The sequence below is a fragment of the Pecten maximus genome, chromosome 15, assembly GCF_902652985.1.
Source record: "Pecten maximus chromosome 15, xPecMax1.1, whole genome shotgun sequence".
In the NCBI taxonomy this organism is placed as follows: domain Eukaryota; kingdom Metazoa; phylum Mollusca; class Bivalvia; order Pectinida; family Pectinidae; genus Pecten; species Pecten maximus.
The window spans coordinates 13,323,322-13,384,269 of record NC_047029.1 but is presented as its reverse complement, the minus strand read 5'-3'; the positions used below and the strand labels follow the sequence as shown (position 1 = coordinate 13,384,269).

The following is a 60,948-nucleotide window of genomic DNA, read 5'->3' as shown; positions in this document are numbered from 1 at the left end:
TGCTGATAATTTGATACAAGTTAGAATGAATTCCAATACAAATCCAACAAATAATAGTCAAAAATGTGATTTTCCTATATAAACTATAGTAAAGTTTACCCCCTACCCAGGGGCAAACGTGAGACCCCAGGGTCATGAAATTCACACTTTTGGTAAAGCACCTGAAGAGCCTTCCATCTATGAAGAGTATTTGATTCTACAAATATCTGAGAGTAGAGAAGAAGATTTTTGAAATTTTAGTCAATTTGACCCTTTTTGGCCCCGCCCACCAGCCCCTGGGGGTCAACTAGGGCCAACATGTACATAACATCAAACTGTAATCCCATGCTGATAATTTGAACCAAGTTAGAATGAATTCCAATACAAATCCAACAAATAATAGTCAAAAATGTGATTTCCCTATATAAACTATAGTAAAGTTTACCCCCTCCCCAGGGGCAAACGTGAGACCCCAGGGTCATGAAATTCACAATTTTGGTAAAGCACCTTAAGACCCTTCCATCTATGAAGAGTATTTGATTCTACAATATCTGAGAGTAGAGAAGAAGATTTTTGAAATTTTCAGTCAATTTGACCCTTTTTGGCCCCACCCACCAGCCCCTGGGGGTCAATTAGGGCCAACATGTACATACCATCAAACTGTCATCCCATGCTGATAATTTGATACAAGTTAGAATGAATTCCAATACAAATCCAACAAATAATAGTCAAAAATGTGATTTCCCTATATAAACTATAGTAAAGTTTACCCCCTCCCCAGGGGCAAACGTGAGACCCCAGGGTCATGCAATTCACAATTTTGGTAAAGCACCTTAAGACCCTTCCATCTATGAAGAGTATTTGATTCCACCATATCTGAGAGTAGAGAAGATTTTTGAAGTTTTAGTCAATTTGACCCTTTTTGGCCCCACCCCTCAGGCCCCTCGGGGGTGGGGACCATATAATTCACAATTTTGGTTGACCTTCAGCCATAGAAACTTTCTGCCAAATTTCATTGAATTTTGTTTAGTGGTTTTGGAGAAGTCGAAAATGTAAAAAGTTTACGGATGCACGACGGACGACGGACGACGACGGACAAAAGGCGATTAGAATAGGTCACTTGAGACTTCGTCTCAGGTGACCTAAAAATTTGTTGAGGGTTCATGAAATTTGTACACAAGCTTTTTTATTTCATTTCAAGTGGTAAAGTATGACCTGACCTTTGACCTTGACAATGGATACAGAGATCTAATCAGGTATGTTGACAGTGTGATGTTATTGTATGAATAAGAACTACACCTATTCAGGGGGTCAAGAGATATTTTGTACACCGGCCAGCCTATCACATAAGTACAAAGTAGTACATGTATTCGTAACCCCTTTTACCAAGTGGGAGTATAATGAAGTAACATATTGCAACAGTGTGGGCATTTTATAATTTGTTTATATTGATATCGACAATTCTTGATAATCATTATCATTACAAACTCATAAGAGTGTATCTTGTATATCCAGAGTCACAAATATACACTGTTTATAAACAAAGAGGAGGAGGAAAATTGCTTGATATTATTTATTCACAGTTGGCACATCATACAAGAGCTCATCAGACACACGGCTGTTCAGTACTACAGCCATCAATCAAGCCAACCATAGTAAAATCACTTATCATCATCATAGAAACAATAAAATGTCCTTACATACACATACTTCTCTACCTGAGCAAAACTACTATCAATGACCATTTTGATACTTTCTTTTAATTACTCGACAGTTAGCTCCTTTATTTGAACAAAACATTAAAAATTTCATGTTAATAAAAAGTTATTTTTTTCTGTTAAAGATATTAAGAAAAATTGGTGTATAAAAAGCTGCAAGTTCAAAATCTTTGGAAGAATTTCATGCAAATTCCATCCTTAATAGTTGAAAATGTGTAACAAAAAAGACTGCATACTTGCGGACCATGTGGTATATAAATGGAAACATTGCAGCATTCTAGTTCTCCGAGGTTAACATTGATGTATTATATGATATGTTGACCTGGACACAAGTCCACGACAATGACCACATGCTAATAAGGCACAGGACAAAAAAATGATCACCATGGACAAAGTCCACGACACGCACATAAAGGCACAAGGGAAAAGGTTTATCTTCATCTTACAAATAATCATATCTGAAGCAAAGAAACAAATATGAGACATCTAATGATCACATACATCAACACAAAGGATGTATACAGTTACTGCTGCATCCCATCGAAACAAAAACAAAAAGATTATGATACTCTAGCCATATACAGATACATCCCCGTCACAAGGACATATTCTACATCACAACATCACATCTACATTATTGTGGTACAAATGATCACATCCACAGTAAATAACACAGACAATTTAATAAACAGTAAACTTTCAACACTGACTTAAGTGACAGGACTGCAGATATGATGATTTCAGATTTACCAATTTATCAAAATATGATTTTACAAAATATCTATCCCCAGCCTAAAAGTAGAACTTTTACTGAAGAGTTCCTTTTTAATTTTTCATTATTTTAACATTTTCATTATTCATTATATACTTGAAACTGCTACCGTCCCTTCCATCATCTCAAAATAAAATGTACATACCCCTGTGTCATACCTTTCAGATTTAAGCTATGTATAACAACAGCCCTTATCATAGGAACACTATGTTGTTACTTCAATACAAAAAATAAAACAGAAAACCACAGGCAGCATAACTCATAAGAATATCAACAAAATAGAATCCTGTGGAAGTATGTCCCAAAATAAATGTTCAAAAACATAGTTTTCTACTATGAGCAAATCACTTTTAAATCGTAAAATATTTTTCTTTTCTTCAAAACTTTGGGAGATCAAAAATGATTACAGGAGTCCCATAGCATCAATTTCCAGCTAATTACCACAAAAATTTCCTATTTATAAATATCATTTCTCATATAATCTATATTTATGTCATAGTAAAAGTAATTACACTTAATGATAAGTTTCACCTTAGATTTTAATTAGAAATTAATAATAACAATAGGTTGAGAGTATGCAGTATTTTTCCTAAACACTTTCCCCCGCACTGATAATGGAGGCCCCCATTCCAGCAACCCCTCTTCAACTTCTGTACCAGTCCACTAAATAAGGACGAAATGACAAATATTTTAGCAATTTTTAAATTTGGTCTGATTTTTGTTGCCTTTGGTGTTAAAAGCAATGCACATATTTCACTAAAGATACATTTAATAGTATCTATTACAGATACTTTGAGTGGTTATTCATCAGTATATCTGTAAACACATTCACTTAAATTTCAGCGTGCTGAACTATGTTACACATTACCAAACATGGAAATTACTTTCCCTACTACAAACTACACTACAGACATTTCAATGTAAAACATATATTTCATACAAAATCAAATAATCGTTCAACACTTACAAAATATGAAAAAAATTATAAATAAATGATGCATAAAAAATATGAGAGGAATTATGGAAGTAATGACTGTAACCAAAAGTGGACAACAGACAGGGTCACTCGCTGGTTCGACAAGAAAACCATCAGATTCAAATTCTGATTCCATGTCTACGATATAGTCAATATTGATACACGTATATTAGTCATAAGTAGTTCTTAAAATTTTCACATCTAATACAATTCTGGAAGAAAGTTAATAAAATGTTCACATCTAATACAATTCTGGAAGAAAGTTAATAAGTATACATTAACATGACAATTAGAAGAAAATTCTAGTACATTTAGTCTTAATTTGATTAAGTACCTTGCTACATAAAACTAAGTCATGATCACACACTAGCGTTACTCCAATTACCAGCAAGTGCCCTGAACTGCCAGCTAGGAACAAAAGGTTGAAATGAATCACAGAAATAAATAATAATAAATAAATCTATATATGCTAACGATGATTATTTATCAAAGCAAAAACAAAACAATATAAATAGAGATACAGAAAATGAAACATTTTTTGAAAAATTCTTCAAAGGGATATGTTATTTTTTTTCTCAGATCAGCAAACATACAAATCTCTCACAAATAGAAAATAGTCCACAACCTTGATTTCTCTACAGGTAGTATCATCAAAACTAAATACAAAAACAAAGTACAATATATATATATACACAACAAAAACATAACTTCTCATATATCATCAATATCATTCCACATCATAACTTGCCCATAATTAAATAGCAATAGTAGATTCATTAAGAACTTGTACATGTATATGCTTAAAATGTCAAAATGACAGACCTTATGGAAACATTAAGGACTTTATAAATATGCCATCATGGCCACAAAGAGCAATCAAGTGTAGCACATGAAGATGGTGACATAGCATACAGTTTCATCAACATAGTATTTTACAATCTAGAACTGTACCATACTGTCTGTAAGGTATAGCCCGGCACTGTACCGTACTGTCTGTAAGGTATAGCCCGGCACTGTACCGTACTGTCTGTAAGGTATAGCCCGGCACTGTACCATACTGTCTGTAAGGTATAGCCCGGCACTGTACCGTACTGTCTGTAAGGTATAGCCCGGCACTGTACCGTACTGTCTGTAAGGTATAGCCTGGCACTGTACCATGACATCTGTTGTTATACAATCCTGGATATTGTAGTGTGGTGCCCATCAACATAAATACTTCATACCTCTATAGCATCCCTTCATAGTGTACACAACATAAGTATACAGTTTAACAGTGACACAAACCAATGAAATTAAACATGTCAAATACTACTGAAGTCCAATGGCGTTGCATGCCAGTGAAATCCTATATCACAAACTATTTATATATAACATTTCACTCGAGTTCAATGGTGTCACATTTCACTCTAGTTCAATGGTGTCACATTCCACTGAGTTCAATGGTGTCACATTTCACTGAGTTCAATGGTGTCACCTGTCACTTAAGTTTAATGGTGTCACATATCACTTAAGTTCAATGGTGTCACATGTACATGTCACTTAAGTTTAATGGTGTCACATACCAGTGAAATTTACTTGTGTGTATATACACTAGTATGACAAAGCATTTAAAATATAACACTATTCCATATCACTGCAGTCCAAAGCCATACTCCACTTAGTCCAATGATGCTACCACATTCCAATGGTGTCATATGCCATCACATTCCAATGGTGTCATATGCCATCACATTCCAATGGTGTCATATGCCATCACATTCCAATGGTGTCACATGCCACCACATTCCAATGGTGTCATATGCCATCACATTCCAATGGTGTCATATGCCACCACATTCCAATGTTGTCACATGCCACCACATTCCAATGTCAATGTTGTCACATGCCACCACATTCAATGGTGCAGCATGCCACCACATTCCAATGGTGTCACATAGCACTGAAATCCAATGTCATATGCCACTGAATATCAATGGTGTCAAATGCCACCACATTCCAATGGTGTCACATAGCACTGAAATCCAATGTCATATGCCACTGAATATCAATGGTGTCACATGCCACCAGTCAAATGGTGTCACTTGCCACTGAAATCCAATGTCACTTGACTGAAGTATAATAGGGGTATCACAAAACAATGAAACATGGTGATGAGGCAGCATGAACAGGGTGTAACAAATGTCAACAACATGCATAAATAAGAAACAAAATTAAAGAGGATGCCAAGATCAATGGCCAGTTGGCAAGTCAGTTTGTCATGTTGACCAACTATAGTTTCACAATAACAAGTGAATGTGGAAACAAATGGGTGAAAAATTAGTTAGAAGATTTTATCTTGAAATGTTATTCATACAAAACACAACCATCAACATTTAAAACACATCCAGTAATAGAGTAGAATTTAACTTGTCAGATTTGGTGAAACATAAGCTGTCTATACAGATGACATTGCTCATTGGACACCCAAACATGTACTCAGTCTGGTGGACAACTGATCATGACATACACCAGTCTTGTACTGACAGGACAAGCCATCATGGTGACTTGTCACATGATAAATGGTTATAACCATAGTCTTGTATCATGCAGACTAGTCACATGACCACTTACCATAGTCTTGTATCATGCAGACTAGTCACATGACCACTAACCATAGTCTTGTATCATGCAGACTAGTCACATGACCACTGACATATCAACGCGTCTTGTATCGTGTTGAAGGACTATACAAACAAAACACACTTTCTGTGCAGTATAACAGATGACAAACAAGAAGCAAGGAGCTACACATCCAACTAAAACAAACTGAGTGGTTTGATGGAACGGGGAGTTGGGTGATAAATTCAACAGCCAGTTCAGAAAAGGATATATATAATATTATGTCTGTTGTGAAAGTTTCAATTCAGGCTGCCTGCCACTTAGACATTAGTGATGAGTAACTATGGCCAATTTTCAATTAACAAAATTCTGTTGAAAGCTTTCAAGAGGATTATCTGTCAGAAACAGTTTATTTGTCGGGGGTTGGAGGAGGAGTTAACAATGGATGTCGGAGAAGACCTTCAGCAAGCTCAATGCCAGTAGATTCTGGAGATCGGAGAAGTGTCATGTGAGCCGCCATAGACTTGGTGGGGATCATCAATCGTTGAACCTTGTTGCCATGCTTGACGAGGTAGGTTGGGCTGCTGTATGGGCGTCTGGGTATGGTTGACAGCGACTTCTTGGTATAAGGTGCCACAGACGCAGCGGTTGTGGATTTGCTAAGAGGGGGAGCAACAGTGGGGACCGGGGGGTGTACTGGTATCGTCGTCATGGCAACAGTTGGCGGCAGTGGCTGTTCGCTGTGGTCAGAGACATATGGGTTGTTGACCAGGGACGTATCCTGCACCATCCCACTGCCCTGAAACATGGTGCTCAAGCTTAAACACAAACAGGCTGCCACACACATGCAGTTGGCTTACTTGATTATTAATAAAGTGTACATCTATATTCCTTACACGTATCACGGCAACCAATTAAAAAATACAGAGAAATACTTAACATCAGAATTATTTCATTGGATCTAGTATGCATTACAGTTCATTATTTTTGGTTCAAAGCATGAAAAGATTTACAAACATTTGACTACATTGTCTGTCTTTGAAAGCTATCAAAGTATCAAGTTCTCTGTCCAAAGACATCTGCCCAAATATTCAATGATGCACATGTTTGCCGCACACGCACAGCTACAAAGATAACTTCTATGGATGCAATGTGCACACTGCCACACCTGTTTACAGGTATAATGTACAGGTACACACTTGTATACAGCCGTCCCTTGCCACGTCCATGACCAGTCTTTGAGTATTAAAGGTATTATTCTGCAATTGGGATATTAAACGGTGGTCTTTAATTGGATGATGTCATTTACAATTTCTGTGTGCTCCTTGCTTCTTTAACAGGACATTGTGTGATGAAAAGAGAAATGAGGTGATGAGATAATGTCATTCCCATGCAAATAATGAAACGGTTGGTTATGCGTGAAAGCATCAACAGAGAAATGTATGCATGCCCAGAACAGAGTTAGTACAAAATAATGCTATAGCAGTGTCCTGGCAACCATGCATGGGATTTACTGGTGAAATATCAACTATCAATATTCAAAATTGATATTTTCGACAAAAACATGAATACATCTATGCAATAAATAAATGTATACAAATAGCAATATGCCAATATATATCTAATAAAAGCACTCATAACAATCTTACACTACTAACTACTTAATGGAGACAATTAATCTATAAACTGCTCCAAACATGATCATTAAAATACAGCTATCTAAGAAAAGATTATAAAATATGACGAGTCTATGCGATCATGGAATGCATATTAAGGTTGATTGTGTGCACACGATGCTGGAAATGACGTCCATGCCTGTGTCCTGTAGCGATGCCAGCTAACAATGTAAGTCCATTGGTCACTTGAGCAGGGTGTAGGTCATGGAGGTGGCAGGGTAGGTATACATGAAGTTGTGATTGGGGTCCTCCACCTACAGACAAACATACACAAGACACAACAGTCAGTAACTCCTACTATACCAAACCATACCTAGCCACTCACCTCACTACACAAACCAACAACTTAAGTTACCTCCCCTTATCCACTTTCTGACAGTATAAGTCTGTATGTTATCAAAATAAGATGCCCCGAACTTTGACTCAATCTCCATTTTACACAAGCTTTTCAACTTTCTGGAAGTCAAATTCCTGACAGAGAATGAAAATTCACAAATTCTACAAGAAAGACATGCAGCCCCACAACAGTTTCCCGATCTCGGCAAACAGCAAAAGTAGTTATAATGGATTCCTCTTCAGTAACACCCACAAACTTTCCTTATTTAACAGTCACCAAGTTTCATTATGCTCCCCTTCCTGAAATATGCTCCATTTTCTCCCTCTTTCTAACAATCACAACCCTGTCTGGAATACACTCCATCTTCCTATCACACAATTAGTCATTTAAAACAATTTCCTGGCTCACACATTCATAAACCAATTTACATCAAGTGACCTTCAACAGTTCTCTTTTTATACCAGGCAGTACAAGCACAAGCAAAATTACCCATTTTAACAAGTACCAGCGTAAATCTGTCCAAGCAAACATACATCATACCCTCAAAATTCCATTGAAACATGTCGTACAGATGCTAGAATTACAAAGAATATTGGTAGCAGCGATACCTTTGGGGCAATATTTGATCACTTTGTTTAATCCACTATCAGGATTACATCAGGAACAGCTTCAGTGACTTTCTAGGACTTCTGATAATACAAGGATTATGTATTTAAATATCAAAATTAGGCCTTACAGATGTTTTATTTTAATTATCATCAGAGCAATAGTATTGGAAACCGACATACAGACAGAGTAATGAAATTCCAAAACAGCTTACTATTACAGTTTTGTAATGTTTTGTATGATATTTGGGTAAATGAAAATTTTGGGAAAATGTAAACTTAACATGCCTTGTCACAAAGCTGAACAAAATCACCATAACAAACAGTATCTTTATTTTAACATCAAAGACATATAATTTCAAGGATTTTCAAGGTATTTATGGCACATTTTCCAAGATTTTAAAGGCAATGAATTTCACAAATTTTCTAAGCAAGGGCTGAAATTCTAGGATTTTTTTTTTTATATAGGAATCTGAGCTTGATCAGTATAAGATTATTTCACAATAATCATTTATATATATACTGTACTGAACATTACTTTGAGTGATGGCACCAGTTTACCCCAGAGTTATAGACTGCTCTACCTGTCAGTACAGCGGGGGAGTAACATTCCCCCATTACCCCCATACAGCAAATTGACCACATTGTAAAGCATTCAGTTGTGATCTGCTGAAGCCATCAGGAAGATGCTGGGGCTCACAGCTAGATAGTGTTACATCCTCACAGCTACCTACAGCCTACACACTGAATCCTATTACACCACAAGTAATTGTCTTATCACTGGTGGTGGAGCTGCCCAGACTGGGGGTAGTGGCTACCTCCTGTACAGCACCTAGTAACCCCCTGGGGTAGTACCAAACTGGCTCCCCTGGGGTAGTACCAAACTGGCTCCCCTGGGGTAGTACCAAACTGGCTTCCCCTGGGGTAGTACCAAACTGGCTCCCCTGGGGTAGTACCAAACTGGCTCCCCTGGGGTAGTACCAAACTGGCTTCCCTGGGGTAGTACCAAACTGGCTTCATCGTAGCTTACCTTATATCTTTTCTATAATCTTTAGATGATAACTTTCACAACATATTTATTACATTAAATTAGTGCCTGAAATCCACCTATCCTTCATATTTTTGTTCAAAATGTCTTCGACCAAAATCTATCAATATTGATATTTCACACCAGAACAATTAATGTTTACAGACCCTATAATGCGAGACATGCCATACATCATGCTTTTTTCCTCTACACTGTAAACAGTTTAAACATTCCTCTTCAAGTTTGTTGTTTTCAAGTACATTTTTTTCATTCTTGCTACATGCAATGAACGAAGCTTCAATGATTTTTTTTTTAAACTACCGGTAGATCTTATCGTCATAGATCATATCATCAGTCCCACGCATTCTATAGATATGTATACCCATTAAATGGACTACAGGACACAAAATATCTACCATCAACCAACTGTGCCATCAAATACTAATACATAGTCTTCTACCATGATTTTCTCTGAGCTTACTCACTAACTTACTGTCTGGTACTTCCATGCATAGTCACGTTGCAAATGATTTATAGAGCCGTCATCAGCACAATACAGAATAGACAATAGGTCAAAAACCATCATCTACAAAAATTTGCCCTGTTTGCCAAACAGACGTTAACAAGCAACACAATTCTGGGAAACTACCAGATATATGAACGGCAAAACTCGGGGATTCTGACAGTCTGGTTGTCATTTTTGTGTGGAAAAAAAACAACATAATTATTTCAGAAAAGCAAGAGGATTTGCATCTACGCAGAACCAAGTCACCAGTACAGCAGTGTAATTAGCTAACCATGATGGACACAGGAGGATATACACCTCTATCCCTACCTACACAAGAGGCCCAATGAGCCTGTTACACTACCCTGTTCTGCAGCTTGTCAAATGAAATCACCAAATTAATACATTTCTCAACAGTAGCCGTACATGTCAAATATAAAAACAAAATTTGTATAAATAGTTTGTGTCCTTGATACCCTGAAATACAAACTCACTCCAGTTATTTCAACCCCAAATGTGGAGTGATGTTACCAAATTAGTAGGTAAACTCCTAGATCAAAATCTAACATACATGCCGGGTATCGCTACCAGCTAAAAATAGTAACAGTGACCTTGACTCTAAAACCATGAAATTTGAACTTCGTATTGAAGTTGCATACCAACTTTTACCAACATACCTTGAAGCATGGCTGAGAAAAGTGCTGAAAACTGAGTGGATGGACTGACGGACGAATTGGGAGGAAACCTAAAAGCCCCTCCCCCCGGTGTTTCACTGGTAGGAGACTTTTAAATGACGTCACTAGAAGGATGGCATGGGGTCAGGATGTGATGCTACCTAAAGGATTTGACTGGACACAACAGTTGTATAGCCAATAAAACAAGAGATCCCAGAGGGATCTTGGCGCCCACCATTGAATGATCTTTATAGGTTCTATGTTAGATTGATCTTCTCTCTATTTTTCCCTTCCTCTTACTAATCTGTGTAAATTGAGAAACATCCCTCCAGTACTTCTCATACAAGGGGAACCTATATATGAAATTTGAGACTTAGCAATAGTGGCTGTCTGTTGGCCATGTTACTTTCAGATTGGTCCCAAAATGCAATATGAGGGGCCAAGGGGAACCTACATATGAAATTTGAGAAAGATCCCTTCAGTACCTGCTGAGAAATAGCGATAACAAACTTCAATTGTCAAAATCCAACATGGCTGCCTTCCAGCCATGTTGTTTTCCATTAGTCTCAAAATGCAATATGCATAACTAGGCACCAAGGGGAACCTACATATGAAATCTGAGAAAGATCCCTTCAGTACTTTCTGAGAAATAGCAATAACAAACTTCAATTGTCAAAATCCAATATGGCTGCCTGTCGGCCATGTTGTTTTCTGATTCGTCTCAAAATGCAAAATGCATAACTACTGACCAAGGGCAACCTACACATGAAATTATAGAAAGATCCCTTCAGTACCTTCTAAGAAATAGCGATAACAAACTTCAATTGTCAAAATCCAAGATGGCTGCCTGTCGGCCATGCTGTTTTCCGATTGGTCTCAAAATGCAATATGCATAACTAGGCACCAAGGGGAACCTACACATGAAATTTGTGAAAGATCCCTTCAATACTTTCTGAGAAATAGCGATAACAAACTTCAATTGTCAAAATCCAAGATGGCTGCCTGTCGGTCATGTTGTTTTCCGATTCGTCTCAAAATGCAATATGCATTTACTAGGCAACAAGGGAAACCTACATGTGCAATTTGTGAAAAATTCCTTCAGAACTTTTTGAGAAATAGCGATAACAAACTTCAATTGTCAAAATCCAAGATGGCTGCCTGTCGGCCGTGTTGTTTTCCGATTGGTCTCAAAATGCAATATGCATAACTAGGCACCAAGGGAAACCTACACTTGAAATTATAGAAAGATCCCTTCAGTACTTGCTGTGAAATAGCGATAACAAGAATTGTTTACGGACGGACGGAGGGACGGACAGAGGGACCACGGACGCAGGGCGATTTGAATAGCCCACCATCTGATGATGGTGGGCTAAAAAAAGAAGAAATAATCAAACTGATGGACAATCACTAGTGTTGGGAATCGGATGTGATTTCCTAATCGATTAATCGGCATAATCGGAGAGCCCCTTTCGATCGATTATCGATTATAATCGGATAGTATGTAAATCAGAGTTATTTATTAAATGTATTATGAATATTTGAAAAAATGTATTGTGAATTCATGATTAAAAGTTTAAAACAATATTAACAAGTTTCCAATGAACATACCAGATTAATAGAAATAGAAGAAGTCATACGAGATGTTGTTGTTATTATTTCCCATCCACAATCTGTATAATACTCATATTAATTGGTACAGAAATCCAGTATTTGAAACATGTCAACGTAATCCAAAACTAAAGCCATTGTTCACAGTTGTAACGTAACAGACCAGTCAGTATGTAACTTTTGGTTTCGTTTACTTTAGCATGAATATCACTGGCAAACGTTGAAATTCAAATTGAAACTGAAACAAGTCACTTGATACGCCATCATACGGGAGAAAAAAAATACGTCAACTTATCTTTATTAACATATCAGCGAAGGCGACAAACTGCCGCCTTCATATCGAGGCCCTTTTTTACTTTTCCAAATCCAAAATATTTCCATACTAAAGGTACTCGCGCCTGGGTGGTGGAATAATTCCGCCTCATGTGTCACCGTCTCAAGTGCCTCCATTTTGTTCAAGCGTATGAGTTAAACAGACGCTTTATAACTGTATATGAGTGCGTGAAGCGTTTTCGTGACCGGAACAGTGACTAACAAAGAAACCAACACAGGGCACTTATTCCGGAAACGCCGCATTTTTTACCGGAGATATTTTCAATGGAAATTTCACTAATCGATTATTGAATTTAACAATCGATTATCGCTGTATTTTGGTAATTTCGATTAATTTTCGATTATAATCGATAATCGGCCCACCACTAACAATCACATCCGCTGTACAATCCTTAGTCTAGTTCCAGCAGAACAATCTTATAATGCACCATGCAGGACTGCACCCAGAGCGTTGTGAATGAGAACATAACAGATTCTAATAAAATTTCATCCAAATAGAATTGGCCCTTTCAATTTCTCAGCTATTTTTAAATGAAAATTGCCATCAATTTCTAATTGTTTTGAAAAACATTTTGGTTATCATCTCGGAAATGACGAACAAATCGGAAGTATTCTTCTTTCACTTTAAGTATCGAATATAAAAACAATTGGAGATTTCACTTATCAATTTCCATACGATTTAAGCTTTTTTTGATTGTCTAGTATGTTGTTAGGTGTTTTTTGGGAAGAATTATTTCTGGTCCCATCCTGAACTCATCGGGATTTATCATTGAAATAAGCAACATTTGATTCGCCCGAGAGTTCCGAATGAATTTGTTATAGTGAAATTTGGCGATGACGGCTGAAGGTTGCTGTTTCACATCACCTAATAACAAATACCTTATAAATGATTATTAGGTGGATTAATTTTGATGAATCAAACTCCATTTACTTTGAATATGAAAGTTTTTTTTTGTTTGATGTAGTATTAAGTACAGGATCAATTGATCATTAATTCTGGAGACATAATAGTTGTTCAGTACTACTGTAGAGGAACCACAAAATGTGTTAACAGACACGTATGCCGTGCTAGAATTCACCCGACACCAAGTTATGTGTACTCTGTCATTATTTGCAGTATATGTACACCACAGCAGGGAAAATGTGGACAGTCTGCTGTCAACTGCACATGCACAGGTCGAGAAACTGGCGACAAGGAACCCATGTTGAATACTCTGAAGTGTAATGTCAAGGTAATAGGCACCACTTCTGGCTTACCTAATAATCAAAAGAGGCCCAGAAGGCCTGTATAGCTCATATAGATATGGCAGTGAATATGGGATAGATAAGTCTACATTTCTTCAGAAGGATTTTGAAGAATTATCAAATTTTACCAATATTAAATAAATTTTGAAAAAAAAATCTAAATAGCTGAGAAAGACCCAATTACTAGACATTGTGATATACTAGTTGAAAGTTTTCACACAATAAAAACCATGCATAAAAAGTCATCATTAAAGTAACTTTCACCAACAAGAATTTCGATCAAACCTTGTGTAAACGGAGACAAATAATTCAGCATCAAACTAACATGTCTCTCATGACATTGCTTTAAAAGCTCATTTTTCCAGACATGCACCACAAAGAATACTATTTTCACATCTTTACCACATGCATGATAGTTTTCATAATGGAGCAAAAAATCCTGCAGCCATGCAATCCAAAATGCAAGAAAGTCAAATGATCTCCCGACGTATGCATGCATAACCCAACACAATTGTGAATCATTTCAATAAACATTGCCCGTGTTTGAAGATCTACAGATCCAAACCTTGACATAACCTAATCAGGAGTTATCCAGGACTACGACATCCATGACACCAAGGACAAGATCTTTGACACATTAATTTCAATGCATACGAATGTTGTGTACAACTTGTCATTATACCATTTAAATATTCCATTCACATTAAGATACTGTAGATTGATATACACAATCACGACATGATGCCAGGAAGATTTATACCAGGGTATAAATAATGTAAATAAACAAATCTTTACAAAAGTACTTCATATATACACACAGAAATGGAGTCAAATAAATTAAAAACAAAACAAATACATAACAATTTAAAATATATAATTTTCCCCACAAAAACGAGTTAACAAAACAGATGACATATGGCTACACAAAGCTAAGGCCAAATCAAAATATATCTCATGATCAATGATTCACATCACCAAACCCATCTTACATGAGCGTTCCCACATCACCAAACCCATCTTACATGAGCGTTCCCACATCACCAAAACCCATCCTACATTAGCATTCCCATATCATCAAACCCAACCTACATTAGCAATCCCATATCATTAAACCCACCCTCCATGAGCATTCCTTCATTCCCACATCATCAAACCCACCTTATGTGAGTATTCCCACATTCCCACACACATCACAAAACCCACCCTAAATGAGCATTCCCACATCACCAAACCTACATGAACATTCCCACATCACCAAACCTACATGAACATTCCCACATCACCAAACCTACATTAGCATTCCCAAATTACCAAACCCACCCTAAATGAGCATTCCCACATCACCAAACCTACATGAGCATTCCCACATTCCCAAACCTACACGAGCATTCCCACATCACCAAACCCTTCCTACACGAGCATTCCCACATCACCAAACCCTTCCTACACGAGCATTCCCACATCACCAAACCCTTCCTACACGAGCATTCCCACATCACCAAACCCTTCCTACATTAGCATTCCCACATCACCAAACCCTTCCTTCACGAGCATTCCCACATTCCCAAACCTACATGAGCATTCTCACACAACCAAACCCTTCCTTCACGAGCATTCCCACATCACCAAACCTACATGAGCATTCCCACATCACCAAACCCTTCCTACATTAGCATTCCCACATCACCAAACCCTTCCTACATTAGCATTCCCACATCACCAAACCCTTCCTTCACGAGCATTCCAACCCTTCCTTCACGAGCATTCCGACATTCCCACATCACCAAACCTACATGAGCATTCCCACATTCCCACATCACCAAACCTACATTAGCATTCCCACATCACCAAACCCTTCCTACATTAGCAATCCCACATCACCAAACCCTTCCTACATTAGCAATCCCACATCACCAAACCCTTCCTACACGAGCATTCCCACATCACCAAACCCTTCCTTCACGAGCATTCCCACATCACCAAACCCTTCCTACATTAGCATTCCCACATCACCAAACCCTTCCTACATTAGCAATCCCACATCACCAAACCCTTCCTACATTAGCAATCCCACATCACCAAACCCTTCCTACACGAGCATTCCCACATCACCAAACCCTTCCTTCACAAGCATTCCCACATCACCAAACCCTTCCTACATTAGCAATCCCACATCACCAAACCCTTCCTACATTAGCATTCCCACATCACCAAACCCTTCCTACATTAGCATTCCCACATCACCACACCCTTCCTTCACGAGCATTCCCACATCACCAAACCCTTCCTTCACGAGCATTCCCACATTACCACATCACCAAACCCTTCCTTCACGAGCATTCCCACATTCCCACATCACCAAACCCTTCCTACATTAGCATTCCCACATCACCAAACCTACATTAGCATTCCCACATCACCAAACCCTTCCTTCACGAGCATTCCCACATTCCCATATCACCAAACCTACATGAGCATTCTCACACAACCAAACCCTTCCTTCACGAGCATTCCCACATCACCAAACCTACATGAGCATTCCCACATCACCAAACCCTTCCTACATTAGCATTCCCACATCACCAAACCCTTCCTACATTAGCATTCCCACATCACCAAACCCTTCCTTCACGAGCATTCCGACATTCCCACATCACCAAACCTACATGAGCATTCCCACATTCCCACATCACCAAACCTACATTAGCATTCCCACATCACCAAACCCTTCCTACATTAGCAATCCCACATCACCAAACCCTTCCTACATTAGCAATCCCACATCACCAAACCCTTCCTACACGAGCATTCCCACATCACCAAACCCTTCCTTCACGAGCATTCCCACATTACCACATCACCAAACCCTTCCTTCACGAGCATTCCCACATTCCCACATCACCAAACCCTTCCTACATTAGCATTCCCACATCACCAAACCCTTCCTTCACGAGCATTCCCACATTCCCATATCACCAAACCTACATGAGCATTCTCACACAACCAAACCCTTCCTTCACGAGCATTCCCACATCACCAAACCTACATGAGCATTCCCACATCACCAAACCCTTCCTACATTAGCATTCCCACATCACCAAACCCTTCCTACATTAGCATTCCCACATCACCAAACCCTTCCTTCACGAGCATTCCGACATTCCCACATCACCAAACCTACATGAGCATTCCCACATTCCCACATCACCAAACCTACATTAGCATTCCCACATCACCAAACCCTTCCTACATTAGCATTCCCACATCACCAAACCCTTCCTACATTAGCAATCCCACATCACCAAACCCTTCCTACACGAGCATTCCCACATCACCAAACCCTTCCTTCACGAGCATTCCCACATCACCAAACCCTTCCTACATTAGCATTCCCACATCACCAAACCCTTCCTACATTAGCAATCCCACATCACCAAACCCTTCCTACATTAGCAATCCCACATCACCAAACCCTTCCTACACGAGCATTCCCACATCACCAAACCCTTCCTTCACGAGCATTCCCACATCACCAAACCCTTCCTACATTAGCAATCCCACATCACCAAACCCTTCCTACATTAGCATTCCCACATCACCAAACCCTTCCTACATTAGCATTCCCACATCACCACACCCTTCCTTCACGAGCATTCCCACATCACCACACCCTTCCTTCACGAGCATTCCCACATTACCACATCACCAAACCCTTCCTTCACGAGCATTCCCACATTCCCACATCACCAAACCCTTCCTACATTGGCATTCCCACATCACCAAACCCTTCCTTCACAAGCATTCCCACATTCCCATATCACCAAACCTACATGAGCATTCCCACATCACCAAACCCACCATACACATGCATTGCCCTACCCACCCTAAATGAGCATTTCCAGAACACTTCGCAGAAACAATTGAAAATACCACTTCAATTTAGGGTCTGTCTAGTCACAGAAACAATAAAATGTTCCACTGTCTAGCAGAACTGGCATAAAATATTCAATAAATTGAATGTTTAACTTCACAGACAATTGTTTATCAGGACTTCCTGAATCAAGTCTTATTACTGAATCAAACATCGCTAAAATCTGAAGCTGACAAATCACATTTAAGAGGAATGCAAGGTGATCTATACAGGTTAACAGATGATCAAAATTATGATTTTAATTTCTGGCCAATAAGATTCAGACATATTTCTCTGATTGTTCATTCAAGATAGAAATGCTGACAGCTAGTCTGCAAACCAAGTACTTAATTATGTTTTGGTCTGACAATGTATTCCATTTTCATATAAAGCATATATTGTACTAGTGTCTTGTGCATGGCACACTACTCAATTGCTCTGGATAGCAAGCGACAGGCCAACAGACCTGATGTTATCCAGTAAGATGCATGCCAACCAGCTACAACAATCACTCATTTCAAAATTACCCGGACTGTTCTCAAGGTTATTAACCCAACAAACGAACAATTTAACACTTTGAAGTCACAAGATATGTCATTCAGATGTAGATTAAGGGATGGTATTTTGGTACAGAATTGTGTCAAGTTATACGTTTCCAAAAAATTCAGTACTATTTAATGGCAGAATATTTTTTAATCCTGTTTCATACTTATAGAAAATATCAGCACTCTGCGACAATCATGAAATATATTTGGAATAAATTTCTACCTATCTTCCTGTGACCAGACAGACTTCGGATCTACAGAGAGTATTATATTACAGTTTATACACTATACAGTAGAGACACACCAGAAACTGAAATGTACCTTAACACCAGTCAATGACAACTTGGGTGCAAGTTTTGAGGGTACAGCAATGTCATTTAGAATGTAGAATGTAGTGTTGCATCGTTTTTCACATGATCTCTGGTGAATCGTTTGCAAAATGACAATGTAGTAATTCTCAAAACATGCACATGATGAAATAACAATTTACTTGAAATTCTCACAAAAGAACACTTAGTTCCTAAAGAAAATGAGAAGAACAAATAATGGTAACCACAAGTGGTGAAATAAGCCACATCAATATAGTAAAATGTGTACATCTGTAGACATGGACAAGATGCTAAGCTCACACCCTGTATAGGATACATGTCTTGTCATAAACACAATACTTGTGTTATGACCATATTACACAAGAAGATTATGTTCGAGATAAGCATGCTTTCCCTTCACATAATATTAACGACAACCTCAGCAAATATCCAGCCGATATTCAGAGCAGGTATTACCATGCTCTATATTTACGCCAGTGAACCCAGGATGTCGTGTAATGTTGCTTCCTGTTCTCCCCCACTGATCAGGTACCGACACTGTAACAAAGCTATAACACACTGGTAATAGAACCAGCATACCCAAGCCTTGACTGGAGTTTGTAGTGCAACAGTACTCCTGATGCGGAAGAACAGGGGAGGGTACTCTTCTTTACATTTGTTGGTAACAATGGAATGTCTATAGGAAGGGGTTTATTACCTCCAGGGGGGGACCCTCAAGCATAGTATCTGTCATGTCTCCTGGTTGATAAGCCTGTGGTGGCGGCTGGGCATACATCAGTTCTGGCGAGGCGTGCATTGCTGCGTATATGTAACTGGGACTTCCCCCTATTGTTTGACCTGGACTTTGCTGCAACAACATATCAAAGATACATCAATTTACATTTATATACAAATAACCAAGCTGTAAGCATAAATGTAAACTTTATTTCCTTTACAACAATTGCAAAACAAGATATATCAACTTTTATTAATCACGCTTGTTGGCCCGGATGGAAGACCGCGAGAAGTCTTACTGAGGGACCAAGCTGTATCCTCATAAATATTGACAAAACACTATTTTATAAAAATTTAACCTATCTGCGGCCAAAGCTGATGCCAGGGGTATAGCAATAGCTCCAATGGACTTTGTCTCAGTGAATTAGAAATGGTCCTGACCAAAACACAATATGTTACCCTGGACCCTATGTTATACTCATGTAGCTACGCCTGGAATGATTGTGGATAACACTGAACTAGTAAGTATACTACTGAGGAATTGCTCCTTGGTGGCTTGATTGGTTGTGCTTTGAACTATACAGTAAATAAGTGGTCCTGGGTTCAGTTGCAACTTTGCAAATGTTCATGCAAATATCAGCCAAAACTGGTATGTTACGCACTTTGTAGGTTTGTAAGCTCATGTAAGATGGGTTTGGTGATGTAGGAATGCTCATGTAAGATGGGTTTGGTGATGTCAATCATCGAGATATATTTTGATTTGGCCTTAGCTTTGTGTAGCCATATGTCATCTGTTTTATTAACTTGTTTTTCTGGGGAAAATTATATATTTTAAATTGTTATGTATTTTAGTACTCAGATGAAAAGTTGGGAGAATAGGGAGAGAAGTTGTCCAGACAAGGACTAATCTTTTCAACAAATAAGTATAATCAGTTAACTTTTTTTGAGGGTGAAGAGGGAACAAAACATCAATTCAGCTTCTTCAGATCTATCTGATAAGGAATAATGTGAAGCTTGCTGCAACTGTACCTGTGGGGCCCATCTCCAAGGATTAGCAGCTGTGGTCCATTGAGGGGTCGTCTGCAAAACAAATTATTTACATATAATTAGAAAGTGGCCATCTGCTAAAGCAATCAGAGATGATAGGGGCCTTGAGTAGAACATGTAAAAATGTAGAAAAATGGGAAAGGTCATCTATAAAAATTATAATTTTTATGAGATACGGTATATATACAAATATCATCATTACTACTAGAAAGACATCGCTTCTTTGATAGAGGTTTTTTACTGAAAATGTGATATCAATTATTGGAATGAGGCCAAGTGGTCTTAACAGCATACAGAATGATCAGTCTACAACAGAACACAAATAACCACAAGGCCTTCCTGGCAATGTTACTCGCATATTATACTGTTATTTTCAACAAAAGTTAGATCAAAACAAAACAGCTCATGCAGAGTAAACATTCATTTTGAAAATATCTACAGAAAATATTTGTGAAATGTGCATGTTTTGATTTAAGTCCTATCAATTTTGTAATAATTCTTGTTAATGCAATATTGTTAATTATCAATGGTTAAATAATTTAATAAATCTTTCAAATTCAATGTTCAAAAAAATATCTTGAAACTGAAATAAGTCATTTTATCAAGACATACTATATTATGCATCAAAAGTATGCACTTTATACATTCAAAGTAAGTTATTTTGTTCTTGAGTCGATTAAGTTTAGTACCTTTTCCAAGAAATTGTATGATGTAGTTTAGACAACACATGAATTTAAGTGTATACCCGGTCAAAAACTGGGATCGATTGTCAATTGTTCAGATTTTGAACAACTCAATGTCAAGACTGCCTGGATTTGTTCAGGAGTTATGGTTTTCAACAATAACTTAAGGTCATGATTAGTTTAAAGTTGACCAGATACAATTGAAGTAGAAGTGAGGTTTGAAAATAGAGTTGGAGTAAGAGAAGAGATTTATGTATACTACTGACCGGTTGGTAGGCGGAGTACTGAGGTGCCACATACATGGTGGGCGTCTGTGGAACCATCACAGTCGAGTAAGCAGGCTGCTGTAAAAGAAGTTCTTAACATTAATTACAAGGTGTTTGGATGTTATGACGGTTTTCATTGGTTCCTGCGTAACAATCCTGCGAGCCCACTGTTGTGTAGATATTTTATTTGGATCTTGGTACTAAAGCCCTAACATTCATCAGATTCTTCCTCCCAACCTTCACCATGGTCCATGCTGTCAATGCCAGCCCTACTATTTGTACTGTTTTTAATCCTCACCACCAGGGGATGCTTCCAGTCAAATCAAGTCATTTTACAGTCAGAAGTTATTAAGTTGTTTTAAGAAATTGTTGACCTATGGATGACAGATGACGGACAACAAATGGACAAATAGACAGCATGATATGGTGCAGTCCATCTGTTGTCCCATCATTTTCATCCACAAAAACAGTAACATTTGATGATCTTGATCTTTCAAGTCTGAAACTCAAACTTGTCTAAAATAATATAGTCCCTTTGTAATTGTGTGAAATTTGACCAAAATCACTCAAGGAATGCAGCCGCTAGAGTGCTTGAAAACTTTGGATGTTCATCCATTGCGTATACTATGTACATGTTTGGACAAGCAAGAAGGACAATAATAGCTCTGGATCTGTTGCTAGCTTTATGTAACTTGTGACTTGGATTATCATTAATGCATCAAATGTTCTCACAAAATGTGGCCAATTGAATTAAATGTCCCGTCTCAATGCAATTTCATAACCCTGACAAGATAACATAACACCCAACTCATTGCCTAAAGTAGACAGCACAAAAAAATTCTTCAAATTGCATCTCGGAACACAAAGTGAAATAAAGCCAGTTTATTGAAATTTCTCCGCTGCAAGGTTGACATATATGCTGCATATGTGGACCGACTTGGGGCTGGGGTATTGGGTAATAAACCCTGGTTTATGTACCTGTGGACTGACTTGGGGCTGGGGTATTGGGTAATAAACCCTGGTTTATGTACCTGTGGACTGACTTGGGCTGGGGTATTGGGTAATAAACCCTGGTTTATGTACCTGTGGACTGACTTGGGGCTGGGGTATTGGGTAATAAACCCTGGTTTATGTACCTGTGGACTGACTTGGGGCTGGGGTATTGGGTAATAAACCCTGGTTAATGTACCTGTGGACTGACTTGGGGCTGGGGTATTGGGTAATAAACCCTGGTTTATGTACCTGTGGACTGACTTGGGGCTGGGGTATTGGGTAATAAACCCTGGTTTATGTACCTGTGGACTGACTTGGGGCTGGGGTATTGGGTAATAAACCCTGGTTAATGTACCTGTGGACTGACTTGGGGCTGGGGTATTGGGTAATAAACCCTGGTTTATGTACCTGTGGACTGACTTGGGGCTGGGGTATTGGGTAATAAACCCTGGTTTATGTACCTGTGGACTGACTTGGGGCTGGGGTATTGGGTAATAAACCCTGGTTTATGTACCTGTGGACTGACTTGGGGCTGGGGTATTGGGTAATAAACCCTGGTTTATGTACCTGTGGACTGACTTGGGGCTGGGGTATTGGGTATCCTCCTTCTGGGGCATGGAAGATGGCCATTCCATTCTGATATGTATACGGTACTCCATTAGAGAACATCACAGTCCCGGTAGGTATGCTCTGATCTGTTAACAGTAAAACAGGATCAATATAATTAGCTTCATCATCAACACTTATGCAAATAATCAAAATGACTTAATGTTAAAGAAAATATTCCTCTCAGTTTAAACAAGACATCCCTTAATCATGGACCACACTTCAAGTATATCATTTTTGCTATTAAACAAATCATAAACTTAGTATGATACAAAAAATTTCACACTTCAAACAATAGACAAATTGTCTCACCACAGTACATGTAAACAAAAATATACCAATTCAAATGAACATCCACACTTTACACTGAACACATTCATACACTAACACCAGACTTTACACTCAACACATTTATACACTAACACCAGACTTTACACTCAACACATTCATACACTAACACCAGACTTTAAACTCAACACATTCATACACTAACACCATACCAGACTTTACACTCGACACATTCATACACTAACACCAGACTTTATACTCAACACATTCATACACTAACACCAGACTTTAAACTCAACACATTCATACACTAACACCATACCAGACTTTACACTCAACACATTCATACACTAACACCTGACTTTATACTCAACACATTCATACACTAACACCAGACTTTACACTCAACACATTTATACACTAACACCAGACTTTACACTCAACACATTCATACACTAACACCAGACTTTAAACTGAACACATTTATACACTAACACAAGACTTTACACTGAACACATTTATACACTAACACCAGACTTTATACTCAACACATTCATACACTAACACCAGACTTTAAACTCAACACATTCATACACTAACACCAGACTTTAAACTCAACACATTCATACACTAACACCAGACATTAAACTCAACACATTCATACACTAACACCAGACTTTACACTCAACACATTCATACACTAACACCAGACTTTAAACTCAACACATTCATACACTAACACCAGACTTTACACTGAACACATTTATACACTAACACCAGACTTAACACTCAACACATTCATACACTAACACCAGACTTTACACTGAACACATTTATACACTAACACAAGACTTTACACTGAACACATTTATACACTAACACCAGACTTTACACTCAACACATTCATACACTAACACCAGACTTTACACTCGACACATTCAAACACTAACACCAGACTTTACACTCGACACATTCATACACTAACACCATACCAGACTTTAAACTCAACACATTCATACACTAACACCAGACTTTACACTCAACACATTCATACACTAACACCAGATTTTAAACTTAACACATTCAAACACTAACACCAGACTTTACACTCAACACATTCATACACTAACACCAGACTTTAAACTCAACACATTCAAACACTAACACCAGACTTTACACTCGACACATTCATACACTAACACCAGACTTTATACTCAACACATTCATACACTAACACCAGACTTTTAACTCAACACATTCAAACACTAACACCATACCAGACTTTACACTCAACACATTCATACACTAACACCAGACTTTTAACTCAACACATTCAAACACTAACACCATACCAGACTTTACACTCAACACATTCATACACTAACACCATACCAGACTTTAAACTCAACACATTCATACACTAACACCAGACTTTACACTCAACACATTCATACACTAACACCAGACTTTACACTCAACACATTCATACACTAACACCAGACTTTATACTCAACACATTCATACACTAACACCAGACTTTTAACTCAACACATTCAAACACTAACACCATACCAGACTTTACACTCAACACATTCATACACTAACACCATACCAGACTTTAAACTCAACACATTCATACACTAACACCAGACTTTATACTCAACACATTCATACACTAACACCAGACTTTACACTCAACACATTCATACACTAACACAAGACTTTACACTCAACACATTCATACACTAACACCAGACTTTACACTCAACACATTTATACACTAACACCTGACTTTACACTCAACACATTCATACACTAACACCTGACTTTACACTCAACACATCCATACACTAACACCAGACTTTACACTCAACACATTCAAACACTAACACCAGACTTTATACTCAACACATTCATACACTAACACCAGACTTTATACTCAACACATTCATACACTAACACCTGACTTTACACTGAACACATTTATACACTAACACCAGACTTTACACTCGACACATTCATACACAAGTAACACAACACCAGACTTTACACTCAACACATTTATACACTAACACCACACTTTACACTCAACACATTTATACACTAACAACAGACTTTACACTCAACATTCATACACTAACAACAGACTTTACTCTCAACTCATTGTTTTATACCCAATGCCAGATACAGCACATACCATATATTCAATGTTTCATACAAAGACCAAGACACCTTAAGCATACATACATTCACATTATTTTTTACAGAAAGAAAGGTGGAAATGTATTGTTTCAATGAATAATAGTAATCGACCTATTGAATGTATGGGTAAAACTTGTATGCATCAAAACAGAACAGAATAAGTTGGATATGAGGTTAGCAGAGTTGATGGAAGTTAATTGCAAGCATGGGTCAAGTATCAAGCAACAGAAGGCTTTCTGCTCGCAGGTATGTGGTACCGCAGCTAGACTGAACCATCTCCTAGTAAAGCACCTGACTGATATTGACTGCCTCTTAGTAAAGCATCTAACTGATGTTGACCGCCTCCTACTAAAGCATCTAACTGATGGTGACCGACCTCAAACTGAGGCATCTGACCGACATTGTCCGTCTCCAACTGAAGCATCTGACTGAATATAACAGTAGTCCACACTTGACAGAATGACCTTTTTAAAACAATTCATCTCCGACTTCACCCTTGATATTAACACAAATCATGACCACCTGGCTGTGGGCAGCTTGTTAAAACATCTGGACTCATTCCCATTGTCTTATCCTAAATTACTTTACCAACACAAACCTAATTACTATCGATCTCTACCATAGTATTTGACCGTTTTTTTAATAACCCTAGACCCTTTATAATGCCAGACTATTGGCAGTATCTTATCAATTGATAAGGCTCTTTAAACGATTTTGGCCATCTCATCTGCAAGGTTAAATTTTGTTAGTTTTGACACAGTTTCTTTAAATTATAATCCAAACAAAACTAGAAACATTGATCAGTTATTATTTTTTGATGTATTATAGCTCCAACTGAACTGATGTTTAAAAAAAAAAAGAAGTTCATATTAGGGTTTCATGTGACCGACAGTGTTTACAGTCTCAAGGTGAAACTGCTAGACAACGGGATAGTGAATAGTTACAGTAACGAAACACAAACAGGTTAGTAATACAATAAACTAAAATGGGAGGGAATTGTTACGGCAAAGCAATGGGGGAGGTAGGCAGGGCTATCATCTCGTCCCCCGCCGCCACAGAAACGAAAGCACGACTTAACCTAGTCACATGGAATTAGTGCAATATCTACTGTTGGCCTTCAAATAATCACAACTTGGCTGTTGGCCTGGAAGCCGTCGTTTTTGAAGAGGCGGTTTCATGCATCGAGAAGGACTAGATATGGAAGACTTGTCATTAATTATGCAGTAACGTCATAGCCAACCAATGAATACCGGGTGTATATCAACTCTATAACAACGCACGGATGATGCACCTCTCGTAACAAGTTATGGTGGTGAGCTGAAACTAAAACACATTTTCGTATTTTCCCCTAAGATTGCAATGACTTTCTTTATGACATTTCAGAGGTCGTACTGAAGTGTACGGTGTTTGTAGTGTTTATAATGAATCGCACACCAGTACAGTTCAACAACCTTCTGGGGAAAATACAAAATAAACAAGGAAAATTCAAACGTCTAATATATAAATCCAATTGATAGTGCACCCTGCATGCTAAAACGTTTAATTGAAACAATGTTTAATTGTGTGTTGTGCGGCATTTGAAACAAGAAAACATGAACATCAGACCACAGGCTAAACTGTTCAGGCAATGTAACCGCTACCTCACGTTGCTCACTCAAGATTTCATGTTCATGATCTGCAATTCCATCTGAAAAATTTAACCCCAGTGTGAGCCCTACACGACAATCCATTTATCACTAGACCATGTGACTGGGGTTTGTCACTAACACCACTGTATCAATGCGACAAATAAGCCTTATTATGTATTAACGTATGTTGACTCAGTTTAGCATATCTCCCAACTTTTGCTAAGTCATCAAAGTTATAAATTTAGGCCCAAAAGGTGTTTTTTCCTGCATTCCTTGTAAAGCTCTTCTAAATTTTGGGCTTTTTAAGCTGCTTAAAACAAGTAACGGAAAATTTTGTTTAAAAATGGTCAGAAAAAAGGTATTTTTAAAATCATCACGTGTGATGTCAATCTATAAGGGTTTACAAAGCTTATTTGATAAGGCTCATTTCAGATCTAATGGTGTCCTTAGAACTGGTTTGAATGGACTTCCTTATCTCGATATTTTACATTGGGGATTATAGGGATGACTCCAACAAACTCGGCTCCGTCAACATTTATTTGAACAAGGTGAAAAGATATCTCTTTATTTTTTGGGATTATTTTTATTATACCTCTCATCCCATCAGAAATATATCTACACTATCAGAAATACGAGCCTCAGTTTGTTTGGTGAACCTTCATTTACAATCAAAATTGGCAAGCTTTTATTCACTCATTTGGGATGCAGCCGCTTTGTCTTGCTTTTGGCAGAATGATAAGAAAATTTATGGAGTAAATAGCAAACTTTGGAGAATTTCGCTTTAATATGATATAATCTTAATCCAGAGTTGGTCCAATTATCAGACCCTAAAATGCCCGGCAGGAAATGATTGAAACAACAGTTAGAATTACTGCAAAAAAGTATAGAAAGTACATGTTGAACAACGTGATAAACATTGCCATAGTTAGGGAAGGGCCCAGAGGACAAAAAAAAACCTTCTAACACAAAAAAAATATTGTACCATTTAGTACAAACTAAATACCGATAGTCCTGTGACTTGATCAGGAGATATGTTCACAGCCCTGCATTAGATATAGAGTGGGTGACAATTATATATCTATCCTTTCAATATACCTTCACCTAACAAGATTTTGATATCTCGTAGTCATACATCATTTATCAATGATTTTATCTACATTGTTACCACCGATTTCACTTATCAATGCTTTCATCTACATTATTACCACCGATTTCACTAAGACCTTATACTAGGGTGGACCATATACACATGTACATACATTTACCATTTTTACATTAGTTTCTACGTAAACAGATGTTTGACTGGGTGGACTGGTGAGGTACTCTACTGAATCAAATATATGAAAAACAATACTCACCAAAGGACCTTTGTAGAACCTGCTGCAATGACAATCAAAGAGCGCCTCTAACATACCTTATAAAAATGTCTGCAGTACTATACAAATCTTAAAAGTAACATATTTGCCCTCAAAAATAAGACCCGCAAAGGACTGGTTTATTTTTCCAACTATGATATTGTTTACTTAACTTGGCATTGTAATTTGTAGTTGTAGATAGACTAATAACAAGGTATCGCTCACCTGGATTTCATGAGACATGAAACAAGAATGATGATTAAGTATATTTGTCACTGGTATTGCTATGTCAATATATCATAGGCATTTTATATGGGTATGTGAGGTTTTTATGCCAAAAAATGCATTAATCCATGAAATGAAATTGACTTTTGGCGCAACCCCATAGGGATGCTACCACACAAATGCGAGTGATATCCATTGCTTAGTTTCAGAAAAGAAGTTGTTTAAACCAATTGACCCCTTTTGACCCCGCCCTCTGCACCCCGGGGGGTCAGTTCCTTCCTTTATAAAATTTTTAATCCCTACACAAAAGGATGCTAATAGTCAAATATGAGCCGTTTCAGAGAAGTTGTTCATATCAATTTAGCCAAATTGACCCCTTTTGGTCCAGCCCCTCAGCCTCAAGGGGGTCGGCCCCATCATTTGTACAATTTTGAATCCTTAACCCAAGGGAATGCTACCAGTCACATATTAAAGATATCCATAGCTTAGTTTCAGAGAAAAAGTTGTTTATATCAATTCTGCCAAAATAACCCCTTTTGGCCCCGCCTCTTAGGTCCCCTGGGGTCAGCCCTGTCATTTGTACAATTTTGAATCCCTACCCTAGGGGGCTGCTACCAGGCAAATATGAGCGATATCCATTGCTTAGTTTCAGAGAAGAAGTTGTTTATATCACTTTAGCCAAATTGACCCCTCTTGGCCCCGCCCCTCAGGCCCCTTGGGAGTCAGCCACACCATTTGTACAATTTTGAATCCCCACCCCATAGTGTTGCTACCAGGCAAATATGAGCAATATCCATTGCTCGGTTTCAGAGAAGAAGTCGGTATTATCAATATAGCTATATTGACCCATTTTGGCCCTGCCCCTCAGGCCCCTAGGCTACCAGGCAAATATGAGTGATATCCATTGCTCGGTTCCAGAGAAGAAGTCGTTAATATCAATATAGCTATATTGACCCATTTTGGCCCCGCCCCTCAGGCCCCTAGGGGGTCAGCACCACCATTTGTACAATTTTGAATCCCCACCCCATAGTGATGCTTCCAGGCAAATAGGAGCAATATCCTTTGCTCGGTTTCAGAGAAGAAGTCGTTTTATATCAATATAGCCAGATTGACCCCTTTTGGCCCCGCCCCTCAGCCCCATCATTTGTACAATTTTGAGTCCCCTACCCATAGGGATGCTTCTGACCAAATTTGTTCAAATTCTGATCAGCGGTTATGAAGAAGAAGTCAATTGTTTACGGACGGACGACAGACGACGGACGCCACAGTATGGCATAAGCTCGGACCAGGTGAGCTAAAAATGGAAAAGCAATAAAAGGGACAAAGGACATGCTGATTTAAAAATAATTATTCTTGCCCCAATTTCAGACTGTTGGTAAATTTGATTCCAATATTTATGTCTTAAAAAGCACAAATCTTCATGCTTCCATAAATCCTTGTTATCTTAAAATGATCTTCCTCACCAAAATGAGATGTTATGATCTAATATTTTTCCAATACTGTACCTGTTTCCTGATGGCAGGCCCAATGTTTAGTTTTCTGTCTTTAAATACCAAGTTGTCGGCCTGAAATGAAAATCAGGCAAACAATGCAAAAAAGACAACCTTGGACGTTGTGAACAAAACTATATTTCTCTCCCCTATTGTTGTTCTGATTAATCAAATTAACCAATGATTAGTCTTTTCACCTGACTTTGACTTATCAATCATGACTTTCTGTGATCACTCATGGTTTGGCTATTAAACATGGAAACTCACGGTTGAAGATTATCAAGAGTTATTGAGATTTACAACAGACTTGAAAATTAACCTAGGACCCAATGACCAAAAGAGTCTGAAATTTTGTATTCCATTTATTTGATTCCACTCTTGAAAATTTTTCATAACCCAGGTTATAACAAATATGGTTTACTAATCCAATTGCACAGATGAAACAGACAAGGGGTCTCACTGCAGGAGAAAACAGGAATGAATATACCCAGACAAAATGAGATTGGGCAGGTAACCACATACCTTCTTACATTTCATCAGGGAATCAACCCCAAGTCATGTTTCCTTCTAACAAAGAGCTATCTAGAACTGCTGATTTTTTTGATTTTTTTTTTTTTTGCTATGGATGCAAAGACTCATGCAAAACTAGCTTCAAAACTTACCTCTTTCTTGATTATTCGTTCAGCATCTTCCTGATTTTCAAATGTTATAAACCCATACCTTATGAAAAGAGCATAAAAGTTACAGGCATTGTAGACAGTTCAGTTTAAAAAAAGAAAACTATTACATTCATAAATCCTTCAACTTTTCAAAAAAAAAAGTGATTATTCAAAATCAAACAGTATTATTTATACGTAATTTTTGCTGTACATTTTTTTCAGTTCAAACTATGCTTTTATTTAATCTTTTTTTCAAATCTAAGCAACAGATTTGAACTTTTCATTGCCTAATGAAGCTGGACTATCAAAATGAAAACACTATGAACACCTTACCCTTTGGATACTCCAGCTCGATCAGCTATAATCTTGGAGTCCTTCACCGCTCCGTAAGCCTGGAAAAATTGCTTTAATTCGGCCTCTGTAGTCTGCAATAAAGTGCATGGCCAAACAAGCTGGTTAGCATACATTGTAGTGATACATATTGATTAATCTGGCATTGTTACATTCAACAAGGCTATTTTTTTTTTTTTTAATATAAATGTAACTACAGGCCTGCAGAAAGGCAAGACAAAAATCAGGCGATGGCCCAAGGCAGTAGTTGTCTGTTGGCAAGTATATGTTCGTGAGCTACTTTCATAAAACCAGTGTAAATTTTCTTGTGATTTTTATTTCCTTACGAGATATATGGGATGCCACTAATTCAGTTTAAACTCCTAGGTTTCAACTATATTTGATACTATATTTAAACTACATTTTGTGTTTTAAGCCATTCAAAGAATACATAGGACTATTGAAGTCAAAATTCCTTATCAGTCTCTAGTGAAATTAACATTCAACTGGCTACATTCACTCAGTGGGCCAAATCTGTATCAAATTAAAAATATAATAGGTTGAGCCTTGGTCCAATGCTAAAATTGCATTTTAATGTTAATATATATAAATATGTTAATATGTGTTAAAGTGTTGGACAGAAGAGAAGAGATGAAGACGGGTTGAACATTGGTCATGATCAATTCACGTGAACTTAGTCATGACCAAATGACTCGGGTAACCTAAAAGCAAAATCTGCTTTGTTTAGTTTTATTGCCAATCCACAGTATATACTTACATTTGCTGCAATACCCCCAACAAAGATGCGGTTTGGAATGACGGTGCCGTACTTTGGGGCATGTGTACCACTGAGAGGTGTGCCACAGGGGGTGATGGATGGCGACACATCGGCTGAGGAAGACTGAAACGAGGCAACAATATTACTAGGAGTGATACAATACAATTGTCCTCACTGGCTGAAACAAGGTCATGTACCTGTGGACAGGGATCGACACTAACAGTAGCCCGGCTGCCACAATGTCCAGACCAGCAGCCCTGTGAGCTGCCAACATTTTCAGTCAAATGTAAAATGTCCAGGTAAAGTTTTCTTCATTTACTTCAGTAATGTCCCCAAATCCTCCAAGAGAGGCTTCACCTAAAGTTGCCGGCTTGGGCTGCCTCATTTCAAAACCTGGCAGTCTGGCGTTCTGGCAAGGCGATTAAGTTAGTGTCAACCCCTAGAGGAGGTCAATATTTTGAGATACTGAACCGACGTTTCTATTTTTAGAAACATTAAGTGACTTAGTCAATATTGCTTTTATGACATCATAGTTTTTTTTCTCACTGGTTTGGTATTGGGCTTTTTGTCCTCATTTCAGGAAGAAAATTGGTGAAATGAGAATTTTTTTTTTTTGAGTAAACTGTAAATTTTCGGAAATTGGCTTAGATATGAAATAATTTCAATTAGGAATGGAGCCCATCAACGTCCCAAAACAGCACTCAGAAAAGCACTGACCTTGTAATCAATGTAAAGTCACGATGCCACAATGTAAATTTCCTGTTATCAAAATAAATATAATCCAATTCCACCCTTTTGCATACAAATTTCATATGATTTTAAATGATAGATATGTATATGCATTGGTATCGGCTCAATTTATTCTTATATGATACAAACTTATTTTTTTGTCATTTAAATTTACTTAAAAATGACAAGTCAAAATGCCCTAAATGGCAGTGTCACAAATATAAAATGTGTGGCTCATTGATGATTTCAACTACATTTGAATATCAATACCTTGACTGTTGTCATCACATATCAGTTCAGTCAAATTTGTGTATGAACATGCAGTTTTATAATACAATGGCACCACCACCAAACATATATGTGTTTTTGCTCTTGATAGTAGCCAGGCTACCATTCAGATCATCAGACAATTAGATAGGCCTAATTTCACTATTCTTTCAAGTTTCAAATTAGTATTGCTATAACTTGCAAAGTTCATATGTTTGATGCAACATTTCTTGGGAACATGAAAACATTTATTTTATTTTCTCCTTACACTGGGATTAGCAACCTGAAACAGGTAAAATTACAATAAAACATTTACTAAACTTTTTCTTCTTCCATCAGCTGAGTAACAGAGACCAACACGTACAAGCCAGACCAACCTGTTCCTTTTACCTAATAATGACCACATGTTGGGAATTTCAATACATTTTTATCAATGTTTCCAAGTTTTTTTCCGAATGGGTCAACTTTTATATTTGCCAGATATTTCAGTTTATCAAAACATGAACATGTATTTATTTGCAGGTTTCAAAAATTTTCTTATTTTTCAAATTGAATAAAAAATGTCAAAACGTGTGGCTCATTGATGATTTCATGCCCTTATCATGCTTATCACATTATTACTTCCCTTTGTCCCCAGTGCTGAATAAAACAGTGAAAAACAGTAAAAAGTGTCTTTGGTTTTCATTTTAGTACTGTGAATTCATTTTCAGGGTAAACTAGATAAACCATATACTTTTTTTAAAGGTTATGACCTCCTCTTTATGTTTAAGTAGTTGGAAATATAATTTACTCAAGGTTCGTTAAGTTTCAGGTGTAAACAGGTGAGATACAGATGTTTTTTTATTATTTATATAAAACATGTAACATATCATTCATGTGTATCAAAATCCATTACATTAGAAAGATACAAAAGGTTTGTATTTTTTACAGCAAAAATAAAGAATTTTATCACCAGTTCGTGACTTTTCTTTTACATATTTACTTCATTTAGATGAACATGCATGTACCTAATCAGTCATCACTTTCGTTATCTTCATTCGACTGTGTGTGTGGGGTGGAGGGGCAGGTTCTCGCGATTTGCGCCGAGTCGTTTCTGGGGTTTCTGTCACAATAATTTCCACAAAATCTTTCGTAAAAAACAATGTAAAAAAGTCAACAGCTTCCATATTGTCATCAAGATCGAACTTGATCCCGGCGTACCTAGAAAGGAGCAATTGTCGTCAAATTCTCTGTCTTTTACACATTGATCTATTTGAATTTGTCTATGAATTTGAACATTATCAAAAGAAATATCATCAAACCCTTCGAATTCTTATGAATCATCTGATTCTGCAAAATATTCTCGGAGGAAAGCATCCCTCTCTTCCTCATGAGCAAATGCAGAGTCGTCGTCCGACATTTTGTAACCAAGTTTGTGTCAGTGAAAGAAATCCCCTATAGTATTTTTATCAGCCAATCAAATTACACAGATTTACCACAAAGGCATTTTGGGAAGGTATGACATCATTCCGTATTAGACTCGCAGCTAATTGGGGTATTCTCGTATCTATTTTCGGATGGTAAAACACGCACATCGAAAAGCAACAAATGTCGCGATAAGCAAGCAAGACGGTGGGTTGGCGCCGCAACATTTGTCGCGGTAAGCATGATAAGGGTTAAAAGATTACTTTCCACCATTTTGAAAAAAAAAACCAACAAATTTTCACAATTTCAGGACAGAATCCCATCCCCAAAATTCCTGGACAGTTTACTTAATTTTATTTCTCCCACATTAATTCACTGTCAAATTAAGCAATATACAGCAATTACATTTGAATTGGATAAATACTGAAAAAGCCCCTACAATTCTTAACATATATTACCTACATAATTTCATATCGGTTGTCTTATTGACAACCAGTGTCTAGTCTACTTGTGCTTTCAAATGCTCAAATTAAATTCTCTTATTATCAGTATATATCAAACAGGCTGAACAGACTTGCAAGCGAAAGGTCCCAGGTTCGATCACTAGTGGAGGCAATGATTTAAATTTAACTAATCATGCTCTCTGCTACAATCGGTATATCAAAAAGGCTTAACGGCTGTGGAAAGGTGTTTTAAAGAGTATTTACAGTAATAAGGTCTTATAGTCAATTCATTCTAGCTCATCATGTTTGATTTGTTGAATTTTACTATTCTAAACCATTTTTATTTTCAATTTTTTATTTGACAGTAACAACCCAACAGACAACAAATCCCTGACAGACTTCATTATTACAGAGATTTTAATGGAATTTTGTGAGTTACAAAAGAAATCTAGTTTCCTCATATAATGCTGGAAACCGATTGAAAAAAAAAAGTTTTGACTACGATAATAGAATTAAAATCTTCAAAATATGGAAACTCAATTTTGCCAACAGCAGTATTCTATGCTATCTTCTTAAAATTAATTTTGATATTCTATTGACATGCTATTAAAATTATGATGAAAATAAAAAATAAATTGGGCAATTTTCTGGCATTTTTTATGATTTCAGTATGTATATTATGTTCAAATCTATGCAAAATAGCTTGGGGGGGGAAATTTAACCAACACTTGATGTTTTCTATTGGAAATTTCAATTCTCAATTAAAATTTTTAGAATGTTTTCTTATGGAAAATTTTGAAGTTATAATAGACTACAACAATACAGGAATGAGTTCTTTTTCAACAAATAGCTGAAAGATTATCATGCTTAACATAGGTAATTAATCATGATCAAGTTTCTTGTGGGTTGACGACTCTGTTTTATAGGGAACTCCCATTAGGAATTTATCAATAACATTACATCATATTGAAACTATCTAAGCTTAATGGAAACTTATTGGGTCTACAATAGGGTCTTTAGATATAAATACCTTCTTCAGAAAACTTACAGTACTCAGACATGGTATCCAAGACCATATTTAAATTTTATCAGCTTGATCTATTGTTTTGATGCTAAATAAACATAAGTAAGCTTCTTACACAGGCAAAACAGCAAGATATCAAATCATCTTAAGTGAAAACGAAGAATCTTTTACGATTATTTTCTCCGTTCCCAAACATGATTACTAGAACAGCGTTCAGTACAGCTTTGACGATCAGATTAGTGAAATGCGAGATTCTGGATGGCACACAACGCTAAATTTAGCAACAACCACAGGGAAACTGATCTGCGAGACTCTTCCTATCATCTGAGAGATGCCAATGGCAGTGCACATTGACAGTGCACGCCACTTATGACATCCATGTTTTTACGCTGTTAATGTTCCTGAAAAACTTAGTGAAAGAAGACCACCATCGAAGTTTCGTAGTAGTGTTCATAGAATCATATTACACTTTCAATTGTTGAAATACATACCATTTTGTTGCAAAATCGTCTTCGGACCGTTCCCTGTACTTCGGGCAGCAAAAACAATCTCCGCTGATGAAGACTGCAGCCGAAAGTTTTCTCGTAAGGCGATACGATTATTCACAGAGGTGGAGAAGGTCACATTCCCAAAGTTTCGTAGATAATATGTTAGCATTAAGTGGACACGATTACAAGTAACATATTTTTTTCGTAAATGTATAATTATATGTTATCAAATTAAATCAAATTATCGAAATTTTAGCAACTATTTACCCGTAGTCTCGCGCCAAGATGATGCTTGTTCAACCTATTTGCTCGAGGGGTAAGTGAGAAAATGGAACCGTCTGTCTTTACTCCAGTTGCGAATAGTAGACGATTTCCCGCCCGCAGAGTTTACTTGCTTATGACGCAATATGCTTGCTAACCCGTTAGCCGGTGTGTATGTGTGCGCGATTTTTTTTCTCCGTCCCACGGTACAGGTAGTAGCCACACGATCTACCTGTAGTCCAAAAAAAGGGGACGGGGCGGGGGATTTATGGTAATAATAAACACTCGTCTTTTGGTCACAGACAAAGTTCTCTTATGCAAATTTATAGTCCGAATTTTCTGACGATCTTGCTTCGTAGATAGACATCAGAACCCTCCGGATTAATGCAAACTAGATAATTTTAACTTTGTAATTGACTTTTGAAAAATGTTACTTCAAATATTAATATTGTAATCGTGCTCACGTGATACTTTATCATTATTAGAATTCTAGGTGGTGACGGTGACTTTGGTGAACCTGTAGATATTCAATGATGATCATTCCACCATCTAATCCATGGCAAATCATTTTAAATCAAAATAAGACTAGCATAATTAACATTTCTTCGTAAACATGGTCTGATTATATATCCAACATCTATGAAAAAGCTTCATCCAGGCTATCTTATATTTACTTAGATTTCTTAAAAATAATATGGACAGATAAATTTCGGCCCACATGGGAAAACATAGGTAACGAATATAGGTAAATATTTGAAGCACAATACATATATACCTTAAACTAATATTAGAATATTCAGATATAGTTTAGGATTCCAAATAAAGTCTACTTCATTTCTAATATTGTATTTAGAAATGAAAGTATCTTTAGATAATGCACTTTCCGTTAACAGTTTTCCCCATGCTATGAATTTATAACCGAACTCACTTGAAACTATTTCAATATCTAGCTTTAAATCTAAGCTAAACCAGTATTTCTGACAATAGTTTCTGAAAGGGTAATTAATTGTAGACCTAGAAATCTAACGTGATTAAATCCTGATAAAATACAACACTCTTTTTCTTCCAATTTCCTCTTTATATGAATATTAGACAACACATAACCTCCGTGTGTAACCTTTTCGGATATTTAAATCTCCATATTTTATTTTATTTTTCAAATAAACATATTTTATCATTCTAGTTCCTATTATTTTTTTAAACTTTTAATCAATAAGTAACATTTTCACATATAAGGCTCTAACAAAAGATAAGGCCGTATGAGAGTATGTCTTTTCCCATTTAGATCTAGTTAGTGATTCACTGATTCCGTCCTGCTGCGCAACATCTTATATTCGCAATCTATAGGAAATGACTTATATGACTAATCTATTTATTAAATCATTCAGTCCAATCCAATCCAGTCCAGTCCAGTCCAGTCCAATCCAATTCAATCCAATCCAATCCAGTCCAGTCCAGTCCAGTCCAGTCCAATCCAATCCAATTCAATCCAATCCAATCCAGTCCAATCCAATCCAATCCAATCCAATTAAATTAAATTCATTAACGATTTATGCATCTTCTGTTATACTAGACTAGTAATTATTTTGAAAGAAAAAAATCAGTACCACATCTGCCAGCAACATCACTAGAAAAGGTCTTGGCAGGAGAAAAGCGAGACAATGTTGTACATATATCTATGATTGTAGAGAGACATCGTTAAATGGGGGCAATGTTGTGTACAAACAGTAACATTTAGGTACATCGTACATTGTGAAAAAAATACACTAATTTGTATATACTGGACAATGGTCCATCGGGCGGCTCCGTTAATATCGTCGGTTGACTGCGAGCGTCATGACCGCGTGCGTCCAGAATATTCTATTTGGGGGCGTGGAAACCAACTTCATCGTTCCCATTTAGCCATCCAGTTCGATCACATTTTTTGTTACTTCTATGTTGTTAGAGAAAAAAAAAGGTTTCCGGGATTTTCATGCGCATTGTTTATTTTTTAATATGTCAAAAGTTAACACTTCGACCTGTCAATTTTGGGGTATAACTTTTTTTTTGTTAATTTTTGGCCAAATTGGTATTGAACTTCCAATTTCCTTTTTGAAAGTTGCACACAATGAAACGATATGAGAAGGAATCCACTTTATCGTACCACTGACGGCACCAAGTACTAGCTTTTAACATCAAGGATCTGATACGTTTCAAGGGAACTAGTCTCTATAAATCTTTTATGTGGTATTCATATCGAGATTATCCGAAAAAAACAAAGAGTTCTAACAAAAAGTTCTAATAGTTGACTAGACACAACGGTGCATGCTTCAGGCAATTGAACATATACATATGAAATCCAAGACTATATCCGGTTGACCATCCCGCCTTACTAATCCCCCTTCTGCACCGCCCCCACCATCTGTAGAACTCCGCGTTCATCCACAGGCCACTTTAGCCTGCGATGCATTGAATGGTCATATTGGGTAAGAAGTATGATCTCAACAATTACGCCCATAAACCTTTGTTGGCCCATGTGGGCCGATGTTCGTTGATAAAGAAATTGAATACTGAAATAAATTCTGGGGAAACACGATTGCCCAATACAATCCTTCTATAAACCGTAACTGGTTGCCTGTTGTCTATATTCCACAAACTATCTACCAATTCATAAGTTGTCATTTCCAATGACTGTCTCTCGTGAATAGAAAATGTAAAAAAAAAATCTAGTTCGCTCTCGTGAAAGTCCGTTTGTCGTCACGCCAGAGACGTGTATATCACGTGATATTTACGTCTAATCAAGTATAAATAACTAACAAGACCGTGACAAATGGTCCCCCGCTGACAAGCCGCGTGCGCTTCGGTGTGTATAGAGTGGGGAGGGGGAGAGGGGTAATATACCGTCTGTTCACACCTCCACCGACGAGCGTTGTGTTGGAATGTACCACTAAGAGGGGTGAGAGACGTGTGCCGGCGCGCGCACGTCTGTCTGTCTGCTGGGTATTGTTGGATTAGGTGGTAGACTTGCAATAGCCCTAGACCCCGGCCATGAACAGGTACATAGAAGGGCACAATGTACCAAAGGACTAAAACTTGTCCATATGGTGTACCTAATTATGTGTTTGTTGAGGGATATGGGTTATTTCACTACCTATTCATATCGTATTTGTGTCACTTAATAAATTGATGTAAACTTGGTATAAGAGACATTAATATAGTTTTATAACCGACAAGTTTTCGTGGTCTAATATATATCAAAATCATATGATTTGTGTTATAATTAACGTAATTATACATTTTGAAAGATGTATTTCTCCTTTCTTCAATCTTGTTTTATACAGTTTTATATTCCACATGGACCACACACCTTTTATTAAAGTTATTACATTCTGTAGCACACTAAAAAATTCACTTCCAATTTCTAAATTTGACAAAAAGAAATAAGGACTGTTTTCTTAGATGCAAGGCTTGGCTTTTGTCGTGATCGTATTACAAACGTATTCCATTTCTTTATGCAATATAAAGTTATATGCGTTTGATGCTCCTTGTTATGTCTGGTAGCGGCATTTTCTCTACCACGGCTCTATTTTTGAGGACGTGACATTACCTGTGTTTTTTCCTTAAAATCTTGTATGTTATTACTGGAATTGAGAAAAAAAAGAAGTAAACTATATAGTTAATTGAGATCTAGGCACCAGCCCACTTTTATAGAATGAAAAGTTAGAATGATTAGTTACTGGTCAGGAATGTTGCTGTCTATAGAAAACAAACTCAATTTTATGTTCTTACCATATATGAATTTTATACAAAATATCTTTTTATGGATGTTGATTGATGTTTGTTTGAAATTTCCAGTTCCAGGGAAATTTGAATCTGAATTAGGCATCTGAGACAGTATTGTACCGTTTAGACTATAAAGTAAATAATTTAGAAACACAAATTACCATTGTGATTCCTCTTTATTTATTTGTATCATTTGCGTCACCTTTTTTGAACAAAGGAAAAAATGATACCCTTAGACCAGACTGAAGGGAAGACGCCCGAATCGAAAATAACATTAAAACGTTTTGAAATAATAGGAGTAACTGACTCCGTATGTTTGACAAAATATCTTTCAGAATGTTATCAATTCCAGGCGATTTACTCTAGTTTAGTGCTTTTTAAAACATTCATTACTTCTGTATTCGTAATAGGGGAATCCAACTCGTCATACACATTAGTCTGGATTATCAAAACCTGCCTCATCATTACTTACTACTTACAGCTTTAAAATGTTCGTAAAAGTCACCATGCAATATCCAAATTATTTTTTGGACAGTCAGACTTTTTCTTTCAAAAATAATATTTTGCGTTTCTTCAATGTAATATACTTCTGCGGTCACCTTCTGATCTAAAATGCTTACGTTCTACGCTTGGCTTCGACAAGAGACAGTCTGTTCGCAGGAATTCTATCTGAATTAAAAGAAGATTAACTGCGTCGATATCGTCAAATCAAGGTTTGTGGACACGTATGTTTTGTTGGATATGCAACATAGGCTAAATATTTTATTTATGACAGATGAAAAACGATCATCGCCGTGATATACTGAGACGACCGAGGAGTGCGTGTCATTAACAATATCATGTAATTATTCAATTTTATCATCTAAATTAATTTTCATTTTGAGTTTTCTCGTCGTCATTTCACTTATATATTTTAATTGTTATGTTGTTATTTACATTATTTAACTGATTAGCAGGTCTTGCATGTACACTTCACTTGGACGAAACTGTACATTTAATTTAGAATTAATTGGTGCGTGGTCAGACCATTCATTAATATCTCACACTTTAAATTCAGTGATCAACCGAAAGAAATCATTCTTTATAAGAACATAATCAATTACACTTGACCCCAAATGTTTGTAAAAAGTAAATTTACCTGTACCATCATCTGGTGACCTACCATTACATACCCGAATGCTAGTACTTTTACACAGTTGTAATAATTTACGTCCAAAAGCATTAACGGTACCATCAGCAGATTTACGATTAGACATAATTGTATCATTGTCATATGCAAAACATATTTGAAAGTGTATGAAGGATTGGCCTAGGCACAGTACCATCTCTATAATAAAGACGACTTTAATTACTGCAGTGTTACTATGTCCTTTTTGACTATTGAAAGAAAACCATTTCATGAAAATATTATTATATTTACACGGCCTAATATTCTTAAGTTTACAGAGATAACGATTATTCCTAATATCAAAATCTTACGTAATCGGTGCAAGTTTACAAAAGTTTCCTATGAAAAACCAGTATAATTTGTCCTTCTTATTCATACATTGTATACATGTTGAATGTCGTATCATCTGTTTTTTCTGAACATCATAATTTTGAAAAGAGAATTAAATAAATTAATTAATCAATTAATTTATCTAAAGTTGCATGCCTGGTGCTAGCGTTGTCTCTACCTCGGCTCTAGTTTTGAGGACGTGGTATTACCTGTGTGTTTTTTGTTTTTTTTGTTTTTTTGTTGTTTTTTTGTTGTTTTTTTATCTAGAGATGCACAACTGGTGTCCTTTTTAAAACATGTTTACCGTTCCGCAATACATGAACTCTACTGTATTGTTTTGAGGGGCTCCGTAACGGCGTTGAAGTAAATATTATAACATGTTTATAATGCGTGCTCGTAAAAGTCGATTTGGTAATATGATAAAATGTCCGATTAACTAGTACAGTTTTGTATATATGTTTGTGTTCTTTGATTTTCGTTAAAGAAACCATTGTCAAAGTAGAAATGCGGGTACATTATACCACAGGGACTTGTCATGAGTTCGCAGCCCACACTCCATATTATATATATTGTAGTATGATATAGGTATATCATATGGATTGTGGGTTTGGAATTCGTGCCAAGATCCTATGCATTATACCAACACTAGTGTTAACCTCAGATGAAATTTGACGATGGACGTTATATATACAAACATTGGAACATAATTTCTGATAACTGATAATTCTTCCACCGAGTCGAAATCGTCCATTTCAAAGCAAGTCCAATGACTCTTTATATTACTATGGCGACAGCAAAACGGAAGTTATCCTTGGAAGTCAGGACAAATCAGGTCGTTACATCTGTACACCGCTACTTGGTTTCTTCAAGAGATCATGTATATATTTTTTTCGTGCGGTATTTGTCTACATATAGATCCAAAAGCTGACTAATACTGAGACGTGATCAAGCTGTACACTATCAGTGCACATGCCAGGAAGAGTTATCCCCCTTCATTTGTCTTCTAGCATCACTTGTAATGAATTTAGTACGTGCTATCAAAAGTTAAGGACGGCCTCCCTATATTTGCGTGATGCATGCATGTGGTGAGCCTGTGTGTGGTTTGGTTTGACTGGTGTCTAGGGACACCAACAGTCAGGGTCGTATGAGGACTGGTGTCTAGGGGACACCAACAGTCAGGGTCGTATGAGGACTGGTGTCTAGGGACACCAACTGTCAGGGTTGTATGAAGACGGAGGTCTAGGGGACACCAACTGTCAGGGTCGTATGAGGACGGAGGTCTAGGGGACACCAACAGTCAGGGTCGTATGAGGACTGGTGTCTAGGGGGACACAAACTGTCCAGGTCGTATGAAGACTGGTGTCTAGGGGGACAACAACTGTTAGGGTCGTATGAGGACTGGTGTCTAGGGAGACACCAACTGTCAGGGTCGTATGAGGACTGGTGTCTAGGGGGACACCAACAGTCAGGGTCGTATGAGGACGGGTGTCTAGGGGGGTACCAACAGTCAGGGTCGTATGAAGACTGGTGTCTAGGGGGACACCAACAGTCAGGGTCGTTTGAGGACGGGTGTGTAGGGACATCAACAGTCAGAGTCGTATGAGGACTGGTGTCTAGGGGGACAACAACTGTCAGGGTCGTATGAGGACTGGTGTCTAGGGGGACAACAACTGTCAGGGTCGTATGAGGACTGGTGTCTAGGGGGACACCAACTGTCAGGGTCGTATGAGGACTGGTGTCTAGGGGGATACCAACAGTCAGGGTCGTATGAGGACTGGTGTCTAGGGGGACAACAACCGTTAGGGTCGCATGAGGACTGGTGTCTAGGGGGATACCAACTGTTAGGGTCGTATGAGGACTGGTGTCTAGGGGACACCAACAGTCAGGGTCGTTTGAGGACGGGTGTGTAGGGACATCAACAGTCAGAGTCGTATGAGGACTGGTGTCTAGGGGGACAACAACTGTCAGGGTCGTATGAGGACTGGTGTCTAGGGGGACACCAACTGTCAGGGTCGTATGAGGACTGGTGTCTAGGGGGATACCAACAGTCAGGGTCGTATGAGGACTGGTGTCTAGGGGGACAACAACCGTTAGGGTCGCATGAGGACTGGTGTCTAGGGGGATACCAACTGTTAGGGTCGTATGAGGACTGGTGTCTAGGGGACACCAACAGTCAGGGTCGTATGAGGACGGGTGTCTAGGGGGACACCAACTGTCAGGGTCGTATGAGGACTGGTGTCTAAGGGACACCAACAGTCAGGGTCGTATGAGGACTGGTGTCTAGGGGGATACCAACAGTCAGGGTCGTATGAGGACGGGTGTCTAGGGGGACACCAACAGTCAGGGTCGTATGAGGACTGGTGTCTAGGGGACACCAACAGTCAGGGTCGTATGAGGACTGGTGTCTAGGGGACACCAACAGTCAGGGTCGTATGAGGACTGGTGTCTAGGGGACACCAACAGTCAGGGTCGTATGAGGACTGGTGTCTAGGGGGATACCAACAGTCAGGGTCGTATGAGGACGGGTGTCTAGGGGGACACCAACTGTCAGGGTCGTATGAGGACTGGTGTCTAGGGGACACCAACAGTCAGGGTCGTATGAGGACTGGTGTCTAGGGGGATACCAACAGTCAGGGTCGTATGAGGACTGGTGTTTAGCGAGACACCAACAGTCAGGGTCGTATGAGGACGGGTGTCTAGGGGACACTAACAGTCAGGGTCGTATGAGGACGGGTGTCTAGGGGGATACCAACTGTTAGGGTCGTATGAGGACTGGTGTCTAGGGGACACCAACAGTCAGGGTCGTATGAGGACTGGTGTCTATGGGGATACCAACAGTCAGGGTCGTATGAGGACGGGTGTCTAGGGGGACACCAACTGTCAGGGTCGTATGAGGACTGGTGTCTAGGGGACACCAACAGTCAGGGTCGTATGAGGACTGGTGTCTAGGGGGATACCAACTGTCAGGGTCGTATGAGGACTGGTGTCTAGGGGGACACCAACAGTCAGGGTCGTATGAGGACTGGTGTCTAGGGGGATACCAACAGTCAGGGTCGTATGAGGACGGGTGTCTAGGGGACACCAACAGTCAGGGTCGTATGAGGACTGGTGTCTAGGGGACACCAACAGTCAGGGTCGTATGAGGACTGGTGTCTAGGGAGACACCAACAGTCAGGGTCGTATGAGGACTGGTGTCTAGGGGGATACCAACAGTCAGGGTCGTATGAGGACGGGTGTCTAGGGGACACCAACAGTCAGGGTCGTATGAGGACTGGTGTCTAGGGGGATACCAACAGTCAGGGTCGTATGAGGACTGGTGTCTAGGGGGACACCAACAGTCAGGGTCGTATGAGGACTGGTGTCTAGGGGACACCAACAGTCAGGGTCGTATGAGGACGGGTGTCTAGGGGACACCAACAGTCAGGGTCGTATGAGGACTGGTGTCTAGGGAGACACCAACTGTCAGGGTCGTATGAGGACTGGTTTCTAGGGGACACCAACAGTCAGGGTCGTATGAGGACGGGTGTCTAGGGGGACAACAACTGTCAGGGTCGTATGAGGACTGGTGTCTAGGCGGACACCAGCTGTCAGGGTCGTATGAGGACTGGTTTCTAGGGGACACCAACAGTCAGGGTCGTATGAGGACGGGTGTCTAGGGGGGATACCAACAGTCAGGGTCGTATGAGGACTGGTGTCTAGGGGGACAACAACTGTCTGGGTCGTATGAGGACTGGTGTCTAGGGGGACAACAACTGTCCAGGTTGTATGAAGACTGGTGTCTAGGGAGACACCAACAGTCAGGGTCGTATGAGGACGGGTGTCTAGGGAGACACCAACAGTCAGGGTCGTATGAGGACTGGTGTCTAGGGGGACAACAACTGTCAGGGTCGTATGAGGACTGGTGTCTAGGGGGACAACAACTGTCAGGGTCGTATGAGGACTGGTGTCTAGGGGGACAACAACAGTCCAGGTTGTATGAAGACTGGTGTCTAGGGGGACACCAACTACCAGGGTCGTATGAGGACGGGTTTCTAGGGGACACCAACTGTCAGGGTCGTATGAGGACTGGTGTCTAGGGGGACACCAACTGTCAGGGTCGTATGAGGACTGGTGTCTAGGGGGACAACAACCGTTAGGGTCGCATGAGGACTGGTGTCTAGGGGGATACCAACTGTTAGGGTCGTATGAGGACTGGTGTCTAGGGGGACAACAACCGTTAGGGTCGTATGAGGACTGGTGTCTAGGGGACACCAACAGTCAGGGTCGTATGAGGACGGGTGTCTAGGGGACACCAACAGTCAGGGTCGTATGAGGACTGGTGTCTAGGGGGACACAAACAGTCAGGGTCGTATGAGGACTGGTGTCTAGGGACACCAACTGTCAGGTTTGTATGAAGACGGAGGTCTAGGGGACACCAACTGTCAGGGTCGTATGAGGACGGAGGTCTAGGGGACACCAACAGTCAGGGTCGTATGAGGACTGGTGTCTAGGGGGACACCAACTGTCAGGGTCGTATGAGGACTGGTGTCTAGGGGACACCAACAGTCAGGGTCGTATGAGGATGGGTGTCTAGGGGGGCAACAACTGTCAGGGTCGTATGAGGACGGGTGTCTAGGGGGGATACCAACAGTCAGGGTCGTATGAGGACTGGTGTCTAGGGGGGATACCAACAGTCAGGGTCGTATGAGGACGGGTGTCTAGGGGGGATACCAACAGTCAGGGTCGTATGAGGACGGGTGTCTAGGGGGGATACCAACAGTCAGGGTCGTATGAGGACGGGTGTCTAGGGGGGATACCAACAGTCAGGGTCGTATGAGGACGGGTGTCTAGGGGGGATACCAACAGTCAGGGTCGTATGAGGACTGGTTTCTAGGGACACCAACTGTCAGGGTTGTATGAAGACGGAGGTCTAGGGGACACCAACTGTCAGGGTCGTATGAGGACGGAGGTCTAGGGGACACCAACAGTCAGGGTCGTATGAGGACTGGTGTCTAGGGAGACACCAACTGTCAGGGTCGTATGAGGACTGGTTTCTAGGGGACACCAACAGTCAGGGTCGTATGAGGACGGGTGTCTAGGGGGACAACAACTGTCAGGGTCGTATGAGGACGGGTGTCTAGGGGGGATACCAACAGTCAGGGTCGTATGAGGACTGGTGTCTAGGGGGACAACAACTGTTAGGGTCGTATGAGGACTGGTTTCTAGGGGGACAACAACTGTCCAGGTTGTATGAAGACTGGTGTCTAGGGAGACACCAACAGTCAGGGTCGTATGAGGACTGGTGTCTAGGGGGACACCAACTGTCAGGGTCGTATGAGGACTGGTGTCTAGGGGGACACCAACAGTCAGGGTCGTATGAGGACTGGTGTCTAGGGGACACCAACAGTCAGGGTCGTATGAGGACTGGTGTCTAGGGGGATACCAACAGTCAGGGTCGTATGAGGACGGGTGTCTAGGGGGACACCAACAGTCAGGGTCGTATGAGGACTGGTGTCTAGGGGGATACCAACAGTCAGGGTCGTATGAGGACTGGTGTCTAGGGGACACCAACAGTCAGGGTCGTATGAGGACGGGTGTCTAGGGGGACACCAACTGTCAGGGTCGTATGAGGACTGGTGTCTAGGGGACACCAACAGTCAGGGTCGTATGAGGACTGGTGTCTAGGGGGATACCAACAGTCAGGGTCGTATGAGGACTGGTGTCTAGGGGACACCAACAGTCAGGGTCGTATGAGGACTGGTGTCTAGGGGACACCAACAGTCAGGGTCGTATGAGGACTGGTGTCTAGGGGGATACCAACAGTCAGGGTCGTATGAGGACGGGTGTCTAGGGGACACCAACAGTCAGGGTCGTATGAGGACTGGTGTCTAGGGAGACACCAACAGTCAGGGTCGTATGAGGACTGGTGTCTAGGGGGATACCAACAGTCAGGGTCGTATGAGGACGGGTGTCTAGGGGACACCAACAGTCAGGGTCGTATGAGGACTGGTGTCTAGGGGGATACCAACAGTCAGGGTCGTATGAGGACTGGTGTTTAGCGAGACACCAACAGTCAGGGTCGTATGAGGACGGGTGTCTAGGGGACACTAACAGTCAGGGTCGTATGAGGACGGGTGTCTAGGGGGGATACCAACAGTCAGGGTCGTATGAGGACTGGTGTCTAGGGGGACAACAACTGTCTGGGTCGTATGAGGACTGGTGTCTAGGGGGACAACAACTGTCCAGGTTGTATGAAGACTGGTGTCTAGGGAGACACCAACAGTCAGGGTCGTATGAGGACGGGTGTCTAGGGAGACACCAACAGTCAGGGTCGTATGAGGACTGGTGTCTAGGGGGACAACAACTGTCAGGGTCGTATGAGGACTGGTGTCTAGGGGGACACCAACAGTCAGGGTCGTATGAGGACTGGTGTCTAGGGGGACAACAACTGTCCAGGTTGTATGAAGACTGGTGTCTAGGGGGACACCAACTACCAGGGTCGTATGAGGACGGGTTTCTAGGGGACACCAACTGTCAGGGTCGTATGAGGACTGGTGTCTAGGGGGACACCAACTGTCAGGGTCGTATGAGGACTGGTGTCTAGGGGGACAACAACCGTTAGGGTCGCATGAGGACTGGTGTCTAGGGGGATACCAACTGTTAGGGTCGTATGAGGACTGGTGTCTAGGGGGACAACAACCGTTAGGGTCGTATGAGGACTGGTGTCTAGGGGACACCAACAGTCAGGGTCGTATGAGGACGGGTGTCTAGGGGACACCAACAGTCAGGGTCGTATGAGGACTGGTGTCTAGGGGGACACAAACAGTCAGGGTCGTATGAGGACTGGTGTCTAGGGACACCAACTGTCAGGTTTGTATGAAGACGGAGGTCTAGGGGACACCAACTGTCAGGGTCGTATGAGGACGGAGGTCTAGGGGACACCAACAGTCAGGGTCGTATGAGGACTGGTGTCTAGGGAGACACCAACTGTCAGGGTCGTATGAGGACTGGTTTCTAGGGGACACCAACAGTCAGGGTCGTATGAGGATGGGTGTCTAGGGGGACAACAACTGTCAGGGTCGTATGAGGACGGGTGTCTAGGGGGGATACCAACAGTCAGGGTCGTATGAGGACTGGTGTCTAGGGGGGATACCAACAGTCAGGGTCGTATGAGGACGGGTGTCTAGGGGGGATACCAACAGTCAGGGTCGTATGAGGACGGGTGTCTAGGGGGGATACCAACAGTCAGGGTCGTATGAGGACGGGTGTCTAGGGGGGATACCAACAGTCAGGGTCGTATGAGGGACGGGTGTCTAGGGGGGATACCAACAGTCAGGGTCGTATGAGGACTGGTTTCTAGGGACACCAACTGTCAGGGTTGTATGAAGACGGAGGTCTAGGGGACACCAACTGTCAGGGTCGTATGAGGACGGAGGTCTAGGGGACACCAACAGGCAGGGTCGTATGAGGACTGGTGTCTAGGGAGACACCAACTGTCAGGGTCGTATGAGGACTGGTTTCTAGGGGACACCAACAGTCAGGGTCGTATGAGGACGGGTGTCTAGGGGGACAACAACTGTCAGGGTCGTATGAGGACGGGTGTCTAGGGGGGATACCAACAGTCAGGGTCGTATGAGGACTGGTGTCTAGGGGGACAACAACTGTTAGGGTCGTATGAGGACTGGTTTCTAGGGGGACAACAACTGTCCAGGTTGTATGAAGACTGGTGTCTAGGGAGACACCAACAGTCAGGGTCGTATGAGGACGGGTGTCTAGGGGACACCAACTGTCAGGGTCGTATGAGGACTGGTGTCTAGGGGGACACCAACAGTCAGGGTCGTATGAGGACTGGTGTCTAGGGGACACCAACAGTCAGGGTCGTATGAGGACTGGTGTCTAGGGGGATACCAACAGTCAGGGTCGTATGAGGACGGGTGTCTAGGGGACACCAACAGTCAGGGTCGTATGAGGACTGGTGTCTAGGGGGATACCAACAGTCAGGGTCGTATGAGGACTGGTGTCTAGGGGACACCAACAGTCAGGGTCGTATGAGGACGGGTGTCTAGGGGGACACCAACTGTCAGGGTCGTATGAGGACTGGTGTCTAAGGGACACCAACAGTCAGGGTCGTATGAGGACTGGTGTCTAGGGGGATACCAACAGTCAGGGTCGTATGAGGACTGGTGTCTAGGGGGACACCAACAGTCAGGGTCGTATGAGGACTGGTGTCTAGGGGACACCAACAGTCAGGGTCGTATGAGGACTGGTGTCTAGGGGGATACCAACAGTCAGGGTCGTATGAGGACGGGTGTCTAGGGGACACCAACAGTCAGGGTCGTATGAGGACTGGTGTCTAGGGAGACACCAACAGTCAGGGTCGTATGAGGACTGGTGTCTAGGGGGATACCAACAGTCAGGGTCGTATGAGGACGGGTGTCTAGGGGACACCAACAGTCAGGGTCGTATGAGGACTGGTGTCTAGGGGGATACCAACAGTCAGGGTCGTATGAGGACTGGTGTTTAGCGAGACACCAACAGTCAGGGTCGTATGAGGACGGGTGTCTAGGGGACACTAACAGTCAGGGTCGTATGAGGACGGGTGTCTAGGGGACACTAACAGTCAGGGTCGTATGAGGACTGGTGTCTAGGGAGACACCAACTGTCAGGGTCGTATGAGGACTGGTTTCTAGGGGACACCAACAGTCAGGGTCGTATGAGGACGGGTGTCTAGGGGGACAACAACTGTCAGGGTCGTATGAGGACTGGTGTCTAGGCGGACACCAGCTGTCAGGGTCGTATGAGGACTGGTTTCTAGGGGACACCAACAGTTAGGGTCGTATGAGGACGGGTGTCTAGGGGGGATACCAACAGTCAGGGTCGTATGAGGACTGGTGTCTAGGGGGACAACAACTGTCTGGGTCGTATGAGGACTGGTGTCTAGGGGGACAACAACTGTCCAGGTTGTATGAAGACTGGTGTCTAGGGAGACACCAACAGTCAGGGTCGTATGAGGACGGGTGTCTAGGGGGACACCAACAGTCAGGGTCGTATGAGGACTGGTGTCTAGGGGGACAACAACTGTCAGGGGTCGTATGAGGACTGGTGTCTAGGGGGACAACAACTGTCAGGGTCGTATGAGGACTGGTGTCTAGGGGGACAACAACTGTCCAGGTTGTATGAAGACTGGTGTCTAGGGGGACACCAACTACCAGGGTCGTATGAGGACGGGTTTCTAGGGGACACCAACTGTCAGGGTCGTATGAGGACTGGTGTCTAGGGGGACACCAACTGTCAGGGTCGTATGAGGACTGGTGTCTAGGGGGACAACAACCGTTAGGGTCGCATGAGGACTGGTGTCTAGGGGGATACCAACTGTTAGGGTCGTATGAGGACTGGTGTCTAGGGGGACAACAACCGTTAGGGTCGTATGAGGACTGGTGTCTAGGGGACACCAACAGTCAGGGTCGTATGAGGACGGGTGTCTAGGGGACACCAACAGTCAGGGTCGTATGAGGACTGGTGTCTAGGGGACACAAACAGTCAGGGTCGTATGAGGACTGGTGTCTAGGGACACCAACTGTCAGGTTTGTATGAAGACGGAGGTCTAGGGGACACCAACTGTCAGGGTCGTATGAGGACGGAGGTCTAGGGGACACCAACAGTCAGGGTCGTATGAGGACTGGTGTCTAGGGAGACACCAACTGTCAGGGTCGTATGAGGACTGGTTTCTAGGGGACACCAACACTCAGGGTCGTATGAGGATGGGTGTCTAGGGGGACAACAACTGTCAGGGTCGTATGAGGACGGGTGTCTAGGGGGGATACCAACAGTCAGGGTCGTATGAGGACTGGTGTCTAGGGGGGATACCAACAGTCAGGGTCGTATGAGGACGGGTGTCTAGGGGGGATACCAACAGTCAGGGTCGTATGAGGACTGGTGTCTAGGGGGGATACCAACAGTCAGGGTCGTATGAGGACGGGTGTCTAGGGGGGATACCAACAGTCAGGGTCGTATGAGGACGGGTGTCTAGGGGGGATACCAACAGTCAGGGTCGTATGAGGACTGGTTTCTAGGGACACCAACTGTCAGGGTTGTATGAAGACGGAGGTCTAGGGGACACCAACTGTCAGGGTCGTATGAGGACGGAGGTCTAGGGGACACCAACAGTCAGGGTCGTATGAGGACTGGTGTCTAGGGAGACACCAACTGTCAGGGTCGTATGAGGACTGGTTTCTAGGGGACACCAACAGTCAGGGTCGTATGAGGACGGGTGTCTAGGGGGACAACAACTGTCAGGGTCGTATGAGGACGGGTGTCTAGGGGGGATACCAACAGTCAGGGGTCGTATGAGGACTGGTGTCTAGGGGGACAACAACTGTTAGGGTCGTATGAGGACTGGTTTCTAGGGGGACAACAACTGTCCAGGTTGTATGAAGACTGGTGTCTAGGGAGACACCAACAGTCAGGGTCGTATGAGGACGGGTGTCTAGGGGACACCAACTGTCAGGGTCGTATGAGGACTGGTGTCTAGGGGGACACCAACAGTCAGGGTCGTATGAGGACTGGTGTCTAGGGGACACCAACAGTCAGGGTCGTATGAGGACTGGTGTCTAGGGGGATACCAACAGTCAGGGTCGTATGAGGACGGGTGTCTAGGGGACACCAACAGTCAGGGTCGTATGAGGACTGGTGTCTAGGGGGGATACCAACAGTCAGGGTCGTATGAGGACTGGTGTCTAGGGGGACAACAACCGTTAGGGTCGCATGAGGACTGGTGTCTAGGGGGATACCAACTGTTAGGGTCGTATGAGGACTGGTGTCTAGGGGACACCAACAGTCAGGGTCGTATGAGGACTGGTGTCTAGGGGGATACCAACAGTCAGGGTCGTATGAGGACGGGTTGTCTAGGGGGACACCAACTGTCAGGGTCGTATGAGGACTGGTGTCTAAGGGACACCAACAGTCAGGGTCGTATGAGGACTGGTGTCTAGGGGGATACCAACAGTCAGGGTCGTATGAGGACGGGTGTCTAGGGGGACACCAACAGTCAGGGTCGTATGAGGACTGGTGTCTAGGGGACACCAACAGTCAGGGTCGTATGAGGACTGGTGTCTAGGGGACACCAACAGTCAGGGTCGTATGAGGACTGGTGTCTAAGGGACACCAACAGTCAGGGTCGTATGAGGACTGGTGTCTAGGGGGATACCAACAGTCAGGGTCGTATGAGGACGGGTGTCTAGGGGGACACCAACAGTCAGGGTCGTATGAGGACTGGTGTCTAGGGGACACCAACAGTCAGGGTCGTATGAGGACGGGTGTCTAGGGGGACACCAACTGTCAGGGTCGTATGAGGACTGGTGTCTAGGGGAAACCAACAGTCAGGGTCGTATGAGGACTGGTGTCTAGGGGGATACCAACTGTTAGGGTCGTATGAGGACTGGTGTCTAGGGGGACACCAACAGTCAGGGTCGTATGAGGACTGGTGTCTAGGGGGATACCAACAGTCAGGGTCGTATGAGGACGGGTGTCTAGGGGACACCAACAGTCAGGGTCGTATGAGGACTGGTGTCTAGGGGACACCAACAGTCAGGGTCGTATGAGGACTGGTGTCTAGGGAGACACCAACAGTCAGGGTCGTATGAGGACTGGTGTCTAGGGGGATACCAACAGTCAGGGTCGTATGAGGACGGGTGTCTAGGGGACACCAACAGTCAGGGTCGTATGAGGACTGGTGTCTAGGGGGATACCAACAGTCAGGGTCGTATGAGGACTGGTGTTTAGCGAGACACCAACAGTCAGGGCCGTATGAGGACGGGTGTCTAGGGGACACTAACAGTCAGGGTCGTATGAGGACGGGTGTCTAGGGGACACTAACAGTCAGGGTCGTATGAGGACTGGTGTCTAGGGGGACACCAACTGTCAGGGTCGTATGAGGACTGGTTTCTAGGGGACACCAACAGTCAGGGTCGTATGAGGACGGGTGTCTAGGGGGACAACAACTGTCAGGGTCGTATGAGGACTGGTGTCTAGGCGGACACCAGCTGTCAGGGTCGTATGAGGACTGGTTTCTAGGGGACACCAACAGTCAGGGTCGTATGAGGACGGGTGTCTAGGGGGGATACCAACAGTCAGGGTCGTATGAGGACTGGTGTCTAGGGGGACAACAACAGTCAGGGTCGTATGAGGACTGGTGTCTAGGGGGACAACAACAGTCCAGGTTGTATGAAGACTGGTGTCTAGGGAGACACCAACAGTCAGGGTCGTATGAGGACGGGTGTCTAGGGAGACACCAACAGTCAGGGTCGTATGAGGACTGGTGTCTAGGGGGACAACAACTGTCAGGGTCGTATGAGGACTGGTGTCTAGGGGGACAACAACTGTCAGGGTCGTATGAGGACTGGTGTCTAGGGGGACAACAACTGTCCAGGTTGTATGAAGACTGGTGTCTAGGGGGACACCAACTACCAGGGTCGTATGAGGACGGGTTTCTAGGGGACACCAACTGTCAGGGTCGTATGAGGACTGGTGTCTAGGGGGACACCAACTGTCAGGGTCGTATGAGGACTGGTGTCTAGGGGGACAACAACCGTTAGGGTCGCATGAGGACTGGTGTCTAGGGGGATACCAACTGTTAGGGTCGTATGAGGACTGGTGTCTAGGGGGACAACAACCGTTAGGGTCGTATGAGGACGGGTGTCTAGGGGACACCAACAGTCAGGGTCGTATGAGGACTGGTGTCTAGGGGGACACAAACAGTCAGGGTCGTATGAGGACTGGTGTCTAGGGACACCAACTGTCAGGTTTGTATGAAGACGGAGGTCTAGGGGACACCAACTGTCAGGGTCGTATGAGGACGGAGGTCTAGGGGACACCAACAGTCAGGGTCGTATGAGGACTGGTGTCTAGGGAGACACCAACTGTCAGGGTCGTATGAGGACTGGTTTCTAGGGGACACCAACAGTCAGGGTCGTATGAGGATGGGTGTCTAGGGGGACAACAACTGTCAGGGTCGTATGAGGACGGGTGTCTAGGGGGGATACCAACAGTCAGGGTCGTATGAGGACTGGTGTCTAGGGGGGATACCAACAGTCAGGGTCGTATGAGGACGGGTGTCTAGGGGGGATACCAACAGTCAGGGTCGTATGAGGACGGGTGTCTAGGGGGGATACCAACAGTCAGGGTCGTATGAGGACGGGTGTCTAGGGGGGACACCAACAGTCAGGGTCGTATGAGGACGGGTGTCTAGGGGGGATACCAACAGTCAGGGTCGTATGAGGACTGGTTTCTAGGGACACCAACTGTCAGGGTTGTATGAAGACGGAGGTCTAGGGGACACCAACTGTCAGGGTCGTATGAGGACGGAGGTCTAGGGGACACCAACAGTCAGGGTCGTATGAGGACTGGTGTCTAGGGAGACACCAACTGTCAGGGTCGTATGAGGACTGGTTTCTAGGGGACACCAACAGTCAGGGTCGTATGAGGACGGGTGTCTAGGGGGACAACAACTGTCAGGGTCGTATGAGGACGGGTGTCTAGGGGGATACCAACAGTCAGGGTCGTATGAGGACTGGTGTCTAGGGGGACAACAACTGTTAGGGTCGTATGAGGACTGGTGTCTAGGGGGACAAACAACTGTCCAGGTTGTATGAAGACTGGTGTCTAGGGGGACACCAACAGTCAGGGTCGTATGAGGACGGGTGTCTAGGGGACACCAACTGTCAGGGTCGTATGAGGACTGGTGTCTAGGGGGACACCAACAGTCAGGGTCGTATGAGGACTGGTGTCTAGGGGACACCAACAGTCAGGGTCGTATGAGGACTGGTGTCTAGGGGGATACCAACAGTCAGGGTCGTATGAGGACTGGTGTCTAGGGGGATACCAACAGTCAGGGTCGTATGAGGACGGGTGTCTAGGGGGACACCAACTGTCAGGGTCGTATGAGGACTGGTGTCTAAGGGACACCAACAGTCAGGGTCGTATGAGGACTGGTGTCTAGGGGGATACCAACAGTCAGGGTCGTATGAGGACGGGTGTCTAGGGGGACACCAACAGTCAGGGTCGTATGAGGACTGGTGTCTAGGGGACACCAACAGTCAGGGTCGTATGAGGACTGGTGTCTAGGGGACACCAACAGTCAGGGTCGTATGAGGACTGGTGTCTAGGGGACACCAACAGTCAGGGTCGTATGAGGACTGGTGTCTAGGGGGATACCAGCAGTCAGGGTCGTATGAGGACGGGTGTCTAGGGGGACACCAACTGTCAGGGTCGTATGAGGACTGGTGTCTAGGGGACACCAACAGTCAGGGTCGTATGAGGACTGGTGTCTAGGGGGATACCAACAGTCAGGGTCGTATGAGGACTGGTGTTTAGCGAGACACCAACAGTCAGGGTCGTATGAGGACGGGTGTCTAGGGGACACTAACAGTCAGGGTCGTATGAGGACGGGTGTCTAGGGGGATACCAACTGTTAGGGTCGTATGAGGACTGGTGTCTAGGGGACACCAACAGTCAGGGTCGTATGAGGACTGGTGTCTATGGGGATACCAACAGTCAGGGTCGTATGAGGACGGGTGTCTAGGGGGACACCAACTGTCAGGGTCGTATGAGGACTGGTGTCTAGGGGACACCAACAGTCAGGGTCGTATGAGGACTGGTGTCTAGGGGGATACCAACTGTGAGGGTCGTATGAGGACTGGTGTCTAGGGGGACACCAACAGTCAGGGTCGTATGAGGACTGGTGTCTAGGGGGATACCAACAGTCAGGGTCGTATGAGGACGGGTGTCTAGGGGACACCAACAGTCAGGGTCGTATGAGGACTGGTGTCTAGGGGACACCAACAGTCAGGGTCGTATGAGGACTGGTGTCTAGGGAGACACCAACAGTCAGGGTCGTATGAGGACTGGTGTCTAGGGGGATACCAACAGTCAGGGTCGTATGAGGACGGGTGTCTAGGGGACACCAACAGTCAGGGTCGTATGAGGACTGGTGTCTAGGGGGATACCAACAGTCAGGGTCGTATGAGGACTGGTGTTTAGCGAGACACCAACAGTCAGGGTCGTATGAGGACGGGTGTCTAGGGGACACTAACAGTCAGGGTCGTATGAGGACGGGTGTCTAGGGGACACTAACAGTCAGGGTCGTATGAGGACTGGTGTCTAGGGAGACACCAACTGTCAGGGTCGTATGAGGACTGGTTTCTAGGGGACACCAACAGTCAGGGTCGTATGAGGACGGGTGTCTAGGGGGACAACAACTGTCAGGGTCGTATGAGGACTGGTGTCTAGGCGGACACCAGCTGTCAGGGTCGTATGAGGACTGGTTTCTAGGGGACACCAACAGTCAGGGTCGTATGAGGACGGGTGTCTAGGGGGGATACCAACAGTCAGGGTCGTATGAGGACTGGTGTCTAGGGGGACAACAACTGTCTGGGTCGTATGAGGACTGGTGTCTAGGGGGACAACAACTGTCCAGGTTGTATGAAGACTGGTGTCTAGGGAGACACCAACAGTCAGGGTCGTATGAGGACGGGTGTCTAGGGGGACACCAACAGTCAGGGTCGTATGAGGACTGGTGTCTAGGGGGACAACAACTGTCAGGGTCGTATGAGGACTGGTGTCTAGGGGGACAACAACTGTCAGGGTCGTATGAGGACTGGTGTCTAGGGGGACAACAACTGTCCAGGTTGTATGAAGACTGGTGTCTAGGGGGACACCAACTGCCAGGGTCGTATGAGGACGGGTTTCTAGGGGACACCAACTGTCAGGGTCGCATGAGGACTGGTGTCTAGGGGGACACCAACTGTCAGGGTCGTATGAGGACTGGTGTCTAGGGGGACAACAACCGTTAGGGTCGCATGAGGACTGGTGTCTAGGGGGATACCAACTGTTAGGGTCGTATGAGGACTGGTGTCTAGGGGGACAACAACCGTTAGGGTCGTATGAGGACTGGTGTCTAGGGGACACCAACAGTCAGGGTCGTATGAGGACGGGTGTCTAGGGGACACCAACAGTCAGGGTCGTATGAGGACTGGTGTCTAGGGGGACACAAACAGTCAGGGTCGTATGAGGACTGGTGTCTAGGGACACCAACTGTCAGGTTTGTATGAAGACGGAGGTCTAGGGGACACCAACTGTCAGGGTCGTATGAGGACGGAGGTCTAGGGGACACCAACAGTCAGGGTCGTATGAGGACTGGTGTCTAGGGAGACACCAACCGTCAGGGTCGTATGAGGACTGGTTTCTAGGGGACACCAACAGTCAGGGTCGTATGAGGATGGGTGTCTAGGGGGACAACAACTGTCAGGGTCGTATGAGGACGGGTGTCTAGGGGGGATACCAACAGTCAGGGTCGTATGAGGACTGGTGTCTAGGGGGGATACCAACAGTCAGGGTCGTATGAGGACGGGTGTCTAGGGGGATACCAACAGTCAGGGTCGTATGAGGACGGGTGTCTAGGGGGATACCAACAGTCAGGGTCGTATGAGGACGGGTGTCTAGGGGGGATACCAACAGTCAGGGTCGTATGAGGACGGGTGTCTAGGGGGGATACCAACAGTCAGGGTCGTATGAGGACAGGTTTCTAGGGACACCAACTGTCAGGGTTGTATGAAGACGGAGGTCTAGGGGACACCAACTGTCAGGGTCGTATGAGGACGGAGGTCTAGGGGACACCAACAGTCAGGGTCGTATGAGGACTGGTGTCTAGGGAGACACCAACTGTCAGGGTCGTATGAGGACTGGTTTCTAGGGGACACCAACAGTCAGGGTCGTATGAGGACGGGTGTCTAGGGGGACAACAACTGTCAGGGTCGTATGAGGACGGGTGTCTAGGGGGGATACCAACAGTCAGGGTCGTATGAGGACTGGTGTCTAGGGGGACAACAACTGTTAGGGTCGTATGAGGACTGGTTTCTAGGGGGACAACAACTGTCCAGGTTGTATGAAGACTGGTGTCTAGGGAGACACCAACAGTCAGGGTCGTATGAGGACGGGTGTCTAGGGGACACCAACTGTCAGGGTCGTATGAGGACTGGTGTCTAGGGGGACACCAACAGTCAGGGTCGTATGAGGACTGGTGTCTAGGGAGACACCAACAGTCAGGGTCGTATGAGGACTGGTGTCTAGGGGGATACCAACAGTCAGGGTCGTATGAGGACGGGTGTCTAGGGGACACCAACAGTCAGGGTCGTATGAGGACTGGTGTCTAGGGGGATACCAACAGTCAGGGTCGTATGAGGACTGGTGTCTAGGGGGACAACAACCGTTAGGGTCGCATGAGGACTGGTGTCTAGGGGGATACCAACTGTTAGGGTCGTATGAGGACTGGTGTCTAGGGGACACCAACAGTCAGGGTCGTATGAGGACTGGTGTCTAGGGGGATACCAACAGTCAGGGTCGTATGAGGACGGGTGTCTAGGGGGACACCAACTGTCAGGGTCGTATGAGGACTGGTGTCTAAGGGACACCAACAGTCAGGGTCGTATGAGGACTGGTGTCTAGGGGGATACCAACAGTCAGGGTCGTATGAGGACGGGTGTCTAGGGGGACACCAACAGTCAGGGTCGTATGAGGACTGGTGTCTAGGGGACACCAACAGTCAGGGTCGTATGAGGACTGGTGTCTAGGGGACACCAACAGTCAGGGTCGTATGAGGACTGGTGTCTAGGGGACACCAACAGTCAGGGTCGTATGAGGACTGGTGTCTAGGGGGATACCAACAGTCAGGGTCGTATGAGGACGGGTGTCTAGGGGGACACCAACTGTCAGGGTCGTATGAGGACTGGTGTCTAGGGGACACCAACAGTCAGGGTCGTATGAGGACTGGTGTCTAGGGGGATACCAACAGTCAGGGTCGTATGAGGACTGGTGTTTAGCGAGACACCAACAGTCAGGGTCGTATGAGGACGGGTGTCTAGGGGACACTAACAGTCAGGGTCGTATGAGGACGGGTGTCTAGGGGGATACCAACTGTTAGGGTCGTATGAGGACTGGTGTCTAGGGGACACCAACAGTCAGGGTCGTATGAGGACTGGTGTCTATGGGGATACCAACAGTCAGGGTCGTATGAGGACGGGTGTCTAGGGGGACACCAACTGTCAGGGTCGTATGAGGACTGGTGTCTAGGGGACACCAACAGTCAGGGTCGTATGAGGACTGGTGTCTAGGGGGATACCAACTGTTAGGGTCGTATGAGGACTGGTGTCTAGGGGGACACCAACAGTCAGGGTCGTATGAGGACTGGTGTCTAGGGGGATACCAACAGTCAGGGTCGTATGAGGACGGGTGTCTAGGGGACACCAACAGTCAGGGTCGTATGAGGACTGGTGTCTAGGGGACACCAACAGTCAGGGTCGTATGAGGACTGGTGTCTAGGGAGACACCAACAGTCAGGGTCGTATGAGGACTGGTGTCTAGGGGGATACCAACAGTCAGGGTCGTATGAGGACGGGTGTCTAGGGGACACCAACAGTCAGGGTCGTATGAGGACTGGTGTCTAGGGGGATACCAACAGTCAGGGTCGTATGAGGACTGGTGTTTAGCGAGACACCAACAGTCAGGGTCGTATGAGGACGGGTGTCTAGGGGACACTAACAGTCAGGGTCGTATGAGGACGGGTGTCTAGGGGACACTAACAGTCAGGGTCGTATGAGGACTGGTGTCTAGGGAGACACCAACTGTCAGGGTCGTATGAGGACTGGTTTCTAGGGGACACCAACAGTCAGGGTCGTATGAGGACGGGTGTCTAGGGGGACAACAACTGTCAGGGTCGTATGAGGACTGGTGTCTAGGCGGACACCAGCTGTCAGGGTCGTATGAGGACTGGTTTCTAGGGGACACCAACAGTCAGGGTCGTATGAGGACGGGTGTCTAGGGGGGATACCAACAGTCAGGGTCGTATGAGGACTGGTGTCTAGGGGGACAACAACTGTCTGGGTCGTATGAGGACTGGTGTCTAGGGGGACAACAACTGTCCAGGTTGTATGAAGACTGGT

General features: G+C 42.6%; 1 protein-coding gene across 1 annotated transcript; it reads right to left on the bottom strand.

The window, feature by feature from the left end:
- Nucleotides 1-1,538: 1,538 nt before the first annotated feature.
- Nucleotides 1,539-36,569, bottom strand: LOC117343217 (protein boule-like). Its single transcript, XM_033905556.1, has 11 exons — nucleotides 36,460-36,569; nucleotides 32,102-32,224; nucleotides 31,327-31,418; nucleotides 30,997-31,054; nucleotides 30,350-30,409; nucleotides 28,623-28,644; nucleotides 23,108-23,235; nucleotides 21,548-21,625; nucleotides 20,581-20,631; nucleotides 19,535-19,684; nucleotides 1,539-6,842 (listed from the first exon to the last, which is right to left on the bottom strand). Exons 1-11 carry the CDS (start codon nucleotides 36,460-36,462, stop codon nucleotides 6,453-6,455), a joined length of 1,155 nt encoding a protein of 384 aa, XP_033761447.1. The 5' UTR covers nucleotides 36,463-36,569; the 3' UTR covers nucleotides 1,539-6,452.
- Nucleotides 36,570-60,948: the final 24,379 nt, after the last annotated feature.

Bases quoted from the DNA above. Each gene is read 5' to 3' on its own strand.
- LOC117343217 (XM_033905556.1), bottom strand. The intron at 19,685-20,580 runs GTACAGTTGCAG...ATGTTGTTGCAG, and splicing joins CTTGGAGATGGGCCCCACAG to CAAAGTCCAGGTCAAACAAT. The intron at 6,843-19,534 runs GTAATAAACCCC...ACCATGTTTCAG, and splicing joins TTGAGGGTCCCCCCCTGGAG to GGCAGTGGGATGGTGCAGGA.